Below are 53,771 nucleotides of genomic sequence, written 5' to 3' on the forward strand. Positions count from 1 at the left end.
GGAGGACCATTTATTGTTAGCCTGATTCCAAAACCAGTTCTGATGTGTGTTTGAATATGGCTGAATTACCATTTGTGGCCTATACTCAAAACTCAGGTCTGTGCTAAGAAACCAGCTCAGCGTGGTCATATATGCAGACCGAATTATGCCAGGAGCTTGTTGGTGGTTGTTAGTGGGGCTGTATGTACATGTCGCTGCTGTGTGGAGTAGAGAAATCTAAACTAATTTCAAATTTGTGTACCAGATTCCTGCTTTTTAAAATCGTGTATGCTGTACTGTCATTCCAGTCCAGGAAAAGAACAGATTAAAGAAAATGATTAAAAAGCCAAAATGACCACGACATTCATGCCCATGACGATGGAGTCGTTCCTGTTAGGAGGGATTCCCACCATCACCACCAAGACTGTGTCCGTACCTTACACCATAAAGAGCTTTGAGGCGAGTGTTGTTGTGATTTGGTGCTATATGAATAAAATTGAATTATTGCTGTGATGAGTGTGGAGCTGTTAATATTTGTGCCCTCAGATGTCCATAGACCTTTGGTGCAGTTGCATGTTTACTCTCACACATTTGAGCTCATAGCTCTCGGCTGTTTTTACCGTTTGGATCAATCTGGAGCGTGCTGCTCAATCCCCCCCCCCCTGCTTATGCTCCTCTTTGTCCTTGTTATCTCCTGAAAGTCCTTCTAATAAAGGCTAGCTGCAGCCCCCAATCCATCTTCTGCCCTCAGCTGTTGTCAGCGGTTCACGGTGTTTAGCTGGAGGTGTTATCCAGAGACATGCTCACAATGAAAGGCTCTGTGGTTTACTCGGACAGGGCGAGCACTGAGGAGGGGTTTTGAGGATTCGTAAAGAAGCTAAATTAATCCTCTGTTTGTTTAAGGGGAAGATTGAGTCTCATAACTAAGTGATAAATAAATAAAGCTTCAGAGTTCAGAAGGCAGGAAAGGTTTTTCTTTGTAACGCCAACAAACTTGAGTGTGGTGCAGATCAAAGTGTCCATGAAGCCAGGCTTGTGCGACTCGCCATCACACCTCCCTCTGTTACGTCTGTGTTTTATGTCAGCATACAGCCGACAGGCTTCAGATTAAAGATGGACATGGGCGAGGTGAAGTATTCTAGTGACTACCGGTGTTTTGAATCCAGAAGGGCTGGATGCTGTTAACATCTGTTTTGACTCTAAGGGGACCATAATAAATAGTATCATAGAGCCATAGATCAAGCCAGCAGCGTTATCTCCCATTTCTTCAGACTTCTTTTCGGGAGGAGTCTCCCCCTGGTGGCAGTGAATATAACAGCTCTTATTTTATGAAATTGTGTTTATTTTGTAAATTATGGTCCAGTTGGAGTCAAAGGGACAATTAAAAAAGACAGAGAGAGGAAAACACGAGCAGGATGGGGAACAGGTGGGAACACAGCGAGGACTAATCAGACCCAACGAGACAGGGGAGGCAAAACTAGATACGCTGATGTAGGACAAGGACTATCAAAATAAAACAGGAAACACACAGACCAAACTCAGACTCAAGACACGCAACATGAGACAACATGACATGAAACGTGGGACACGGGTCAAGCACAGAGTAGACACAGGAGCAGAGATTAAACACAGGCTGAATCTCTAACCAAAACCAAAACCATGAACAACAATAATCAAATAATATAATTACAAAGTCTGAAACACAAATACCAGTTCGCAGGTCCGGTACTTTACAAAATACCCAACTTTTCTCATCATGTTTGGTCTCAAAACACTGTCGAGGATTCAAGAAGGTTCCATGAGTGGGCGACGTCACAGCCAGTCTCAGCTTAAGAGCAGATTGTGGCTGAAAATAATTTTAAAAGCCTTCGTTTGCTCCTTTTCTAGTCTGGCTTCACCCTTCGTTGTAGTAAACAGTTCAGTAAAAAGAATCTAGTCTCTGCGCTGAACTTCCTGTGCTGTCTGACTGAAAACAAACTTTAATAACGGTGGTGCATGTGGCATGTCGAGTTGCGTGCTGCTGGCTCAGGAAGCGGCGCCGCTGAAGGACGGTTTTCTGAATCTTTCTGCAGGGCGTCATTCAGAAAGAAGCCGACCGTGAGAAGTCTTTGTGTTGTCAGAAAGCAGATGGCGAGCCGTTGTTTAGAGTCGTCATCTCTGCCCTTTTCACCATCTGACAGGTCTCACCCCCCTCTCCTCACCTCCTCCCCCCTCTCGCCTCTCCCTCTCTGATAAATTTGGACTGGGTGGCCTGATCGACGTGTCAGCGTTTGCTCATAAATCTCTGACATCTCCGTGTGCCAGAGACGAACTCGGCCTCACGCCTTCTTGGTTTTCGCCGTGTGTCGCACGTCGGGAGTGAGGAAGAGCGCTCCGGTCAATTATGGTGGAAGAAATGAGACTTTAGAGGACAAAATGAAAACGGTAAGCGCCCCAGGTACGTGACCCCTCTATCCGTTTGGATGCGGTTTCCATGGCAACAGAAGTGCAGCACATGTCACGGCTGAGTGTTGTTATCAAGATGGAGGAAACTCTGAAAAGAAGCTGTCAGCATACTTTTGTCTTTACTGAAAACAAAGCAGAGAGCAGGATTCATCAGAGAAACCGTACGATGACTGATGATGGTTTACAGTCCATGTAGATGTTTATTGTGAGCTAACAGGGTGAATTTCAGTTCAATATTCAGTCTGAATAGTTGACAAGTTAAATCAAAGTCCTTGTAGAAGTAATATGTAGAAGCATAATTGCTACATGTTTAAATTAACGAGGGATGCACATCTCTAATTTTTACCATGAGTTAAAAGCTGGACATAAAGACTCACCAGACATAAAGAGCTGTGTCCCAAAACGTCGGCTGCATCCTCCGGAGGCCGCATTTGAAGGCCGATTACGTCACAGCCAGGCGACGAAGGCTGTCCCAATTCGTCGACTCCTTCAAATGCGGCCGACAAATGCGTCCTTCATTTCCCCGAATTTGAAGGATGGGTCGGGTGTGTCCTTCGTGGCCCACCATATCCCAGAATTCATAGCGCGGTCCAGCCAAATTTCAGCTGCCAACAATGGCGGCCGGTACTAAGTTTTAAAATTAGTCTTATTATTTGTATTTGTATTTGTATTTCTATTTTATTCTATTGTATATATTATTCTATTCTATTTTATTCTATTGTACATAGTATTTTATTTTATTTTATTTTATTGCATTCCAGTGTTTTCTAATTTCTGCTACATAACTTTGCACTTTTGCTGTAACAAAACAAATTTCCCACCTGTGGGACTAATAAAGGCCATCTTATCTTATCTTATCTTAATCTTTCTGGGTCACAAAATAAACTTTTAACATATTTTCAGGCGAGAAAGTAGCTGTGTAAACTTCAAATATCTGCTCGGTTTATCAAGACATCGCATATTTGCAAAAGTGCGCCGACGTTTTCGGAGACGTCTGTTACCCACCCGCTCGATAGCAAACCGGGGGGTTCAATGGTCACTCGAGCCGGTGAGAGCAGCGGACTCCCGGCTTCATCATTTTCAGACCCCTGCTGTCTTTCGCTTCTCAGGTTAAACATGATATATAAGTCACTCGGATAACTTAAAAATTTAATTGTTTGCATATTTTCGGTGTTTTATTTGTTCCGGAGTAAACCGGTTTGGCTGAGATCAAAGTTATTAGATTATTAGATTAAATAAAACTTTATTAATCCATCAGGTGGGTTCCTCCGGGATTTTCACACAGCTGAATAAACGTCAAACAGAAAACTGATTAAACAGAAGTGTGAGACGGTCGAGAATTTACTCCAGTGTCCTGTTATATTTTAGATAGCAAGGAGCAGACGGCCGAGTTTATTAAACTCCACAGACACAGCGGTGACGCAAATCTGAAGGCTAGACCGTCCCATTTCACAGCCTCGCACTTCCGGCCTTCTCGGTCTTTGAAGGACCCGGCCCACGTAGACCGCGAAGGCTGGGTCCTCCGAAGGATGCAGCCGACGTTTTGGGACACAGCTAAGATCCTTGTGGAAAGCAGGTCGTACAAAGTGTGACAAAAAAATTGTGAGAACACGTCCATAAAAGTCGAAAGCAGGATTTAAATGTCACATCTCCGTGTAGAAGTCGCTGCGCGTCCCCTTCTTCATGTCTCTGTAACGATGGATCTACTGAAGGGCGATCTTTTACATTTATTTTCATCTTCAGGAGTCACACTGAGGACGGAGCAAAGATTTATCCACTTCCTGCTAAGCTTTCCCTTCAGCAGGAAGCAGCAGTTGTAGGAGCCAGCTGGGTGGCCTCTCAGAGAGGCTCAGACGCTGGAGGATGCATTGAAATAAAATGATCACCTGAGGGACAGGTGGAACGCCACTGCAGGCCAGAGGAAGCTTCACCTGGTGACGTGTTTGATTATATCAGAACAGAAGAGAACGCCCTTTGTTCTCTGATACCAACAATTTATTATGCTCAACAGCAACTGTGCAGGAGTGAAATAGACATATTAGACAACAGGAATAAATAAAAAGCAGGAGAAAGGAGCAGGAGTGTTTGAAATCAGTAGAAAGAGTGAATTGAGTCTGTAGCTGTGTCCCAAAACGTCGGCTGCATCCTCCGGAGGCCGCATTTGAAGGCCGATTACGTCAGAGCCAGGCAACGAAGGCTGTCCCAATTCGTCGACTCCTTCAAATGCGGCCGACAAATGCGTCCTTCATTTCCCCGAATTTGAAGGATGGGTTGGGTGTGTCGCTACCCGATCCGTACCGGAAACCCGATCGGTACCCCGCATGCGCAAATCTTACGTCACTTCCTCTCTGTGCCAGCATTGCGACATTCAATAGCTGTGTCCCAAAACGTCGTCTGCATCCTTTGGAGGACCCGGCCTTCGCGGTCTACGTGGGCCGGGTCCTTCGAAGACCGAGAAGGCCGCAAGTGCGAGGCTGTGAAATGGGACGGTCTAGCCTTCAGATTTGCGTCACCGCTGTGTCGGTGGAGTTTAATAAACTCGGCCGTCTGCTCCTTGCTATCTAAAATATAACAGGACACTGGCGTAAATTCTCGACCGTCTCACACTTCTGTTTAATCAGTTCTCTTTTTGACGTTTATTCAGCTGTGTGAAAATCCCGGAGGAACCCACCCGATGGATTAATAAAGTTTTATTTTATCTAATAACTTTGATCTCAGCCAAACCGATTTACTCACGAACAAATAAAACACCGAAAAAAGCCAAACAATTACATTTTTAAGTTATCCGAGTGACTTATATATCATGTTTAACCTGAGTAGTGAAAGAGCGGGGGTCTGAAAACGATGAAGCCGGGAGTCCGCTGCTCTTGCCGGCTCGAGCGACCATTGAATCCCCCGGTTTGCTATCGAGCGGCAGTTCATTTGAGTGACTGTGAAGCTCTCTATGGTCGTGTCCAAATTCATGGGCTGCATCCTCCTGAGGCCGCATTTGTAGACCGATTACGTCACAGCGACGCGCCGAAGGCTGTCCAAATTCGTAGACTCCTCCGAATGCAGCCGACAAATGCGTCCTCCTGTTCCCCGAATTTGAAGGATGGGTCGGGTGTGTCCTTCGTGGCCCACCATATCCCAGAATTCATAGCGCGGCCCAGCCAATTCTAGTTTCCAACAATGGCGGCCGCTACTAAGTTTTAAAATTACTCTTATTACTCTTTCTCGGTCACAAAATAAACTTTTAACGTATTTTCAGGCGAGAATGTGGGTGTGTAAACTTCAAATACCTGCTCGGTTTATCAAGATATCGCATATTTGCAAAAGTGCTTCGACGTTTTCGGAGACGTCTGTTACCCAGCAGCTCGATAGCTAGCCGAGAGCTCGAGGGTCACTGAAGCCGCCGAGGACGGCACAACTCCCGGCACATGATTTTCAGATCACCGCGGACTTTCGCTACTCAGGTTAAACGTCATATATAAGTCACTTAGACAACCTAAAATGATATTGTTTGGCTTTTGTTCAGTTTTTTATTTGTTCGTGAGTAAATCGGTTTGGCTGAGATTAAAGTTATTAGATTAGATTAGATTAAATAAAACTTTATTAATCCTCCGGGTGGGTTCCTCCGTGGTTTTCACACAGCTGAACAGAAAACTGATTAAACAGAAGTGTGAGATGGTCGAGAGTTTACTCCAGTGTCCTGTTATATTTTAGATAGCAAGGAGCAGACGGCCGAGTTTATTAAACTCCACCGAGACAGCGGTGACGCTAATCAGAAGGCTAGACCGTCCAATTTCCCCAGCTGTTTACTTCCGGCCTACCCGACCTTCTGAGGACCCGGCCCACGTAGACCGCGAAGGCCGGGTCCTCAGGAGGATGCAGCCCATGAATTTGGACACGACCTTTGACTTCTGATTGAAATCCTTTCTTCCTTCCTTCCTTCCTTCCTACCTTTCATCCTTCTCTGGTCTCGTTCTGGTTTACAGTACAGGTTCAGAGCTTGTGTTTCTCTGCTCTCAGCCAAACAAAGACACACACAAACTCAGGAGCGTCTGAGCATCGCACTTCGAACATCCTTTCTCTGTAGTTGCATAGCAACGGACGGTCGGCGCTCCCAGCTCGGCGAGCAGCTGAAGAAAAGCCCCTCTCAGTGCACATCACAGTGAGGGCTCAAAGAACTGAATGAAATGGATTTTTTTGCCCATAAATTATAAATTCAGGCTGTGAATTTGATTTCCCAGCAGCCTTTTGGCTTTAACGTGAAATCAAAGGCAGTAACGGCGCCGCTAAGCCGGTGGTTCTTTGAACGGGAAGCTTCTCCCCTGTGTTGGCTCACATTTGTGACCCTTTAAGTGTAATGATGAAGGTGAAGACAGCGGCTTTAACAGAAAACAGTGGGAGTGTCCTGTGGGTATGCGTAAACTGAATGCATTCAAATATCCTGGAATAAGAAACAGAAAAAACAAAAAATGAAAAAGGAAAAAATAGGTTTCCAAAAGCACAAGGGAAGTGTTTCTGGGGAGACAATAAGCCGACGGACCAGTGTGCTTTTGCAGCATTTTTCTTATTGCTGGTGTTTTCTTAAGTTGCAGTCCGTTTGGCCTCTGTGGAGATCCAGAAAGTCTTTTATTGCTGTCATATAACCTGCATTATGATAATTGTATTAATAACATTCTTTACAGCATTATTCTATTAATAATATTTCTTACAGGATGGATATTGTATTAAAGATGTTTGTCATCATATTAACCTTTTCTATTACAGGTGCAGTTATGATCATTTCATACACATTGCATATTTGTATACGCAATTTAGAGTTGAGGTTCGGTCAATTAAAGGTTTTAAGCTTCACTGGCGTGACTGTCCAGGGTTGTCCTGGATCGTTTCAGGGCACGGTGGTTAGCACTGTTGCCGCACAGCAAGAAGGTCCTGAGTTCAATTCCACCATCAGGCCGGGGTCTTTCTGTGTGGAGTTTGCATGTTCTCCCCGTGTTTGCGTGGGTTCTCCGTGGGTACTCCGGTTTCCTCCCCCCGTCCAAAGACATGCAGTTAGTGGGGATAGGTTAATCAATTAGTCTAAATTGGTTGTAGGTGTGAATGGTTGTCTGTCTCTGTGTGTTAGCCCTGCGACATGGCGACCTGTCCAGGGTGTACCCCGCCTCTCGCCCTATGACAGCTGGGATAGGCTCCAGCGACCCTGAAAAGGAGAAGCGGATGCATGGATGGATTTAACTTCTGCGTCTGACAGCTGTGATCATATTCGAATAAGTTCGTAGTAAAGACCCAGTTGATGCATTTCTGTTACAGAAAACTAACAAGCTGCTCTTTCGAATCAGTCGTGAACTTTTTGAATAATTTTCTGGTGGGACAGAGAAGATGATCCATCCATGTATCCATTGGATGATGACATAACTGAACTCTCGGTGGACGTCATGTTTTACTCGTGTGATGTGATGCAAATCAGCACAGTGTTAGTGAGGTCACAGAAGACCGTGCACCTCTACAGGACAAGAAGTCTTTTGGTAGCAGTCGCCCCCTGCTGGGCATTAAAAATATTTCAGGTTAAAGGTGTGTCGGGTTCATTTTTCACCTTTTGTCTGATGCAAAGACGAGCACCAGAGTGCAGACGGAAGTTTACTTTGCTGTTTTAGTTTCTGTGGAATAATCCTGAGTAAATGTTTAAGTACTGAAGTGAAGTGTATTCACAGCAGGGGAGGGTTTCTGAGCTCGTCCAAGGGGACGCACACAACATTCAGAAAAATCAAAGCAGCAACAAAAAGACACACAAAAAGCAGAAAAGGCAAAAAACTGCAAAAGACTGAAAAGCAGCACAAAGGCTTTTCGCCTCTCCTGCTTTCAGTCGTGTGCAGGATGAAATCAGAGCTCACATCTCTTTCATCCTCCTGTTCTGCTTTATGAATCAAAGCTCTGAGATTACAGATTCATGGAAGTGTGTGTCTCTGAGTGTGAGTGTGTGTGTCACTTGGATGACTGACACTCTGCTCATTCACATCACTGCCATCAGCATCGACAGCATCCAGCTGTTTTCCTCAGCAACGCGCATCCCAACATGAAAAGCTTCACCGCAGAAAGGTCTGCAGCTGCGGCGCGGAGACAACGACACCCCCGTTCCCTGAACTAAAAGGTTTAGGTGGGTTCAAGATGACATTTCAAAAACAGCTCGCTCTTGTTTTATTTAAATTTTTGCCTTTTCTCAGGAGAAAAGATTCAAAAAGGAAGAAAGGAAAAAATAATGTGACAGGTAAATGGAAATGTGACCTGATTCCTGCATTAATTAAAATGACAAAAACAAAACATGAAAACAAGAAATGATTAAACAAGAGTGGAGTTTTACTAAAGTACACCGCCAGCGCTCTGCTACAGCCTCACAGACTGTACATAAAGGATGGACACAGTCACGGCTGTGCCATATTGCAACATGATGTTGTAACTCATCATTTTAATGAAGTTTAAACTGATGAGTTACAACATGAATCTGCCATACAGCTGCTCTGAAGCCAAAAACTCGCCGTACCAGTGTTCTGGCAAACCATCCTACCCGTTGTTTCTGCGCATGCGCACAACATGAAATTCAGTGGCAACCCATCCTACCTTTGTGAATATTAGCTAGAAAAATACTCTGACCGGTAAAATTAGCTGCCAAACCATCCTACCTTTGTGAATGTCACCTACAAGCATACTTAAACTGCTAAAATTCAGTGGCAAATCATCCTACCTTTGTTAATAAAAGCTACACACATACTCTGACGGGTAAAATTAAGTGCCAAACCATGCTACCTTTGTGAATGTTACCTACAAGCATACTTTAACAAGTAAAATGACGCGGCAAACCATCCTGGCTGTATGCATATGAGCTACAAATATACTCTGATGGGCAAAGTTAAGTGGCAAACCATCATACCTACTTAAATTGGTGCTGGAATTACTCTGTGACAGCAGAAATGTGCATAAACTACTTAGGGTAGGACGTTTTGCCAAAGTAGGATGGTTTGTCAGAACACCGGCCAGAACTGCAGATGTTGGTGCTTCTAAGCTGGCTTCAGTTTTCAGGCCAGGAGATTTTACTTTGACAGCAAATCCACAGCTGCCTGTGATGACATCATCAATCATCCAGACGTTTAACGAGGGGCTCGTATGCGATAAATAAGATGGAATAAAAGAATTTTGAACGGTGTCTCGAGTAGAAAATAAACTGTCTCACTGGTGTTTTAAGATACCAAAGTCTGGCACGTGTCTGGGCCAGTAAAATCACATAATCACAGTAAGCAGGTCGTATTTTAACTGAGAAATTTCCACTTTGACTCCGTGCTGTGTTTCTGCTGTCTTCACAGCAGAAAGTGAAGTCGAGGGGGTGAGAGCAGGGAGCTAATAAACCAGAGCCTCCACTTCACCTGCTGACCTGCTCACCAATTTAACAAGAGCAGGAGAGACGGCCTGCTCGGTGAGCAGCAGCTGATTACCTCCCTGAGGGGGAGGACGGAGGTTTGAGACCACACTGCTCCAGTTTTTTAGCTTTGTGCTGACATTAGCAGTCTGCGCGCTCTCCCTCTGGATGTGACCACGAGTTTTTATTGCAGAAATATCATCGCTCCACAAAGTTCTTACCCAGTACGCTGTGTGCATGCTTCAACTTCAAAGCACTGGTTCACATTGAAACTTTTCTAAAAGCTCCCTGCCGTGAACATCATGAACGTCATCAGTAAACAGGTGCTTCTCACCTGCAGAACGTCCCTCTGACCCGTCTCTCTCATCCAGGAAGGTGCTGAAGCAGATTCCTCTGGGTGACCTTCGACCCGACGAGACGGTTAGAGCCACTCAGGAGGCCCAGCTGCTGTCTCAGCTGCACCACCCAGCGGTACTGACCTTCTACCACAGCTTCCTGGAGAGAGACGCCTTCTGCATAATCACAGAGTACTGCCAGGTAACAGGAACCAGGAGCACTCACAGGGACAGGTTCCAGTTGTCTGGAAGACTGAATCCCTTTGATCCAAAACCTCGTTTAACAAAAATAATCTCAGTAAATTCAGTTGGACCTTCAGCGTTTAGCAGTTACAACCAGTTGCCAGTTAAAGAGGCCACGCCCCCAATAATGCAACCATTAAGTCTTAAAAAAATGAACGTGTGAAGGATTTAAAACAGTTGCAATGACCAGTGGAAAGTAGCTGCAGAGGTCAAACTAGTCTTTGTTTGCTCCTGTTTTAACCTCACTGTTGGAGCCTCAAGTGGACGTTAGAAGAACTGCAGGCTTTGCTTTTCTGCTTCTTATTTATGCTGAATGCAGATCACTCACAGTAGCTAACTTAGCTAACTACACCAGCTTGTTTGAATGAGCATTTTAAGCCCCAAAGAGCCATATGGTGGTAAAGTCTTTTCTTTTTAGTCAGCTTTGGTAGCATTTCAGCATGCTTGGGTTGACTGTTCTCCCCCACTGCAGGCATGGTTCTCATTTTCAGCCCTGGAGCTTGAGGCTTGATTAAAACACTGCCTGTTTGTGGGAGACACGCCTGATGTGGGTTTAAACTCTCCGTCGTCTACCACGGGAACATGGGTTAGCGCTAACTCGCTGTCCTTCTGTAATGTGCAGAGTTCAAGCTGCCTTAAGCCAACCTGCCCGACGCAGCTGTTAGACTTTGTTCTTTATCGGGTTTAAAATGCCTCCCTGTCTTACGTTTCTTACACCTGCATGTCTGGTTTGTTTGACGTTGCAGTGAAACCGAGTGTTCTCTTTGTTCGGGGCCGCCGTGCTCTTCAAAAACAGTTTCTTACCTCAGTCACAACACATGAGGAAGTAAAGATGAAGCAACCGTGACAAAAGCTGCAGATCTGCAGGTTTGCATCAGCAAATGTTGGGCCTGTGGAGAGTCCCTCTGTCTGATAAAGACACAATGAAGCAACAGCCTGAAACTGAACCCCCCCCCCCTCCATCTTTCACGCCTGCTGTCTCGATGACACCAGGTGCCGTCTCCACACTCAGCCTCTTCTCTTCACTAATGAATCTCACGCTGCCTTCATCTCCACTCGTGTTATTCTCTGCCTCCCACACTTGGCGTATCCCCCTCGCCTGCTCGTTTACGTCACCTGACGGCGATCCTCCCCCCTCATTACCCACTGCTGCAGAACAGTTCACGAAGCCTCCCGTGCATCTGTGACGCTAACCGGCTGGTTTTCTGTTCTACGAACACACAGACTGAACAATGTTTAGGCCTTTTGTGAGGATTTAGTGTAATTCAACAAACTTAAACATGAACAGGCTGTGCCTTTGAAGACCTCAAGAGCTACTGTTTCGGTTCACCCCATTACCCACAATCCCCTGCAGAGCTGTGGAGGACTCTGGGGCATTGCTACAGCCCAATAGAGTGAGCAGAAATATCTGACTTGACAGAAAAAAAATAGGAAATCACATCATCTTATAAAATCCAGAACTGAACAAACAAAGCTGGAATCACAGCAACGTAAATGTCACCTATGAACTCCTTTAATATCTCAGTAATCTGATTATAATCGTCGGCACATCAGTGGACGGGTTACAGTTAACTGTTGCTGCGGCTTCTTTTAATGGCATCAGTCTGACAGAACGTGAACACGCCCAGGAGCTGAGAGCGAACAGCAGTACCGACCTGTAGCTGAAGCTTCAGCCGCACGTTAATGAGCTGATGGAGTGAAGCTCTCTGACTTCCGGCTGCAGCTCCAGGCGTTCCCAAACTGGTCAGCTGTCAAAGCTTCCTTCATTCCACACAGAAGCTGATTTTCAGGCTCAGCTGAGAAGAAAGACTGAGCCACTCAGGAGCTGTTACTGTGGAGTCCAAGGCCGTTTCACTTGACTTTACACGTGAAGTTACTAAACGTGGGAGGAATTTAAAGCAGGCGTGGATCCAGCTGCTGCAGGCCACCAAAAACTGTTCATTCATGTTAGAATCAGCAGACTCTGAATGAGTGACGCATCATTTCCTCCTCACTGTGCCCTCAGGATCGGGACCTGGACTGTAAGATGGAAGAGGTGAGACGAGCTGGGCGGAGTCTCCCTGAAAGCCAGGTCATTGATTGGCTCATCCAGCTCCTGCTCGGCCTTCGCTACATACATGACAGGTGCAGAGTTTTCTATTATTTCCTCTAAAGTCGTCTTTGGCTTCATATGTTTGTCCTGTTTCTGAGGCAAATCTACTCCACACGTTTTATCTACCTGACACCTGGTAGTTAAGTAGAAACACGTTTTGGTGGTTTAATGAGATTCTAGGTGACAACAAAAAACAGTAAAATTTGTAGCTGTTGTCCTGATTCTTTTAATATTGAGGATAAGAACAAACCAACACTGGCCCAGATGAATTCAGTCAAATGATGATTTTATTAAACACACATGTGGGAAGATGTATACAACATCAGCATAGATCTTCACTAAAAAGCACACCTCAAATGGTTTTTGTATGTCAGGGTTTACGCCCCTTCTTGCATCAAGCAGATACATAACATGCATTATTTACAGTTAATGACAGTTAGACAAGCTTCTGTTATCAGCAACATTTTACCATACATGGCTGTTTGTTTCAACCGTCTCACCCTCCAGATGTTTCCTGTTGACTTGTCCCGTTCATGCTTATTTTTTAACACCTTTTCATCAACTGTTGCTATGCAGGCTCAAGTGCAGTTACAAGCAAAATGTATTCCTGGCCTCTGGCCCAGACTTTCTTCTGTAATTATTTGTGTTTGTAAGCATGTATGCATTAACCTTCTACGCTCAAAGTCACTTACACAATAAATCGTCGGGACCTTCACGCCAGACGAAGCTTATGACCTTAGATGGACTGAGCGTCAACTCTTCATGACCACATTTGCAATGTGTGTATAAAAATAACTACAACACCACCTTTAATAAAGGTTTTAATAAAATGCCAGTAATGAAAGCCATGTTTAACAATAACACATTTTCTTTTATTTCCACACTGTTTAATATTAGAATAAATGATTGCAGATTGAAGTAGCTGCAGTTTGAAACCTACTTTTAAATCCTGTTCACTGTTATGGGCAGAAATCTGCGCCATCAGAAACTGAATTTGTTTTGTTTGTCAAAGCTGAATCCAGGAAAACTAGGCTAAATTAGCGTTTTTAGCTAACAGCTACAATAAGCATAAAAGTTACTGTACGGCTATCAATTGTTAACATGACGCTTGTTCTTATACATGTAATACATTTATTACCAACCTGAGAGTTTATCCGCTGGTCATTCGACATGACGAATGACTTCTGAAGTCTTAATTCAGCTCAAGACGCTGTAGAATCCCGTCAGTAACACTTTCGGTCCGCTAGTAAAACGTAGTTCTATTAATCTGCGCTCGATTACTCTGGAACCGGAACCGGATGTAAGTCCCAAAAAACTGAATTTTGGAACTGAAACTGAATGGCGAGAAGGGAATCTGAAATTATTTGAGAGCTAAATTTTTAAAGGATAAAATACAGTTTCAAAACAAATAAATTCATTTTCAGTTTAGTGATGATCATTTTCAAACCAATAAATTGAATTTCAAATTAGGCTAATTCATATTCAGCTTGTAAAAGCATTTATTCAACTTACAATTCAGATTCAATCTGAGCAATTCAAATTCAAATTTAACTTATTCAAATTCAGTTTCTGATGGCACAGATTTCTGCCCATACGCTGTGCTGCGCTCTGTTACTCCTACAGAAGTTATTTAAACCTCTGACGTCTCGGCTCCGGTGCTCTCTTTGTTGTCACAGTGCCTGATGTTCCCACGTCGAGCTCTGAAGAGCTTATTGTTGCTGTTTGAGGGCTGCTGGAGGTGAATAATGCAGCTTTGCTCTTTATAGACAGAACAAAAAAGCAGAAGACTTGGAAGGAAGCGGGTAAATCATTCAGGCCAAACCTGAAGCTTAGGAGAGGCTGAAACCAGGACTGAAGCGTGGTGCTGGAAACCTTCACTGCCTCTGGGACAGCTCATTGATTCTTTATGATTTCTGCACATATCAAAGCGTGGTGACAATAAGGCAGGCCTGTGGATCGTTCAGTGTCTGTGGGATGTATCGGCCCACGGTGACACAGAGCATGTGTTCCCGCGTCTGCAGGTTCTTTAGATGTTCACATTCAGTTTAACAGCAGATCAGTCATCAGGATGATGCTTCTCCTGTTTCCAGGTGACTTTGGTGTTTCCTGCCTGCTGATGCGATCATGTGACCTGGCGACCACCTTCACAGGGACTCCGTACTACATGAGCCCAGAGGTGCTGAGACACCAGGGCTACGACTGCAAATCTGACATCTGGTAACTTTTTAAAGGTCACATGTGCAGTGTTTTTATTCATATTCATTTTTGTCAGTTTTGTATTTTCAAAATAGAATTAAAATAGTTGTTATTGGTTATTTTTATTTACAGTAGTGTAATCAGGCTAATGATGTGTGTCTTAGGTCATGTTCTGCCTTTGGACTCTTGTCTCCTTTTCTTCTGACCACACATTTCCAAAGCTCAGCTTAGTCTGAACGTTTCTGGTCGTTCGTGATGTTTCAGGTATTTCTTCAGTGTCGGATCAAACCGGCACGATCAGAATCTTTGGCCAATTTGAAGTTTTTAAGGATTTGAGACAGACTCTGAGATGAGGAGTGTGGCTGCAGGCCGGCTGCTGTCTGCGTGGAAGCTCTGAGCCTCCTTCAGACAAAACATTTTCTTTGTCATTGTGAAACAAGATGAAAGGGATTCAGATAAAAAGCCCAGACCTCGGTTAAAGTGAATTTCACACCAGCTTTGTGCAGCTTCATTTTCCTCCACTGTGATTGGTTCTGAGCAGGAGGCTGTACAGGTGCATCATGGGAAGGGCTGATGGAGGAACGCCTGCAGGTGGGGAGCAGGAATTCATTTAACTGCTGCTGCAGGAAGGAAAGCGAATCGGCTGCAGTTCGTCTTCTGTAATCAGTGGAGTCGAGACTTTTACCCACAGATCTGATTTTCATGTTTTATGCCTGAGGAGGAGTGGAGAGGCGCAGTATAACGAGGACGTGATGTTGAACAGGACGCACTGGTGTAAATCACACCACACATTGTAAAGCCTGATATTTTTGTCATCCACGTTGTTCGGCACAGTTGGCGTACATTTAAGTTTTAGGAGGGTAAAGGCGTGCGTTTGTTGTCCCTCATGGTGACCCTCCGGTCTGAAGCGGTCCCTGAAGAAGGCGGTTTGTTCCACAGATGTTTGTGCAACTTTCAAATTGAATCTGTGACACAGCTGACTGAGTTTAACATGCAGAAAGGCCTCTGCCAAGATCCAGCGAGGATGAGATGATCTCGCTTGTATCCTTGACGGCAGAGAGATAATCAGAGAGAGCTGACAGCAGCAGGCGGGACAGCGACTCAAACACGCGTTCAGTCGACGTGTGGAGCGCAGAGGTGGCCTGACAGGCTGAAAGATGAGACAGAGAGAGCTGCTCCGTGAAGTCAGCGTGGACTGAAGTTTCCAGTTAGAGTTCAGGACAACTCCTCCTGGTAAACACACCTTTGGTACCAGTTCTAAAATTCTACCTGGCCTAGTCCTCAGGTTTTTCAGAAAACTTGACCTCTGACCTTGAGGTCGATGCCCCTGTGCTGTCAGTTTGAAATTCTCTCTCCAGTTCAAAGCTGTGTGTCCACCTGGCAGATTAGTGACAATACCCCATCAGTAAACACTATAAACATTATAAATAAATATTTAGCTGTAGACAGTAGATTTCTACACATCGCATTTAGAAATTTGTCTGCTTTGAAGCTTTTCTGCTCCCCTGCAGCACGTCGTCCTTCTTTTATGCACATCTGCATATCTCTGCACAGAGAAGGAAGCAGCTCTCTTCTTTTTACTGAAGTCAACAGCAGGCTTTGAGCCTCCTAACACTTAAATCTGCATCGTTTCTCTTTTATTTCTTTACTCACAGACAGCGGTATTTAGAACTTCTCGGAAGAGTCAGAAAGGAAATGATCCGGCTCATGCCGCTGCACGTAGTGCCATCCCTCCCTGTGCTGTAGACGCTTTCTAGATGGAGCGCTAAAAATTAGAGGGGGAGGTACATTTTATCCCCACCAGAGTTGGACTTCCTCGATGTCTGTGGGGACTGACTCAGTCTTGAAGCCGGCCAAGTGGACATTAGAGGAAGTGCAGGCTTTGGCACTTGCACGCTGGGTTCTTGATCATAAAGACAAAATTTCTGTTTGTTTCTCTTTGTTAAAACCACTGAGTGAAACCAAACACTCGCCTGGCAGCCTGTTAATGAAACAAACTGCAGTGTTCAGATTAGACTCTTCAGGATGAATGGAGGAGGGCGGTACGCGGCGGCGGCGGCAGCTGCTCCGAGGTCTGATTACACTGCAGCCTCTCGGCTTCAGCGTGCGTTCACACTCTGAAGCTCACGTCTCTGATAAACTCTTTGTTCTGTCGTCAGGTCCTGATTAAAGCCAGCATGCATTTGTTTCCTCCTCTAACTGTAATCAGTCTGTGTGCAGTTTGCAGCAGCAGCGTTGTAGTGATTGGACGTGGTTGGACATTAACAATGACGCCAGCAGATTTGGGACAAACTGCCGCACATTAGCAACAGTTATGAAAAAGAAGCAAAATCTTCCCTCCTTTCCTTTCCTCGTCTCTGTGATCTCCTCTTTAATTAGCTCCATCTGTACGAGCGACGCCCAAACCATCAGCTCTGTTTCTGTCTGTAATTATCCCCATCAGCAAACACAAGCTTTATCTTTCAATTATTACTCATTTGCTCACTTTTTATGTTTCGGTATCAATGTGTTAACGCATCTCTGGGTTTTTATTTGCTAATTACGGATTGACTCTGCTTGTCACATATAACTCAGGATCTGCTGATAACTGTCTCGTTAACGCTGCAGTGTTTGCTGGGAATGACAAAGAATTGATCCTGCAGACCTCAGGAGACGATGGCTGCAGTGATATCAGTGATCGAGGCAACGAGAAGGTCAGGAATAAATATCTCCACGATCTCTCTTTTCTTAAATATTTCACTTACTCCAACATCAGCAATCAGGTTAAGAGTTCACAGTGCAGAGGCAACGCTTTAGCAGTGTGTGTGTGTGTGTGTGTGTGTGTGTGTGTGTGTGTGTGCGTGAGCGTGCGTGCGCTTTACCCCCATAAGTACCCACTGCCCTGTTACACACTGAGGAAAGTTCCTGTTAAAGTTTCAACATTGACTCTGCCATAATTTTACATTACAATGAGATACAGAGCGAGGTGGGGTGGGGGTGGGGGGGGTGTCATTACCACTTTCTGCTGCTAATTACCTCCTCTTCATCATCTGCTGTGATATGTTCTTCTCTAATTACACCCGCTGACCTCCGACTGATGTCAGTGCTGCGTGTGTCTGCGCTCGTTTCACTCGTGTTGTCGGGACTTTGTTTGCAGACACGGGGTCTGAATGAGACTCGTTAGATTTAAAGGTGACGCTGCGCTGATTGATTTATAAAGAGCCTCACACACTGAAAGACTTACAACAAAATAACAACGCACTGAACAAACCCGACACAAACCCCTGAGAGAGCCGAGAGTTCGTGATTTAGAGGCGTGTCTGAGTTCCTCACCTGTGGTCATGAGCTGCGTCACAGGTGGATGTGACTGAGATCCTCTGCAGGGTGTCCGGCCTCGGCTTTAGCGATGGAGGGAGGAGGGAGGATGGTCCGTGGGGACTCAGAGTCTCTGATGCAGACAGCGGAGGCGGTTCGAGAGTCTGACTGGGATGCCTCCTTCACGCCAAACACCGGAGGTTTTCCAGACATGCCCGGGGGTGGTAGGAAAACTTAGGAATTATCTTATCTTATCTTCTGAGATCCCACAGTCAGTCTGTCGCACACACAGACACACCCAGCACCTTGCTGCTGTGAGGCAGCAGTGCTAACCACTGCACCACCGTGCTGCTGTTTTTAGCTCTGGATGAGGCGTTGTGGTTGATGCACATCATGGCTTTAATCAGAGATCAGGAGCACGAGTGCAGAGCTTTAATATGAATTTAATGCAATTTTTCAGAGATGACCAGCAAGTCGATGTCACAAGAACACACAATCTTTCTGTTAACTAGAATCTAAATGTGAAAATACAAAGACGTTTGTTGACATTGTGCTATAAGCTGAGTTTATTAGCTGCATATCAGAATTTGGGAATATTTCTGGAATGCTGCAGATGGAAAAATGTTGACCGTCAGAGAAGTCACGAAAGCAGCTCCCAAAACATGTTGAGCCATCTCAGCTTTTGGAGAGGGCGTTCAGGCTGAATGGGCCCCGGGCACGTCCATCACCGTCTGCAGTGTTTCCAACAGCAGTTTAGATTCCACGTCTTTGGAAGAGGTGAAAACAGACCGGAGAGCAGCTGCAGGAATATGTGTGACTATTGTTTCTGTGAATGCAGAGATCACCTGCTGACTTATTCAACTAATCCTTTTTTTCTGTCTAATATGATAATAATTAAAACCTGTGCTCTTCTAATCACACTGACTGAGTGTAGTGAACGCTGACATGCAAACACTGCAGTTCCTCTAATGACCACTTGAGGCCTTCATCCAAAACTGAGTCCGTCCCCTGAGACTCCAATGTTAAAACTGTTAAAGCTGTAAGTCACCTGCTTAAGGCTGCTTTGACTGACAGGTGGGCGGTGACACAGGTGGCAGTCACAGCTGTCTGTAGGCTTCATCTCAGCTGATCCGCTGAACGGCCCTTTGCTGTTCATTTAAACCTGTGTGGTTGATTGTCCTAACGGACTCTCTGTGTCCCAGGTTTTGGTTTTTTAGTCAGTGCTGATCAATAATGAGCAGGTATCTGTATCTGTGCCCTCGCTGTTTGAGTCAATGTGCTCAGTCTTGTGTTGTGCGCTTCGACAAATGTCATCACTATTTCACATCAGCATAAAAACAAACACGTAATTTTGAAGAAAGCAGAATTAAAGTCCCGTTAGTGCAATGAGGACATACTGAAGCCAAGCAGAGACCCTGAGGTCGGTCTGCACCGGGCCGATCCCAGCGTGATGAAAGCTTTGCTTCACTGTGATTCAGCAGGAACACGTTTCCGAACCAGCTGATGTTTCTGTGCTGCAGGGCTCTGGGCTGCCTCCTCTACCAGATGTGCTGCCTGACTCACGCCTTCCAGGCTCCAAACTTCCTGTCTGTGGTGATGAAGATCGTGGAGGGAGACACCCCAGCGCTGCCAGCTGCCTACTCTCCAGATCTGAACTCTGTCATGCGGAGGTGAGGAGGACGTCAGGCTAACTGCTCGGTGAAGTCTCTCAGGGTGTTTTCGGTCAGACGGCTCACGTTAACATGCAAATACGAGGCTGTCTGCAGGTGTCGGGCTTCCCTTCGGTCCCCTAAAACTAAAGTCTCATTTGGTAAAAGAGGTTTTGATCCTCAGATCACCGGGACAGAGAGAGCACCCGTCTCCTCCTATCCCAGCATCCTCCTCTGTCAGGTGCTATGAATTTACCTGAGTGTGTCACTGACTCTGAGCTCGTATTAACCAGCTGCTGTTTGTCTCTGTGTGAACCAGCATGCTGCAGAAACAACCAACATCCAGACCGACGGCGGCTGAGATGCTCAAGAGCAGATTCATGGAGGAGAACATGCAGGTTGGATTCTTTAGTTAAGCATTTCCTCAGCACCAGGTGAGCTGCAGGTATCTGAGCATACGTGAGCCTCCCACTCACTGTGTCATTTTAACCACACCTGTCTCCCCCCCTCAGCCCCAACTGGCAGATGGCCCCGCCCCTCCCTGAGCCTGGTTCTGCCGGAGGTTTCTTCCTGTTAAAAGGGAGTTTTTCCTTCCCACTGTTGCCAAAGTGCTTGCTCATAGGGGGTCACATGATTGTCATATTGTAGGGTCTTTATCTTACAAAGCACCTTGAGGTGACTGCCGTTGAGTTTTGGTGCCAGATAAATAAAACTGAATTGAATTAAACAAAAATAAAAATAATAGTTAAATTCTAAGAAGCACCAGTTGAATCCAATAAAAGCTGTAAAAGTAAAACTAAATAAGGCTCCATATAAATCTTATAGAGCAGAAATCAAACAGAATAAGCGTTTACAAGTTAAACAGGAACATTTTTAAATGTGTTGGTCTTTAGAGGTTTGGACATAAAAAGGTGAAAGCAGCTTCTGCGGCGTGTCGGAGGAACCACCGAGGCCCGAAACAAGCTTTCAGATCCACAGAGACAGTGAAACGTCACTCTGATGTTTCAGACATGCTTGCTGGGAGTTTCCTGCAATGTCTGTAATCATCAGTTAATTAATCACATAACTGGTTGTCCTAAATGAGCCCAGGATGCTGATCAAACTCAGACTAAATAAAGTTCAGAGTGAATCTCTGTTTGTGCCGTTTGCTTATGTGTTTGGCTGCAGAGAGTTTTCTTCAGCCGGAGCAAACGTGCTCCCGTGCAGTCTTCCAAAACCACTACTGCATGCTGCTCGACATGCATGACGCGGCGTGTTAGGGGAATGCTGATTGGCTGAGAAGTGAGCCGAAACAGTGAGTGACAGCAGAGTTCACTGGGAACGGAAGAAACCATCAAAGATTAAACAAACTTCAACATGAGAGCAGAGACAGCAGCTGCAGGGACACTTTTCATTCTCTGCAACACTCGCTTTCTGTGGCCACAGACCAGCTGTACCACATGGTTTGACTCCACCCCCATCGATAACAGACGCTCTGCAGGTAGACGGGTCATCAGAAACTGCACGACCACCACTGACCCACAATTTCCCCATTACTTTAATGTCCTCCTAAGTGCTGAAAACCTGTGTGCGTGTGTGTGTGCGTGTGTGTGCGTGCGTGTGTGTGTGTGTGTGTGTGTGCGTGAGTGTGTGTGTGTGTGTGTGTGTGTGTTATATAACAGCATCACCCGTTTCCCATAAACCTTGCTGGAGGCTCAGTTCTTTGGATGTTCGGGGAACTCGGCGAGAGATAACACATTATGGTTTTCATGGAGTGGGTTGCCATGGTTTCCACTGAAATATTATTATGTTAATGTTATTCCATACTGCAGCGTGGCACTCTGGGGCATTATGATGGCAGCTGAAGATCTCCTGCAGCGCTCCGTAGCAGGTGACCCAGCTTTAAGTCTGGGCAAATTTCCGGGGATAAGATCTGAGGAATAACTGACACTTCCCAGAATTTCATTTCACATAATGCTTGTTACAGTTCTGTGCACACAAATGATTAAATTAGCACACACTGATAGATTTAACTGAACACTGAACCTACTTATTAAAAAATGATTCACACTCTGAGCTTTCATCTCGCTGCCTTAAAGAAGAAGCTTCCACTAAAGTTCCTCCACAGTGAGCAGAGAGCGTGACACCAGAGCCGGGCGATCGAGGGAAACCACAAAGGAAGTGCAGGAGCTGTATTCAGAGTGATCTGGCATCATTGGAGGAACTCCCAGCTGGAGGCTGAATTAAAGCTTTACTGTTAATTCTGCGATACGTACAGGACTAGACGGGATCCCAACGGTGTTTCCCCCGACCCAGCGTGTGTAACGAGAGTGAATCTGAATTAAATTAAATAGATTGAAAGATATGAAACCATCTATGAGGTGTGGATGGCTGTCCGGGCTCTGGCTCTCCTCAGGTTACAGAGGAAGTAGGAGCGTCGCGTGCCCGGCAGGCGTCCCTGCAGAGCAGTCGACAGTGGGCGGGGCTGCTGGGTGTGTCGTGACGTCCCAGGCGATTCACCTCGCTCCTGATGAGACCGTCGTTGTGTCGTTGTGGTTGTTGTGTGTCTGCAGTCAGCAGAGCGAGGAGCAGCGGACTCAGCGCACATAGTGAAGTAAGGCTGAACACAATCTGAAACTCGCGGTGAACAAACATCTCAGCTCACTGAAACAAATATTCAAAACATTTGATGGGTGCAGCTTTTAAACCACAGCGGGAATAAAAGTGAAAGTGTGCGCTCCAGCAGTAACCGCTCATATCACCTTTAAACCTCTTCTCATAGCTTCCAGTATTCTCATTAAAGCTCTCCCCATCTTTGACCCGAGCTCACTGAATCTCCTGTGATCTTGTGTGACTGTTTTTCTGAGCCGGTGTGTCCTCTGTGGTTCTGAGGATCCTCCCTGGAGGCCTCCCTCTGATCAGATGGACTCATGGGCTCGTCGGCGGCCGACAGCAGGAGCAGCGCCTCCACAAGCCCGAGTATTCCTTCGGACTCTTTGGGAGAGTTTTGGTTCTGTTTGTGTTGGGTGTGTGTGGTTTGAGCCGTTCTCCCTGCGTCTCTGTCGTGTTTGCTTGTACCTGATGTGACAGGTAACCTGGGGCTGCTTTGGTTCTGTGGGACTTCTCGCGTCTTCTGGATCTGTGATCTGTTTTGTTTCTTTTTGGAGGCACTCAGCAAACCCCTGGCTCAGTGACCCACAATGCATCAGTGTGCTCGGATTAGTTTTTGAAATGTTAGCCTCTGGGGTGCTCTCTCTATTGTAATTTTATTTGGACAGGCAGGAGAGGACGCTCAATATTTAGTTTCGTTTTATTATCCAGAACAGTCAGGCTGAACTGTTCAAAGTTTCCTTTTTTGTGCAGAAAAATAATTTGACTCAAACACCACCAAAGCTCTGCAGGGCTGCTGTCGTTTGTAAATGTTGTTAATATCTCTGTTTTTGCAGAAAATGAAGGACAGGTTTGTCTTCATCTCGTCAGAGGGAGGAAAGAGCGATGCTGCAGCCATCGCTAAGCACATGCAAGTCTTCATCATCATCAGCTGTCTTTTCCTTCATCGTCCTGCTGATGCACAGTCTGGTCGGAGCGTCAGCTGTGGGGCCGACGGCCTCATATCTGACTCCAGAATACTTAGAGAGGAGTGACGCCCACTCAGACCCACCGTGCTCACAGCTGCTCTCAGGTGTTTGCTTTTCTCCGAACATGCTGCTGTGCATTAGAGACAAACATCTCCACGTCCACAGATCCACAGAGATGCTTTCTCCTGAAACCTGCTGAGTGAATGTTGTGCAGTCTCTTTTCTAATAACATGAACTTTAACCTTAACATGCTGAGCGAGGCCTGTAAACTCTGAGACGCAGCTCTTTCTGCGGGCGTTGCAGAATGTCAGGAGATGTTGTCATTTTAATAATGAACACCGCACTGATACAGACCTGCAAACTGCCAAAACCTCTGAGGTGCTCACACTGATCATCAGCCAGTCATGTGACTTGATTCTCAGCAGCTGACTGCTTCTTAGCCTTTTTGTTCCGGTGATGTTGGACTTTATTTCCACAGGACTTCAATCATAATTTCACTGGCTGGGTTCACGTCCTCATTAGAGGTTTCACAGCGTTTTAGTGGATAAAGGTGAATGTAAAGGTTTGGACAGGAATTGAGCTGCGGTTTGGGGAAGGCCTCGAAGGGGCCTGGCGGCGGCTCCCACGCAGATCCGCACGGTCTAAACAGAAGTGAAGAAGTAAAGAACTGAAAAGGGGAGGGAGGGGCACGTGAACGAGAACGAACAGCTTGCAGAACTGGGGAACACATATAGATGAGAACCGGAAGGAGGCGTGTTTGGAGGCGTGGTCCCGCTCCTGAAATTCTGATACTTTATCTCCAATTAATAATGGCTCCACGTCGAGCAGCTACAGCGATAAAACTTTCAGCCTCTTTCCTTTTTCTCCTCTTCTTTCTTTTTCTATTTATTTTCTTTATGTTTATTTTCTTTCCACTTTGTTGCATTTCCTCCTTTTCTTGCTTGCTTCACCTCCTCTGTGTCCTCCCTCCCCTCCTCCTCTAATGCTGCTTCTCCTCCTCTTGTTTTTCCGTTTCCTGTTTCCTTTCCATCCTCCCCTCATTTTCTTCCCCTTCATTATCCTTCTTCCTCTCCTTAACATTATTTTCCTGCTCCTCTTCATTATGCAACTTTGCCTCAGCCTTATCACACACACACACATGCACGCACGCACACGCACGCACGCACGCACGCACGCATACACACACACACACGCACGCACGCACACAGTGTTTAGCCTCGGAGTGTTGCTGCTATAATTAGAGCTGCAGCGAGCGCGGCTCCAGCTCGGTGTGCTGACAGACGAGACGCTGCTCGCTGACAGATAATCCGTCGCCGTGATGCCGCACACACACCCGCTGCTCTTTGTGAAGCCTCTCATTGACTTAATGCATTCGTTTCCTCTTTAACCTCACGTTACAAATGACAGTGCCAAACACCGAGCGCAGGTCTTACCTGAACCTTCAAACAGGCGTTTGGAGACTGACACATCCTCAGGCTCAGGCAGAGTGGTCCACACAGGTCGACACAGGTTTAACTGTGAGGGCGGGGGGCTCAGCACGTTTCTCAGCGTTTCAGCTTTCTTTCAAGTGCACTAAAAACTTTAAAGTGCGTGTTTTCAGTCAGCCGCTTTGAGCATAGCGACGTTTAAATGAGGTAGCAGCAGGTCGACCTTACAGAGCTGCACAGAGCGGATGAGGGCGGGGCATCCAGAAATAAAACACACAATAACCTTGCACACTAAACGGCTCCTGGGATGTGACGGTTGGATCTCCTGCTGACTGTTTGGTGTTTGTCCTCTTCAGTCTCAGAAACCTTTGGTTGCTCCTGACTCGTGTAAACTTTACCGGCATGACTGAGAGCAGCTTCACATTTCGTCTTTGCTCTGATTGCTTCAAAACGATCAAGTGAGACTTTAAACTAAAGAACTCGAACCTGTCTGACGTTTGTCTGTAGAACTGTGTGAAATCACTCTGAGATAATTATCATCATCACTGAGTTCACGTAACTCCATATTGGAGGCAGTAGGTAGAACCAGCTCCTACACCTGACTGACAGGTGTGTGTGTGTGTGTGTGTCTGTGTGTGTGTGTGTGTGTGCAGGCAGATGAAGGTTCACCTGCAGACGCTAAGGGACAGGTCAGAGGTGGAGAAGATGACCCCCAGAGAAAGGATGAGACTCTGCAAACTGCAGGCTGCCGACGAGAAGGCCAGGAGACTCAGGTGAAGCTTCATTTAGAGCGGAAACTCCTTTTGTCTCTGCAGCGCCGCCTTCCACGCCGTTCAAGTCGTGCTGGCATGCGTAGACCCGACATGTAGCTGCGTTTATCGGGACGTGCATGCCAGGTTATGGTGAAGGTTGGGTGGAGCCTCATTTCCAGCTGATAGTGGTCTGAATGTGAGGCTGATGGGCCTGAGTTATTTTCATAAGAAGATATCAGCCAGGCAGACGTGACTCAAAAACAGGACCATACTCAATGTTCTGTTAAAAAATGTTTTAATCATCCTTCAGTTTTGCAGATGAAATCTGAGGAATATGATGTGAGGCGTTACTTCGTCAAACATTACTACTGAGCTCCTGTCCTCAATGTAAGGACAGAGTCTCCATTACAAACAGAGAGCAGTCAGATAAACTCATATATGAACCTAACATATTAAAAATGTAATAAATGCAACAATAATACGTAATATTCACACACACACATAAAAAAAGAAAAGCACAGCTTGGATCTTTAGATTGCTTCTCTCGTCCGGCCGACGGTCCGCGCCACAAAATGATTACAAAGAAATAAAATGATAAAAATGTTGCAAAGCCTGAAATCTGAGAACCTGCAGCCGTGTTTTTGTTGCTGGCGTTGATGGTTGTGTGCAGCGATGAACATTAAGTTCAATCAGTGTTGATGAATCTGCATCTGGAGGAAGGACGACTCCGATCCAGACTCATGTTTCCTGTTTCATGAGGGGCAGCAGCAGGCGGCTCCATCAGGACTCAAACCCGTGACCTCGATCAGGCGGCGTGAGAGCAGAGTGACATTATCCAAATTGGATCTGACACATTCTGGTTTCCGTCCCCCCGAGCCGGCGTGCTAATCGACTTTCGTCACGGCGAGGGGGCCGTTAAACGCTTGTTATCGTCACTGTGTGTGTAATAAAGTGTGAATGAGCTCCGAAGCCCGCAAACGACGCCAGCGCGCCGCCAAAACGGATCCTCGTCAGATGGCGTGCAGACGGAGATCACATCGGAGGGCAGGGACGACAGCAGGCCGGCGCGGCCGTTTGGCAGCACACGGACGGTTTCTGCAGGACTTTATGTCCGAAACAGAACCCGAACATGTGTTTCATCAAGTCCGGCTCACATTAAATTAGAGATTTATCCACAGATACGCTGCAGAGCCTCCCTGTTCGCTCCTAATGAAGCAGCTGCTGACTCCACACCTGTTTACACACTTACAAGCCCATTAAACTGCCGTTATCTGTGGTTATCTGTCCCGTGGACACATCGAGCAGGCTGTTACCACCTCGTTTATTGGTGGCGGGCGCCCCACAAGCCACCTTTCATTACCAGGAAACTTTTACACTACCCTGAAATAAGGTTATGGTTCCCTGTTTCCTCTCACAGAGAGATGCTGAGGCTGTCAGGAGACGGTGTCGAGGGTTGTAGCTGCAGAGAGAGTCACCACGCCCTCCACCCGTCCAACGTGAGGATTTATGCATATTTATATTTGCTCTGCAGGTTATTTCATGACCAAAGTGTAAAATAAGGCAAAATAAGGGTACGATGAACAGCAGCTGGGTAGAGCAGCATAAATCACAGCAGGAGGTCTCTCCCCGTCCTTGAAGCATCTCCATTGTGACAGAGTGCAGATGGTTATCAGGGAGAGAGAAAGAAACAGAGAGCAGGAAGTGGTCTAAAGGTGCACGAGGAGGCGAGCTGGGGGGGATCAGGGAAAAACCTTCTGGAGCACTGAGTGGTAAATAGAAGCCGACAGAAACATCCGAGCTGCACCCTCACAGCTTGTCCTCTGTCCTCTACAGGAAACTGGCTGAGGACAAGTACGAGGAGGTCCACACCCACAGGAGGGAACTGAGGAGCCGCCATTTTGAAAAAGTCAGTGTGGATGTTCTGAATGTAAGAAACACTTTGTTGTTCCTCTGATACTCGAGTCGGCGCCGCCGGGCTTCCTGGGTTTCTCTGTTGTTCTCTGAGTCTAACTGGGGTCCAGTAAAACACTCACTTAATGCTTTTCCACCAACCGTTAGGAGGTGGAAAGCTGCTCGCATAGAACGCGTGACTCATCATTAGTTTTTGATTTATTTGCAGGCTCTGGTTCAACACTTTGAAACTGCGAGTGTCTCCACAGAGAGCCATTTCTACGTAATAAACTTTGAAAGCTTCATTTTGCTGCCAGCCTTCCATCATAACACACGTCACCTTTTCCAAACCGGCATCGTCTTATTTTAGTTTCCCAGCTTTCCGCTCCTCCAACCGTGTTCTCATTAAAGGGTCCAAGAGCTCCGACACGACCCACGACAGACGGGCACTCCTCGGAGAATTAAAGCCGCTGTGGTCTCACTAAATATTTTCAGCTTCAGCAGAAACAGACCTAACACCTGAGCCCCGCGTCACATGGTGCTGGAGCTCAGCCAATCAGTTTCTAGACAGCTTGATATCACAGAGGAGCCGCTGGTAAAATATGAGTCAAGAATGGCTGAACAATTTCATCCATCAGTTTCATGTTAACTGAGTAAAACACTCTGAGCTGATCTCATGTCTGCAGTTACTCTTATGGTTTATTCTAATGAAATTCATCGGTGATCATTGAGATGCTGGGTCTGTTTAAATGTGTCACATTCTTACCGAGCTCCATGTTTCTGACAGAAGCATCAGCATTCAGCTCAGTTTTAGCTCACTGGGATTAGAGAGAGAACGTGAGCCACACAGGAAACCAGAGGCCGACGCTGAAACTGACAGAACATAAGGAACAGAGGGAACATGGAGCACAGAGACAAGAGTGACAAACTACGACATGGAGACACGACTGAGTGTGGAACATGAAACAAGCATGAAAACAGAACCAAACCTACATTACAGACATGACACACTAAACATGGAACAAAACCTACGAACTAGAAATCACAAAACACAGAAGAACTTGGAGAGCCAGAAAATACAAAAGACTAAATGATGAGAAAAGCACAAAATCACAGAATATCAAAGAATCCAAACATCAGCACTGGGTCACCTGTAGAGTGAAGCATGGCAGCGTCATGCTGTGGGGATGTTTTTGGGCAGCAGGAACTGGAAGAGTAGTCGTGGTCGAGGAAAAGATGTTTTTGGTCTGACGTTTGGCTCCATCTTCATCTCAACAGACCAGTGCAGCATCCTCATCCTCGCTGCAGACAGTGATCTGTCCGACAGCCTCTCGCTCACCCTACCCTCACCTGAGATACTTACTCTAAACTTCTTCCCTAACACGGAGTCTCCACTCCACCTCTGGAGTTTTACCCTTCAGTAGAGTCAGAACTCTCAGCGTTTTGGATCAAGTGAACGTCTTTTCAATGAGCAACAACCAAAAGTTAAGTGCAACCGTCCAGTTGGTGGAACGTCTTTTCCATTCCAGCTCACGTGTTGTGACGCTGTCCAAAGTTAATCGACCTCCGTGAAAGCAAAGTTTAGGAAGCCGCTCCGCACTGTGCTGCAGGCACTGAAGGAAATGTGAAATCACTCCCTTCAATCTGATCAAGAAACTTGCAGATAAGCCTGGGAATGCTGTAATGGGGTGTTTCCAGGTGCTGAACACTCCAGTTTTGTAAATAACTTGTTAATCCGAACAGTCGGAGTGATTTGGGAGCTCAGAACATTTTATTTTACTTGAAGTATTTTAATTGAAATCGCAGTAGAGGCGGCAGCGACTTGAGTTCGGTCTTTGACCTCTCCCTGACTTTTCTCTGCATCTTTTAGTTCAAACTTTTATTTCATGGTAGATTCCCCTCACATACGCTCCCAGAGCTCTGCCCTCTCCCTAATCCCTGTCATGCGATTGGCTGATAGTGGCGGAAGAGGCTCTGTCAGACCTCGGAGACACCATGAATTAAACATCCTCCATCTTTACAAGTCTCAGAGCTCGTTAGCAGGAATAATTACCCAGACGCAGCGCCTGGTAAAACAGACAAATGAAATCCATCAAGACTAAAGAGTTTAGGAGGCATTCTGTTCAGCAACTCTTTCCTCTCGCTTCACTTTATGAGAACATTTAGTCCTCGACTGTGTGCGTTTGAAATAGAAGTGTGCACATAGGCCAGCATCCAAATGATGTCACTGCAGATAAAGAAAGCGATTACATGTAAAGCTTAACGTAAAAGACTGAACATTTCTACCCAATAATAGGGAGAAGTTTCCACATCCTGCTCGTGGTTTCTGCAAGCAGCTTTGCAACCCACTTCAGCCCCAGCTCGTCTGTTTCAACAAACTCGATGAGTCACTGTGCTGTCGTTGTTCCACATACAGGTGTGGAAGGGCGGAGCCTTCACTTTACCAGTTACAACCCATGGTCATTATAAGCTCCACAGCTAGACTGGGCGTGGCTATGAATCTTTAACCCTTGGATCACCAGGATGCTGCAAACAAAAGTCTCTTTATGGTCATCTTGCATGTCTTTGTTGTTTGTTTTGTGTTATTGTATTCATTTTGTGTCTTTGGTCATATCCTGTCTGCTTATTCTCATTTTCCACTGTTTGTCAGCTGTCTTGTTGTCTTTGCTCTCAACTGTTTGCAGTCGTGTCGCACGTCTTTGTGGTTGCTCGACATTCTTCTTCCTCTGTGGTGGTTGTTGTTGTTGCTGTACGTGTGTGCAGACATCCCCGAGGATCCTCAGGCTGCAGAAGTTTATTACAATCAGGACGGGTTTGACTCGTGCTCAGAGGACGATGAGCCAGCGTCACCTGCAGAGACTCTGTACCTGTCTGACCCACAGGTGAGCTGCTTTTAACGTGCTTTCATGGCTGAACTGTTTCATTTATAAAATCTGCACAAAGAGCCGAACGCAGAGAAACGTGTGAGCGACAGAGTCGAGCGCCGTCTCGCTCTGTTTCCACTCAGCTTATCTTCTTTATCCAGTGTTCAGGAGGCATGATGGGATTTTGTTTAGCTCTTTAATCAGTGTTAGCATTAGCCTGGATTAGCTTGACGCACACAGAGAGGATGGTGTAGGTGGAGGAGCTTTGACTTCAGCTCTCAGGCATCTCTGCTGGCTTTTATTTTGACGAGAGGTTTCGTGGGGGTCAAATGATCAAAATACAGTTCTCACGCATCCAGAGAAGCCGCCTAAAACCTCTAATTAGAGACACACTCACACCCGCAGCGAAGGGAGTCCTGACCCGCCGCTAACGAAGATGCACATTGTTAGCAGCTCAGTTACTCTGAGAGAAAAAGTGCATTTTTAATGCCAGAGCTGGAAGCTCTCAGCAGATACAATCAAAAATGTGAAAGAGTATAACCGGAAAATTAAAGATGCTGAAGGTGATTTACGGAGCAGTCTGAGGGATTAAGACTCAAAGAGAATATGACAGAAACAAAAACGGAGAAATTTCCACTCACTGATGGAAATTAAAAGCGCCGCGTCCCAGGACGGTGCGGCCTCTGAAACAGGCGTTTGCCTTCTGCTGGTGGAGTTTCTGCTTCTTGTTGTGTCTCTTAAGCCTTTGTGGATCTTTTTGTGTCTTTTTGTGTAATTTTATAATTTTGCAGCATTTTAAGAAAGTTTAACACAATGTGTTTTTTGGTGCCTCTGCAGCTCCTCTGTACTAATTTTTTTAATTCTTATTTTTTAAATATGATCTTTGTTAAATCTAAATCTTTGGATAAATGATTTTTAGCCTTTGGATGGATTTTTAAGATTTAATTATGATACAAATGTTTTACTGAAATTCAGTTCAATTCAGCTTTATTTATATAGCATCAAATCCCAACATCAGACACCCCTGTTTGAGCAGAAACAGTGGGGAGGAAAAACTCCTTTTTAACAGGAAGAAAGCTCGGACAGAACCAGGATCGGGGAGGAGGAACGTTTTCAGAGTTTAAAAACTGACCTCTGTCATCTTGGGGCTGGACCTTCTCCCTTTAAGTCGTAGAGCCGTTTATGTGCTCATTATTCCCACCGTCCAGCAGCGGTGGGGATGGACCCGTGTTCCCTTTAAGGGCAAAGAGATAAAGGTTTGTTTTTTATGGGAGAATGAATATCTACAAAACGCCGATACTGTACATGAAGTTAATAGTTCAGTAATAACTTTTTGCGGGACTGTACGCAGTAATAATTTAGGGAGGACCTGAAATTGCAACCTGAGCCGCTGCACTAGAGGATGTCCTCACAGCACCACTGCAGTACAGCTTCAAGTTTCAGGCTACGCCCACACGAGCCCGGATAAATTTGAAAACAGCGTTTTTGTCTGAAAATGCTCCGCGTCCACACTATCGTTTTCACATGCGTCCACATTGAAACGGCCAAAAACGCTCACATTCCAGTCCTGCACATGCGTGAAGCGCAAGTCGATTCGGCCTGCCTCATTTAGTCTGCTGCTTATTTACTTTCCAACTCTTTGAAACATCGCAGCACAATGAGGAAAAGCACAGTTTTTTAAATGGAGTAACAATGAGGTGGAGCTTTTGCTGCGAGTAACACAAAAGCAAAAACAGCGTTTCCAAATGTATCCACTTTGGAGATCGTTTTGAAAACGATCTCCAAAGTTTTTGACCGAAAACGGCGTCTCAGTGTGGACGGGAGGCCAAAACGGAGAGAAAAAGATGGGTTTTCAAACGAAGATGTATTAGTGTGGATGTAGCTTAACTGAATAAAAGCAGATGTGCCATTTCTGTCACTGTAGTCTGTAAGCTGAATGCAGGTTTGGTCTGATTGAGTCTGCAGAGATTGGTCGCAGCATGCAGGACATGCAGGGGAAGAGGAAACGTACCACAAATGTTCCCTCTATAGGAATCACTTTCACTGACACTCACACAGCTACAGGGCGAGTCAGATCCCATTTTTCGGTAGACAGCAGCTCTGCATCCCGGGACCATTACCACCAATTTATAACCAAACGGCCGAGTCCAGTGCACTTCCATTAGAGAGAGAGAGCCAGCAGTGAAGGCCAGCAGCCAATTTGTGGTTGAGCTTCAGAGAAAGTGGGAGGCTGGGAGAGATTAAACCTATTTGTCACTGCTGATAGTGATGACAGAAAACAGAGAGGAGAAGAAGAGAAGAAATGGAGCGAAGCTGAGGATTGTGGAGCCGGATAATTAGCGGAGCCGAGACACAGAGAGGCCACGAGACGAAGCTCTGAGACTTTAATCGCTGCGTGTTTGTGGAGAGGACGCCATGCTGGGTCACGTCTCTGGAGGCATTCTCGTCTGATAGCTGATAGATTTACCCTGGCACCCAAATCAGAACCGTACTGTTATAAATACCAGAGCGCTGTTGAATGAATCAGGCTTTAGCCTGCACCGACGCGTGTCAAACCGCTGTCAACGAGTGGAAGACCTGCCAAATAAAATATGGTTTCATTACTTATAGGATATTACAAATATTACAGGTAACAGTCCAGATTCTTCCCTGCAAACCCCGTTTTCCTAACAACAGCTAATTTTCTTATTCTACTTTTTAACTGATTTAAGACTAATGCTCATACATTCATCCTCTGACCTGATGTGTTCAGCTGCAGCTTGTCTGTCGTGCTCCTGTGTAGATGGGAGCATGGAAGCTGAAATAAACGTCACGAATGTCATACTCAACCCTAAAACAGGCTCAGCGACATGTGAATGAAACCAGAATGCAGCGACTGGGAACGCTGTTAGAGCCAGTTTGATTAAAAACTAATATGAAGAGAACACGTCAGGTGTTGGAGCTGAGGAAACGGGCGTGGTTCAGAAAGATTTCAGCTGCTCTGCTGTGTCTTTGTTGGCTCTTCTTCCTGATAAACTGGAGCTTTCTGACATGTGTGATGTTTGGTTTTATTAATCAAGCGGACACCAAACCAACTTCTTTGCAACAAAGGAAACAATGGCAGCGCATATTCTCCTGCTCATTATGTATTTTGTGGTTTGGTGTAGTGTTGTTGAAATAATCAAACCTTCCCTGAGAAGAAGCTAGCGTATGTTGCTGCTGTACAGATCACTGCAGAAGAATCAGGCTTCACAGATGTGGAGCTATCCCATAATTACATCAATGTTTGTAAAGTAATGCCTATGAATCCAAAGCTACAGCTTCACTCTGCTTTAATGAGCGTTTCTAACTTCAATCCAATTTTATTTATACAGCACCAAATCACAACAACAGTCGCCTCAAGGCGCTTTATATTGTACAGTAGATCGCACAATAATACATACAGAGAAAGACCCAACAATCATATGACCCCCTATGAGCTGCACTTTGGCGACAGTGGGAAGGAAAAACTCCCTTTTAACAGGAAGAAACCTCCAGCAGAACCAGGCTCAGGGAGGGGCGGGGCCATCTGCTGTGATTGGTTGGGGTGAGAGAAGGAAGAAGACAGGATAAAGACATGCTGTGGAAGAGAGACAGAGATTAATAACAGGTATGATTCGATGCAGAGAGGTCTATTAACACATAGTGAGTGAAGGAGAAACACCACAGCGTCGTCTCTTGCAGGAACCCACAACGTTAAAGTGCTCCATACTTTTATTTTCTTCCATAAAGATCCGGCCCACTGGTCATTTCTGTGAGCAGGTGATTGTGTCATCACACTTGGATGTGGTGAGACTCGTCACCCTGATGAAACCTAGTAAGTAGTCGATAAGTTTCTTTCTGTGAGTCATAGTTTAAACTAATCCTTCTTTATCTCATACTGAGGCTGTTGTAGCGTTATCTTTCTAAGATAAAGCTGAAGTGAGCAGCTGCATCAAGATAAATATTAAAAAGCTGTAGTGCAGGTTTGCGTCTCCATCAGGCTCAGAGTATTTCATGGAAATTCATTCCTCAGTGGTCGATCCTGTCGTGCGGCAGAACAGAAATGAAGCCCATAAATGTTCCTGAATGATGAAGAGTAACAGCTCCATCGCTCTGACTTTCTTCTCAGTTATTACTGCCTGGAGAGCCGATAACACTGAAGAAGAGGACGGGGCTGAGTTATTGCCACAGATAATGAAAAATAATATTCATTATTAGAGGAGCAGCAGTTGACTGATGCAGAGGAATGCTGCCAGTGTAAGTGGGTGCAAAGTGAAACCCCTTCCTCCTGAGCGGTCAGGGAGGGGCCACGCCACCAAGCGTTTTACTCACAGTACACACACTCAGCATTCACTCGATTCAAACAACCAATCAGATCCCGAAGTCACTCCAATGTGGCTGCATGTGTAATGTGTTTATACAAGAACAGGTTTACAGGATATGTAGCTTTGCTGAAAATGATGGGAGTGATTTTTAGAAATTTTGCAACGAAAAACTGTTTGAGAGTCTAAACTGAATCAAATCTGAACAGCATGAAGCATTTTTTTATTGTCAGTGATTCTGTAATCTGAGAAACTGTAGAAAAACATCAGAGCATGCAGGGCTGATCCAGGAGTTCATGGTGCCCAAATCCTCGCCCCTCCACCAACATGCTGTAGTTGGTTTGAGGTGTGATGTGGTTCATGGCTGAACAGCTCCGCTTTGCTCTCGTACGTTCAGATGCAACGTTGAAACCTAAGCTGTCACGTTCAGTTTACAGAGCAGAGGTTTTCTCCTTGTACCCCCCAAACAAACTGCACTCATTCAGTTATTTTCTACACGATGACTCGTCTCTCTGCTGTAGATACCAAAGTGCAGAGAGGTTTGTCACAAATGCAGCAGACGAGTCTTTTCAGCTTTTTCTGAAACAGAGCATCTTTCATCAGCCGCACGCTCGGACTCAAGAACTCAGCCTCTTTCTACGATTCGTTGTGTTGCTTTGACGATCAGCTGAGAGTCCTGCCTGACGTGGACTGAGTTTTTGTTCCGTTGCTGTACTTCCTGTTTGTGATGACTCCACGCTTCCAGTTTATTCCCGTCTCTCACTGCATTTTGGTCCTTATTTTATGTCCATGTGACTCCACCTGTGTGAGGTGATTTTATCTGCACTGGAGCACAAAGCCGAGCCTGCAGAGCTATAACAGTTAGCTTAATAGAAAATGGAAATGGTTGGAAAAACTTCTAATTGTCCTTTAAAGGCGCAGCGATGTGACACTGGTTGAAGTCTGTTTTAAATTCCAGCTCTCGCTGCATGATTAACTCTGAAGCAGCAATCTTAACGAGGGTGTGTCTGCAGTTTAAATGTTTGAGTCAGTTTTTATTGGCTCGTGAATCAAATGAAAGTGGATTAACCTCCTGCAGACGTCCCCTCTCTGCTCCCTCGCTCTGTTTGTTTTGCAGGAATAATGAGTGAAATAAATCGGAATCATTCACATGATGCATCGGCTGTGTAACAACACGCAAATGATTATTACATTTTGTGCAGAACAATCTCGGTTTCCCGATTCGGCAGCTGAGCACGGTGACGGGGGACGTGGATGTCTCCGAGCTTTCGTGCTGCTCAGAGCTTTTCTTTCAATAGCACACTTCAGCCTGCTGTTTAAGGTTTATGTGTCAGTTGTGACCAAAGTTATTCCAGCTAAATCGGGTTTTTGGAAAGCCACTCGACACAAAACGAGTTTTTTCTTTTTGTTTTTGTTCCCAAGACGGAGGCAGCGAGTGCAAAGATAACCCAGGCTCACCACAGACACCTCTGTGGGAAATACAGCAGAAGAGTCCATTTAAATGTGCATTATGGAGCTTTTTTTATTATAAACAGACTTTTTCAATGTGTCAGCAGCACAACTTTACAAAAGGAGCTCTTCCCCAACTTTCTTGATGGGAAAGCCTGTGGTCTGATGTGTCACGGCCCCGAATGCAGACACGGGAGAGAAGAATCGAGGTTTAAACAAAAAGCACGACTTCATTATGGCTGATGGAAAACAAAGGAACAGGAAATAAGAACAGTAACGTGGTCTCACAGAGGCGGCAGCAGTGGGGTTAGCACCATCGCCTCACCTTAATCCAGGGCTCCCTTTGTGTGGACTTTACATGTTCACGCATGCAGGTCAGGTTACCTGGTGATTGTAAACTGGCCACAGGTACAAATGTGACTGTGACTGGTTGTCTGTCTCTGTGATGGACTGGCAGTCTGTCCAGCTGCCCCCCACCTCTCCCCCTGTGACAGTCTGGATAGTAATAATAATAACAATTACATTATTTTGTTAGTAATTATAGAAATAATTGATCATTCTGATCAGACTAAAAGATTCCTCTTCATCATCTTCCTCAGGTCAGTGAGCTTGAGGCCATGATGAAGCACATGCAGGAAGTTCTGGACGAGGAGCTGAGTGGTGAGTCTGAGCACCAAAAACACTCCATGCACAGACACAGACCTGGGCGGGTGCTCCACCCGACACATCGCACCAGCTGTGCAGGCAGCAGCACGGCGCTGATGCTGTGCAGTAACGGGACATTAGACACGAACGCTTATTTAACTCAGTTACACTAAAGCAGTGACCAGTCACAGCTGCAGGGATCATGATCATCAGCAGGTCATGACGTGTTTCATAGAAAAACATCCAACAAAATAATTTCAGCAGTCTCTGTTTTTCACACAGCTGATCTACTTCAGGCTTGGTCGATGTGTCTGAATGAATAAAGTGCAGAGTTTCAGCTCATTCGTATAAACGGTTCTCACCTCTTGTCACCAGACTTCCTCCTCTCTGGCACATGCTCACTTTGTGCATTTGCTGTGCACACAGTTTCGATTACACACAGAAGATAGCCGTGCACACGTGCACACGTGCACACAGTCTGCGTGTCCTTCTCCTGCTTTTCATCACGATTCCTCCCTCCTCCTCCTCCCCCCGTGTCCCCAGCCTCCCTCCCTCCCCCCTCGTTCCTGTTGGCCTGGTTCAGTCACCGTCTCGCCTCGGCTGTGAAACCTGTTCGTCTCGCTCCGCTGACCTCAGAAAAAATCGAAGCCTCCACAGTTCACCTGCAGATGAAACCTCGCTCCGTCTTTTCTGCTGCCTGATGAAACGCTGTCACGAAACAGGGACACAACCTGCAGCTTCTCCACACTTACTGTACAAAACCAGCACAAATCCACCAAAACTCTGTCAGGTAGACATAATGAGTACGACCGAATCTGCTGTGAAATGCACTCACCAGGTAACAGTTTTCTGCTGTATCTCATTAAGTAAGAAAAAACTATTTAAAAATACAGCTGATCCAACATCAGCTGTGGATGATCTACTTTTTATTTTCAGCTAATAAATGAATGAATATTTTTACTCAAACCATCAACACAAAAAGCCCAGCCGGGACAGAAACAGCCAGTCGGAGCATGTTTTACGTGTAGTCTATATCTTCTCTTATTCTTCCCACAGAAGACACAAAAATGAGGAACCAGACTGATGCTTCGAAGAACAGTCTGAGTCCTTTTAGAGGCAGCCAGCCTGGCAGCGCCTCCGGACGCTTCATTAGCAATTATTTTAAACCATCTGTCAAAAGTAAAGGGGAGGCGGCCAACCGACTGAAATATGAACATTCATCAATATTTTGTCTGTAGAATCACCTGTAAATAGTAAAACTCAAGTCGCTGCTTCACTGCAGCTTCATCAGAGGCTCGTCATCGTTTGGTTTGTGGGAAAAAGTGAAGAAAGGAGCGTAAAATAAGCGTCTGGCTGCGTTTGAGTGCTGCTGGGTCTCTGAGAGTCTAAATGAGTCTCACAGGTCTGGAGACTCATTTATAATAATTATAATTTATAATTCTTAACTTGTTTGATCTGCTGCTCACCACACACAAGCAGACATTTTGGACTTTTAACTGAAGTTTCAGAAGTTGTACAGCTTTTCCTACTGAACATTCATACGACACAGAGTAATAAAGCAATAACGCAGATGCAGGGAGAACATCTGGTTTATCTGTAAATACAGACATGCGTGGAATCCACAGAAACACCAGAATCTCAACTAAAACCCTGCAAAACCATTTCAACAAGCAGCAGATATATGGGCTGAAATTGTGGTCATAAATATTTTGTACTTGTAAATCAGGATTTGTGTGTGGACTTAGCCAAAAAAACACCTGCAAGTTACAAGTACGAATTTTGACCCTATTTTTCTTCCTTTCATCTGATTGGTCAATGTCATGTCAATCACAAATGTAACAATCCAATCAGAGGACAGATGGGTTTGGCTGTCGGAGGGGCGCTTTTTTTGAACTGCAGGTCCTTGAAGGGAATAAATGCCCTTTTACATGCCAGCCCAGCGTTTTCCTTCATCACCACGAAGGAAAACAGTCTGTGGTCGTCCGAGTTTGGTGATTTTTGTGTCACAGGTCTACGTGTTTAATACAGGGACTTCCACAGCCTTTTCAACAGCGCTGCGGACCGCGGGGGGGAAGCAGTGTTGTGGAAATGACACAGTCTTCACTAGTGGGGATAGTTACAAAGCTTTCTTCGTTATGAATTAGCATACATGTTTTTATTGAACATTTGAAGAACCACCAAAAAACCAGAAACTGTTGTAGAGGACATAAAGTCAGAGATAGAAACGACAAGGAGCAGGTGCATCTAGTACAGGTAGAGCTGCTGCAGAAACCCACAGAGCTCAGCAGCCAGCGCAACAAATACTGGATCCTTTGCTTTTAGTTAGCAGTTAGCATTAGCAGCACATGCTGCGTCTGATGTGAAAGGACCTTTATGCTGCGCACTGTGACTCACAGCAATGGTCCCGGGTCAGCCCTGACTTTGTGTTAAACTAATCCTAAAGTAATAATGGTATTTCTAACCACTGATATACCACAACTTTATCCTTTCAACAGCTGCTGAAAGTTAGCGGACCTAGCTGCTATCGGATATTTATATAGAGATCCTCCAGCTTCAAACTGTGTTACCCTTCAAGGACCTGCAGTTCAAAAAAGCGCCCCTCCGACAGCCAAACCCATCTGTCCTCTGATTGGATTGTTACATTTGTGTTTGACATGACATTGGCCAATCAGATGAAAGGAAGAAAAATAGGGTCAAAATTCGTACTTGTAACTTGCAGGTGTTTTTTTTCACACAAATCTTTTTTACACATACAAATCCTGATTTACAAGTACAAAATATTTATGACCACATTTGAGCCCATACAGATAAAGAGCAGGTAAACAGATCCACAAAGCGTGGATTGATCACCCAACAGAAAGGACAGGGTCACTGGTCCTGCTGGACGTGGCCCGCCATGTAAAACGAGTTTGACGCCCCTGCCTTAGAGGAAGCTAGTTCCACCATCCACGGTCTCATTCTGTCATACACCACCCACAGCTCGTAGCAGTAACTCCTCCCTCACCCAGAGCGGGCCCTTCACCTGGTCTCTGACTCTGCGGCACTGATGCTCATGCCAGTCCCGTCACAGTGTGAGCTGGAGGGCATCACTCAAAGCCAACAGAGCCGCATCATCAACATAAAACAGATGTGATGAACAGACCGCTGCTTTTCTCCTCACACGTTCACATTCATGCAAGCACCTTCCTCTACGCCTACGTGCATTCACACACTCACTCCGATGGATGATTGGTGCCAACTCATCGGTATCTTGCACGAGGATGAGCCACCGACCTTACAGTTGGTAGATCTGTGGCTCTGCCTCCTGAGCTGAATGTGACTCTGGAAAGGTCTAGACCAGAGGAGAGGTTGCTCTTCCATGGATTCAGGAGGTGTGATGTGAACTCTGAACTTGATCTCAGTGACGCCGGACTGTTTGAGGGGGTTTGCAGTGCTGTCGACATGTGCTCTGTGGGACAGGGCGTTCAGCTGCGTTCAGCTGCGTTCAGCTGCGGCCCCCTCAGGGCGTCATGCAGATGTGAACAGCTGTGTGTATCCTGCACCACATGGCTGCTCACAGCACAAACAAGTTCTGACAGACTTCAGTGGATTACAGAGGAAAGGACATCATCCGGCAGGCTGCAGCACACTTCCTGATGTCAGTCACTGTAGCAGCAGGAAACAAACGTTGGTATCAAGCAGCAGCAGATGGACTCAACAAACGTCAAAGCAGAAGAAAATATTCAGTTTTCTGCAGCTGAGTCTGAAGTTACTTTATCAGCGTTCACAAAGCGAATAAAGTCAACAAAACTAAAATTGTGACGAGCTGCTTTTTAAACAGGAGTCTATCATTTAGATGCAAATGAGACTCATTTCAAATGTTGTGACGTCTGGCATGAATACCCCTCCCCAAAAGTTTGAAGGTGAGTATTTTACAGAAAGATTAACCCATACAAAAAAAAGAAATCCAACAATAACGTGCTTGTGCTTATCCTTGTGGATTCATATTAACATTAATCAACATTAAATAATATTAATTAATATCGATATTAATGGTCCTTGCTCCTCAGTCAAAGTAAATTGATAAGGCTGGAGTATCTTAACTGAAGTAGTCTTATGCGGTGGAACAGCCACCGCCAGCAATAGCAGGAGAGTTTGTGCACGTCGTATGATGGACTACAAAGAGATTTCTCGTGCTGGAAGCTTTTCTAAGTATTTAAGTAATGATCAGACGAACCTCTGAGGGAGAATTTTATCTTCTTTATCTTTCTAGGATGTTGTGTAACCAGACTTTGGTTAATGGTGGCTGCAATAAGAGCAGGCAATAAGAGAAGCAAAGGCAATAAAGTTATTATGGGTAGCTGTGGTACGTTGTTGTATGAAAGGATTTCAAGCACAGCAGGTGAGATATGCTAACTGGTGAACATGAAAGAGACTCTGTGTGTTTATGAAGGCACCTGTGCAATATGCACGTAGGCTACATGTTTCTGACTGTAAGTTTGTACATGTCAGCTCAGTTTCTTTGTTCAGCAGCTTCGAGCTCGATGTAGGCGACGATGGTTACACACCAACCCTGGCTCTGTGTGTACAGGTGGATCTCTATAAGAGCTGCTTGTTGCATGCAGAGTTAGAGTTCCCACAAACGCTGCACCGCAGCTGTATCTGCAAAATTAGTGTTTGATCCGAGTACAGATTTATACACCAAATGTCACGTCACGTGGAAGGAACGAGGCACGGACCCAAATGCAGACAGCCGAGATGAAGGTGGATGTTGAACAGGAAGCGAGCCTTTATTTTAGCAGAACAGAACAATGACCAACACGGAGCTAACAAAACTTATTCTGGGAACACTAAACACTACATGAAACCTGAAACCTGGAAACATGACGGGAAGAAAAGCAGAGGAAATCCAGAGGGAAATACACAGACGATCCGAAACAGGAGGGGAACGCAGCCGAGACTACTCGGACAAAACGAGACGGGAAGGAGAGCAACACTGTAAACACTAACACAGGATACGAGACTGTCAAAGTAAAATAGGAAATACACCAACATAGAGACAAGGATGACGAGACATAACACAAGGGAGGCACAAAAGCACTCCAGACTCAGGACCATGACACCCAACCTCCAGCTCCAGTGAGCTTAAACAAACGTTGGACAAAGGTTTTGGGCCACAGCTCGTAATCTTTAATCTTCCACACCTCCCGAGGCCACACCTCCTGTGACCACACCCTTGAGGCCACACCTCCCGAGGCTATATCTCCTGTTTGCCTTTAAATAAAGAAAAAAAGAGCGGGTCGTTGTAAAGACTGCGAACTGGCCTGTGTTCCTGTAGTACGTTGCCATGATTCCCATTCCACCGTCAGCTGTAAGCTCTATTATTCCAAAGTGAAGCATTTAGGAAGCAAAGCTAAGGATCAGAACACGCAAACTTTTTAAATCACTGGGCAAATGTAACATTAATATATTCTAATGACTCTAATACATTTGTCTATGAAGCAGGACTCAGAGAAGGAACAACAAACACAGGCAAACAGCTTGATTAGGTTAACACTGAGTGCTTCATCACTGTTTGCTGTTCCTTTTGTGTTTTCATTAAAACTGTGGCTTCTACATTAACTGTACAAAGAGTTCAGCGTGTTTCCCAGTCCTGCCTGTCAGGTCCCTGCCTCACCAGACTAATTATTCCCTTTAGGGAAGCAAAGTAACAGAATGCAGCATCAGCAGAGATAAACAGCCATTAAATCCCCCAATATTTAGCATCCAGTGAACGGACGAAAGGCCCGGAGCAGCCCAGAGCCCATTATACTGATTTACTGTCCAGTCATTAGCTGTTGAACAGCAGCTCAGAGTCGATCTGTGCTGGCCGGAAAACAAAAGCAGGAGCAGGTTTGTTTTGTTTAACACGCCGGGTTCAGCGTGAAGGGAGAGGAAGAGACGGGGCAGAGTCCCAACATCGATAACAGACACAGAAAGAAAGGTGACGCTGAAAGTCAGCTATTAAAAGGATCTGATGGATACGCAGCCAAAGTGCTTAAATACTTAAAAATAGCTGAAAGCAGTGCAAGAGTTGCACGTGATATTTGTTAGACTGAGTCCCTGAAAGTAAATCGTTTCTGATTATTAAATGTGAGATAAGTCGTAGACGTGAAAGCAGGAAGGAAGTAAAAGAAATCCAGAGACATGTGAACAATAAAAATCAAAAGGGTTCAAATATGAGCTGGCGTGAAGTGGACCGGTCCGGACATGACGCCCGGCGGCTTTCAGTTTAATGATCTCTGTGAGGGCGTCAGCTCATTAGCATTCAGAGCTCGTTACAGCTCAGACTTCCTGGCAATCAAGAGCCTCGTTAAGACGCTGAGCTCGTTAATCTTCAAAGAGACTTGAAACGTCTACCTGTGACTGAGACGTCGCACCTTTGCTTTTATGAAAGTTTTCAACCTGGTCATTTTCTGTGTGTGTGTGTGTGTGTGTGTGTGTGTGTGTGTGTGAGAGGCAGACGTATAGACATGATGTGTGTTTAGATTCTGGCAGCAGCAGATATCCTGCCATTATAATCCCATTAGATCACCTCCACACTGCTTCTGTTGATGAAGCCTGAGCTGCTCCTGCAGACAGAGAGGGAGGAAGTGAGGAAGGACGCCAGCGCTGACAGAAAACTCAGTTCAGACGTTCCTAAAATCAGGATCACATCACGGTAATCCGCTGTCAGTCACTGGGTCCAACAGGAGCAGCATAAAAGGGTCATTCTGCTGCTTTTAATAGCAGCAGTTTGAGGTAATGTAAATGCTTCGGACTGGATTAAAAGCACCGACCAGGCTTCATTAAAAATGCACACATATAGAAACATGTCAGATTAAAGGAAAAACGCACCATGAAGCATCTGGTGTTCGGCTTCCAGGTGACACACAGAGCGGGGTCTGCAGGTACCTGTCGTCAGGACTTATCACGTCACTTGATGGCGGAACCAGCCAGTGGCATGCCCTGCAGCTTCACACCACCGCTCGCGCTGGCCGGGTTAGGGTATAATAAATGTGACTCGTGAGGAAGATTCTGCTGTTATTACCGTTGATGAAAGCTCAACAATAATCACTTGAATTATTTCTAGCAAAATAAATGATGGTGTATTACCTTCACCAATGTAAAGTGAATTTAATGTCCCGTCTTTAATCTGTCTTGCTGTTTTTTTTAACTGTCTGCGTGTTTCCAGCGTTATTGAGAGGGGCATCGAGATAATTGGTTCTGCATTTCATTACTTCCTCATTAAAGGCTCATAAAAACACAGAAAAGCAGAAACGATCTGATGCCTCAGGCAGCTCAGCTCTTAACCTACACTTCTTCTTTGGGCAGGAAACTGGCTTCAGTAAAATAATGTATGTGATGGTTTTATTATAGCATTAGTATAAAAATGAACTCATCAGAGGCTCGTTCAGCTAAATCAACCTGCAGCATCTGCTTAGTTCCTCTCCATCTCTTCAGTCTCCTACAGGCCACAGCTTAACTTTGCTCCAACTGGCTGCAGACTTTTCCTCTGCTGAGTTTCTTTTTTCAAATTTTATCTATTAAAAAACTGTTTTGGGGTATCGGCTCAGATTTAAGCTCCATCTCTCCACACGCGTCTGTGAAAGTTTAATTTAGAATAATCCAATTATCGCAGACGAAACATCATCCCCGAAGCTGCAAGCGTCGCCGCGTGGATCAGAGCGTGATACGAAGCAGATCCACTTTGTTTGTGCAGATTGTGGAAGAAACTCACAGTTAACCAAAAACAACAGAAAATTTAAGATTGCAAGAAACGTTTGGAAAAAGTCAAGGAAACAGCGAGGGCGTGTTCACAGTGAGGATGAGGAGGATTCCTTCATTTCAAACAGTTAAAAGGAGAGTTTAACATGCAGGCTGTGAAGCTGGTGTGCAGAGAGCATAGACACCTCCCTGCAGCATGACGGGGTTTGGTACGTACTTCATCCTGTGTTTTCTCTCATTTGTTGCACAGCAGGAAAAGTTGAGCCCAGAGAAAACAAGCTGAAGTGAACTCTTGTTCATCAGCTCACTGCTTTGTCTGCTCTCTGCTGTAATCCTGGACGAGGCCACTGCTCCCTGCAGCTTGTTATCGCCATACTTCACACGTTAAGCCTCATTCTTGCAGGATTTGTAGATCTGTGGAGGGGTCGATTTTTATCTAATCCACAGTGCATGTGAGTCATATTTCAGCTCCTCCCCAGCAGGAATAATTACAGCAGCGATAAACTCCTGCTTTTCCCTGAACTCGCTGCTCCTCCTCCTCTAAATTTAAATCCTGTATGGAGACTCCATGTCGTATTTGAAATTGTTTTTTCCGTCTCCTGTAGTTTATCAGCTCAGAGTGAAATTTGGCTTGGAAGTAATATATCTGTCAGGAGCAGGTGAGACCAAACACGGAGCTTCCAGAGCATCTGCAGGCCTGCAGCTCAAAATACAAACAGCTGGATATGAAATGACAGATGTTGGCCTAAAAAAGGAAAGATGGCAAAAATAATAAATATCATTATTCTGTTTGCTTCCATTCAACTTGTCTGACTCAACACGATCATGGCTCCACCCCTCTGTTTGAAACCCTGCCTCTCTGCTCTGATTGGATCCAGCTGGTAGGTGGATGGTTGATGGTCACATAGGTGGGGTTAATAAAATGAAAAATCCCACTTCGATTGAGTCGTCACCATGGCAACACCGTCTCTCTCCACAAACACACAGCACAGCTGCTCTGTGTGGGAATTAAAGGCTGTCGACTTCCTCGGAGCTCCTCGTAAACCGAGGAGGAAGCGGAGGCGTTCAGAAGAACAGAGCTCTGTGATTACTCCAGCTTCTGCCCGTGCTCAGGTCCCTCGAGCCAGAGCTCAGGGTCTGGAAACATTTCTCTGCACAGGACATCAAATTACATTACTCTGACTTTTGTGGGAAAACAGTGGGAGTCCAAAATGTATCCGAAAAATTTTTAGGTACTGCAAGATCAGCTCTACTTCCTGTTCTCTGGATATTAAATAGTAGTAGTTATTAAGATTGATTATTTTTAATGAATTATTATTTCACCAGAAGCTCCAGCAGTCTTTCCCAGTCATTCCTCCCTTTGTAAGAAATCTATATATCTATATATATATATATATGTATATATATATATATATATATATATAGACCCTACAATAATACAGTGAAAACCCCAACAACCAACAACTAAGGCTGTGTCCCAATTCAGGGTCTGCACGCTTGAAGTACGCACACTACGCGTACTTCAGGCGTGCAGACCCTGAATTGGGACACAGCCTAAGACTAAGTGCTTGGTGACAGTGGGAAGGAAAAACTCCCTTTTAACAGGAAGAACCAGAACCAGGCTCAGGGAGGGGCGGGGCCATCTGCTGTGAGCAGTGGGCGGTAATGTATGAGGTGAATAGGTTTGGGAACATTAAGTTCTGGATGTGACCACTGTGACTGACAGGCAGCTATAGCAGCTAGCTTTCTGCTTAGCTTCAGCTAAGCTAATTAACCTGGCACTGGACCTTGACCGGTCAAACATCTGTCGCAGGGTTAACACAGAGAAACAAACAGACGTGGACAATCTGTGGTTACAGCCAAAAACGACGAGGCTTCAAAATGTGAAGCCCTGACCAGCAGGTGACACCACGGTGGGTATGTCCCAGTATAATTCAGACTGACATAGTATGAAGATTTTCTTCTTCTCATCAGCCGTGACTTTACAACCGCCTTCAGGTGCAGTGACTAAAACTCACAGCTTGGATATGTTTGGAAGTGCTTCAGGTTGATGTGAACTGTGATAGCATCATGATTGTGTCACTGCATCTGCAAACAGCAGGTGTGTGCTGGTTCCTGGTGTGCCAGGTTCAGCACTCAGCACGAGGGGTCCAAGCAAGTCCAAGTCTTTTCTCCATCACTGTGTGTATAGTCAGGTATGTGCATGGATGCCTACTTGGCTCTGTTGGAGGAAGGCAGGTCAGGGTAAGCAGCGTGATGCTCTGGATGAAGAGACCGTGGACACTCCATGGCAGAGGTATTCCCTCGTTCAGCTGGATAACGCTCCCTACCCCACAGTGTTCAGGAATACTGTGAGAAACATGACAAAGACCTCAAGGTGGTGCCTCCAGATTTCCTAGATCTCAATTCGCTGAGCATTGCTGGAATTTTCTGGAAGCTCCACCTCACAGAGTCCAGGACACAGACACAATATTAGGCACGCAGTTTTGTGTTTTGGTTTTTGTCTATCAAATCATTCTTACTTTTGAAGTTGGAGCCTCTGTCAGTGGTTTTTGGATGTGTTACTGGATGCTGCAGGAAAACAGTCACTGTGATGGAGTGCATATGTCAGCATATAATTAAGATTCTAATCCACCTTTACATGTTTCCACATTAAGAGGGAACAGAAAGTGTTGCTCTGGATGAAAGCTGCAAATGTCCCCCATCACCCCGGAGCCATGACGATAAGTCGATATCTGATGGGTTCCTGTTCAGTAGCTCTTACGTGATTGCTGGTTGTTGTGCAGCTCTCTGATTTCTGGAGCTTTGGTGTGGACATGCATCAGAGATAATCATCTCCTCAGGAGGTGGAAGTCATACTGAATATTAATACTTCATTCCTGTGTGTCCTGATTTGACTGAGTTATGACTGAGAAATACAAAGATGTCTGACTAATTCACCTCACGCTGCATTTCTGCCGCCCCTTCAGCTTGGTGCTGCCCTCCTGTGGAGACATTTATCTCACTAAATATTCTTCTCGTTTCACCCGAGGTTAAGAAGCTGTTTGGATTGATGAGGTAAATTACAGACGGGCTGGGTGAGATGTTACTTTCCGCCTCCCCCTGCAGCTTTAATGCTGTATGAACGGGACTTCCTCTTCCTGTAACGTCCAGCGTGATGTTGGCCGTCAGTTTGTGCCCTGAAGCTTCAGCTCAGACATGAATCCTCCTCCTGCTTCTCAGCTTGTTCTGCAGGAGCACATTTCATAAGAGCAGCCAAGGATGTGAGAGGAAATGAAGAAGTTGGAGAAATCGATAAATCATTGGGTTTGTATTTTGCTCTGATGCTTGAATACAAAAAGTTTGATTCCTCTCCTGTTGGTTTTGGAAAGTTCTGTGGATGCAGGTGAACAGCAGATATCTGCTAATTACTGCTGAATAACAGACGTGATAGTAAAGCCACATCTGTCAGATAATCCAAGTACAAGTTAACGGTTAACTGAAGTGATGCTGGGCAGCCGTGAAGTATGGCTGCTGTTGAACATTTTGACATCGGAGTGTTTGGTCCTGGTGGACGTTAGAGGAACTGTAGTTTTAGCCTTATTTTTAAAAAATATTCTTTATTTATTCATTTTTGCTTTGTTTGGAAAAGTAAGGAATTGAGGTGGTTCGGGGTGTTTAAGAAATTAAGGAAATTGTCTGAATGAAGATGCTGACACCTCGTGAATCACAAAGAAAAGCGAGAGCAGGTTAAAGACATCAGTCAGAGCTCTCGGCCTCCTGCGTCTGCAGCCAGCTCTGTGACTGTGGAGGAAAGAACGTGTTGTCAGGCAGCCTGACAGCTGCTGTCTACGTCATCAAGAAAACAGCTGCTGACAGGAGCTCAAAGCAACCTGAGCGAAGCAGGAGGAGCAGCCAGTCTGCGCTGCTGCTTTCACTAACATGCAGCTTTTTTCACTTATTAGAATCAGACAGTTTTTAATGGTTGTTACTCCGGCTGCTTCTTTGAAATGAACTTGCTGTTGCTGTAAATCACCAGGAGAGCTGCTGATGGCCTGGTGAGGACCTGTTTCACAGCTGTCAGACTTACAAGCGTTTAATTGCAGCGTCTCAGGTTTTCAATGAATAAACACTTGTTGTGAATCTTCAGTTTTACCCTGGTTACAGGGGGCTAACGAGTTGTCGTCAACACGATCTTCTCTTCTGTGCCGTCTCTGCTAACCTCCCCATCTCACACAGCAGAGGAGAGAAAGCAGCCCAACAACACACTCTGTGAACACTGCACTGAAATCAATCAAAGGGGCATAAATGACCTAAAAAGCATTTCCCCCCCCCGAGCGCCTGGGGGTGGGCTTTTGTTAAGACTGCAGGCAAACAGGGAGTGACACTGGCCAACATTACTGATGTGTGTGAGGCAGCGTGTGTGAATGTGGCTTGTAGTGAAAAATGCTTTGAGGGGTCGATAACGATTTTGTGAGGACATTTTTGCAAAGTCAAGAGTTTTTCTGGGAAAAAAGGACATTTTGTGATATTCGGGACAGCTGTAAACATGTTTTGATAAATATGCTGTGTGTCGCCGAGCTGGAGAGGAGGAATAAAAAGCCTTATCTGAAGGCTACAGCCCCAAACACGTGCGTCAAATGTGTTCATCCACGGATGGATTGAGGGGTCTAGTTTGTGACCAGTTCACATCCTGTCCACCAGCAGTCAAAGGTAAACTAAACTACACCTGTGTGCAGGGAAGCCAGTATGAGCTTTTCACACAGGAAGCCTTTAAGTTAGCACTGCGATAAGAAACATCTCCAAACTGCGAACTTTGCTGTCTAAATCTGAGTTAGAAATGGTTATTCATGCTTTTATTTCCTCACGCTTAGATGATTGTAACAGTCTTTTTCTTTGTTTGAGCAAAAGGACTCTTGACAGTCTCCAGTTAGTCCAGAACGCTGCTGCAAGGCTTTTAACCAAGACACGAAAAAGAGAGCACATTACACCAGTGTTACGCTCATCACACTGGCTTCCTGTACATTTTAGGATTCATTGTAAAATCTTGGTACTGACTTTTAAAGCTTTGAATTGTGATGCCCCTGCCTACATTTCCGATCTTTTAGAACCCCACGCTCCCTCTCGCAGCCTGAGATCATCTAATCAAAGGCTGTTGTTAGTCCCACGAACTCGTTTTAAGACCAGAGGTGATAGATCTGTTAGAGCTGTGGCCCCCAGGTTGTGGAATCCTCTCCCTCCATCTTTACGTTGCCTTGATTGTATTTATTCTTTTAAAAAGCAGCTTAAGACTCATTTATTTAGATTGGCTTTTAATTAGATTTGTGCTGTATGTTTGATTACTAATGTATTTTATGTGTTTCTGTTTTATATTATTGTGAAGCACTTTGTGGTTTTTATCCTGTGAAAAGTGCTGTATAAATAAATTGATTTGATTTGCGATGGTGAAGTCACTCACCTGCAGCAGGTCCCTGTGTCACAGTCTGGGTTTGGAGGTTTCCCAGAAGAAAATGGGCTGCTGACAGATGTAAGAGGGTGAAGGTGTCAGAGAGACTCAGAACACAAGAGGTGATCGTGGTCTTCAGGTGGACTAGCTCCCGTTTGATGAAGAAGAGCTGCAGAGACTCAGGAAGCAACAGCAGGATGCGCTGCCTACTCGTCTCTCACAGAAACTCTCTGGAGATGTTATATCTTATCAGTATATCATCAAATGGCAACTGAATTTGTGTTTCCATCCTTTCGATCACAGGTGTCAAGCTCCAGGCCTCAAGGCCCAGTTACCTGCAGGTTCTAGATGTGTCCTTGATCCAACACAGCTGATTCAAACGGCTAAATGACCTCCTCAACATGTCCTAGGGTTCTCCAGAGGCCTGGTAATGAACTAATCGTGTGATTCAGGTCTGCTGACCCAGGGTGAGATCTAAAACCTGCAGGACACCGGCCCTCGAGGCCTGGAGTTCCCCACCCATGCTTTCGACCTTCTTTTAGAGTCAGGTTGTGGCGACAGCGCGCTGATTTCACCGATGTGACAGTCGACACTGGTATGGCACCACTGAATTACCAGATACAGTGTCGGGTTCATTACCACGACCACTGGAAATGAAAATACTGAAAACACAACAGGAAATTCAATAGACTCTACACAGATATCACACCCACAGACTCACAGAAACTCCCATGAAGTCTTCTACTGAGGTTCAGGTGTACAGTATGACCTTTCGGCTTGAGACCAAACTGGGGCGTAAAGACAGTGGAGAAACCCCAGATGATTTTTACAAACCATCCAGTGCATCCTTGTTCCCTGTAAATCCACACCTGAACCTTTGACCCCGTTAAAAGGTGTTTGGCAGTCTGAGGACTTTCTAAGGAACAAAAGGTTAGTTTACCCCTCATTTTCCTGCGTAAATCTTCATGATGGTTCATTCAAAATGCAACAGGATGCAGGTCAAAGTGATTGCTGAAGAGGCTGATTATTGTACAGTTCATGAGAAATGCATATGTGCATGTTGTGAACTGGAAACCAAAAGAAGCACATCGTCTGCAAAGAGAGAAGAGTTCAGACTCCTCACGCTTCACCTTCAAGATGGTGCATTATTATTGGTGCCTCACAAGAAAGTTTTTCAAAGGAAAGCTAAATGCAATAAAATGCTTTTTAAATTCACTTCAGAGTAGAATTTGTATTAAATATTTGGAACAAACAAGCAAAAATCATGACTTCGAACCTTCAGCTCACGTTATTTAACTTCAGTAAGAACACTGATGCCTCATCATAACAACTTTTTATTGTTTTGGGACATTTTACAGTGAAATTTACAGATTTCTGGTGTTGCTCACATATCAACTATATTAAAAATGTTTTATTGTTTCTGTTGTTACTGTTTCTTTTTTGCTGGAATAAAAAATGAAAACAAATTTTATTCAGTGTTTTTTTTTACGTAGCCTGTTTCATAACATCAGTCATCTCAGGTATTTATAATGTTAAGAGGGGGGGAGGAACCATCTGCGGTGTCGGGTTTGGAGGGCGGAAACACAAAACCAGAGCACAGAAAGTTAAATAGTTCAGGTCTCGTCAGCAAACAGTGTCACAGACTGCTGTGTCTGAAACTGTTCGTGGACGTGGAGATGTGGAAACAGACTCACTGGCTGTGCCGTTGAAAAGAGACTTACGGCTGATGTTTGCTGTCCAACTTGAGCTCCGCTGACTGAAACAGCAGCACGTCTGTGTGGCTGTGCAGGTTACCTGGTTGGCTGTTAGTGAGGAAAAGCTTTGACTGTCAGATGCAGAGTAGTCAGTAAAACTGGCGTTCTTGTGAAAGTACAAATTGATCCAATGGGTCATTGCAGCGCCCGGCCCCAGACCTCTGCAGCGCCCTGTCTAAGACTCCCAGAGGGCGTCAGTCGTACAATAAGCTCGCTCCACGTCCTCACGGGGCTGAAGGTTGCAGAGAATCCACACTGAATCCAGCACCCTGCTATTAGTGCTGCCTGTGAGGCTGAGCAGTGCGATCGCCCGATAATTAGAGCCCACCCTCGGGGCTCATTTATTAAAAATAGAAAGCAGCACCTCAGCCTGCCAGGCCACAGGCTTTCCCATGTATTAAAATTACTTCACAGCGCTGGTAGTTAATAGAAATACGACTGCAGAACCAACTGAGTCACACAAATGAATGGATAAAAGTTAACTGTGATTACAGCCCTCAGGGAACTCATAATTCAGTTTCCCTGAAATGAGAAGTTTGGCGGTCCCTGTTTGCTATTTTTCTTTTGTTTGCAGCAAGCGATGCAAAACGTGAAGCAGGAGCAGGCAGGTGATTCCTGCCAGCATGATGAAGCTTCCTGCTGTGGGACGTTTACACGCTGCAGGTGTGTGTCGCTCCGCATGTTTCCAGGCTCAGAGCGATGAGCTTTTTATCAAAGCTCAGCCTCTTTGTTTCGGCTGATGCTCCAAACAAATCCTGTTAGATTATCACACAGAACATCAGCCGAGCCGCGGACCCGCAGTCAGCATGAATTTAATCTCATCTAAACGTCTGACTCTGAGCTGTGCAGACCTCATTAATGTAACATCTCTGTGAGCTGACTGTGGACGTGGCCGCTCTGGTGTACAGGTGTCCGCAGGAGGCGGATGATTGGCTGAGCTGCTGCTGCAGCAACAAGATGTCGCTTCACAAAAACACTTCAGTGATCAAACACAAGTATCTCAGTTTTCAGATGGCACCTTGATTTTTACACTTACCACAAAACCTCCACCTTCCACTGCACCTCCCACTTACACCGCCCTGGTATCAAGCCGACACTGCTGGCTGACTTCTGGCATGATAAGACGTATGTCATGCAGATATGGGCCAGGCCTGGCGTAGATGGCACTGTCTATGTGATGGCGCATAGACATCTGGCCCGATTGTGTTTTAGGTTATGTGGCCCAGGCCCATTGAAGCTGAGCCTGGCTGAGGCCTCTGGGGCTAAGACTGAACTCCTCAAGAACACCTTTATTAAGCCGGGCTCAGGGTGGGTTCATGGTAACCTCAGTCTGGGGTTTCTGCCTATACAGCTGCCCCTGCAACCCAGGCCTGACTAAGTGACAGCAGGGATGGATGCATGGGTGGATGATAGATGATGGATGGATGGATGGATGGATGGATGGATGGATGGCGGATGGATGGATGGGTGGATGGATGGGTGGATGGGTGGATGGATTTTCAGTCTCTTTATTTGTTTATTCCCTAAAACATCATCAGTTGCATTTAGAAGGCTTCTCTATCGGAGCATTGAAGGCAAACTTGGCTCCATTTTCGTGGTTATCCAGTTGACCAACATTAACACGAGCAGTGGTAGTTCGCACTCATTAAGCTGAGCAAGTGTTTTTGTAAAAATGTCAACACTGAAACCACCTTGAATGACCGACCATTACTGTTTCTAGTGAGTTCAGACTGTAACAACAGAAGAGGATGGATTTTTAAAGTTTTCTCTTTTTCAACTCAAAGTGTGAAATTAAAACACTTTCTTTTAACTAGAAATCAGAAAAAATGATTTTCAAAGATACCATCAGCGTGCTGGAACGCCATGTCTGTCGATTCAATGCTATTGACTCCATTGCTGAGAGTTTCAGCCTCTGAACTTTAATCCTTATTTTGTCAGAATCCATTTTGAGGTTCAGACGTGGGTTAAACTGAGGCAACATAACACATGAGCCTCCTGGCACTGATACCAATCCAACTGCTGAGGGCATCAGCGAGGGTGGAGGCTGCTGAGCGAGGGGCAGCGTACGCGCTCGTGTTTAAACTGCATGTAATGAATAAAAATACAGACGCATTCCTGTCGTCCATAAAATGGCTTTTGTTCCGAGCAGCTTGTTTGTCGTTCAACAAACTTTGTGCAGCTTAAACTCCTGGATGCTGCTCTGCTCAGGGAGGATTTTCTGTGGAAAAACCAGAAACATCTGCTGTTCAGCTGAGCCTCCCAACCACGCCAGCTCCCAGTGGGATTTAAACCCCCAACCTCTGGCAGGGCTGGAGCTTCTCTCTGCCTGCTG

At 45.5% G+C, this 53,771-nt stretch overlaps 1 protein-coding gene across 1 annotated transcript; it reads left to right on the forward strand.

The window, feature by feature from the left end:
- The first annotated feature begins 330 nt into the window (after positions 1-330).
- nek11 (NIMA-related kinase 11) lies at positions 331-49,982 on the forward strand. The gene is made up of 16 exons (XM_025911143.1): positions 331-438; positions 2,284-2,403; positions 8,209-8,225; positions 10,192-10,357; positions 12,404-12,522; positions 13,698-13,702; positions 14,521-14,707; positions 19,501-19,650; positions 19,949-20,027; positions 23,055-23,187; positions 24,903-25,071; positions 25,267-25,386; positions 27,199-27,292; positions 29,940-30,137; positions 36,490-36,550; positions 49,707-49,982. Exons 1-16 carry the CDS (start codon positions 331-333, stop codon positions 49,958-49,960), a joined length of 1,980 nt encoding a protein of 659 aa, XP_025766928.1. The 3' UTR covers positions 49,961-49,982.
- Positions 49,983-53,771: the final 3,789 nt, after the last annotated feature.

The sequence above is a fragment of the Oreochromis niloticus genome, linkage group LG11, assembly GCF_001858045.2.
Source record: "Oreochromis niloticus isolate F11D_XX linkage group LG11, O_niloticus_UMD_NMBU, whole genome shotgun sequence".
In the NCBI taxonomy this organism is placed as follows: Eukaryota; Metazoa; Chordata; class Actinopteri; order Cichliformes; family Cichlidae; genus Oreochromis; species Oreochromis niloticus.

What these genes read in the sequence shown, in the direction of transcription:
- nek11 (XM_025911143.1), top strand. Translation starts at nt 331, where the DNA reads ATGACCACGACATTCATGCCCATGACGATGGAGTCGTTCCTGTTAGGA. An exon ending in TCATGGAGGAGAACATGCAG is followed by an intron (nt 20,028 to 23,054) that starts GTTGGATTCTTT and finishes CTGTTTTTGCAG; the next exon opens with AAAATGAAGGACAGGTTTGT. An exon ending in GAGAAGGCCAGGAGACTCAG is followed by an intron (nt 25,387 to 27,198) that starts GTGAAGCTTCAT and finishes TGTCCTCTACAG; the next exon opens with GAAACTGGCTGAGGACAAGT.